The sequence below is a fragment of the Podarcis tiliguerta genome (genome assembly GCF_965153285.1).
Source record: "Podarcis tiliguerta genome assembly, chromosome: 4".
Classification (NCBI taxonomy): Eukaryota; Metazoa; Chordata; class Lepidosauria; order Squamata; family Lacertidae; genus Podarcis; species Podarcis tiliguerta.
The window spans coordinates 37,078,916-37,151,004 of record NC_139537.1 but is presented as its reverse complement, the minus strand read 5'-3'; positions in this window follow the sequence as shown (position 1 = coordinate 37,151,004).

Sequence of the window (72,089 nt, the reverse complement as noted above, 5' to 3'; positions counted from 1 at the left end):
GCAACTGCTATGTGATGTCTTCCCCACAAAATATTTCTATTTAGATTTAATAGAATTTGCATACATACAAATTAGCATATGCAAATGTTATGCAGATCACCTTTGTCCTCTTTTTGGCAATGTGTAAGTGGACGTGCCAACACTTCCGCATCAGGCACTTGATTGCAATTTCCCATCCCTGGGATCACTTGGGAAGGGGAAAAAGAGGCTGAGCACCTCACATGCCTCCAGCTTATTTATTTAAAATATATATGAGATGACTGTTTCAGCTCAATACTGAGTGCAAAGGGTGACACAAAATGAAAGTCTAAAAACATCAAGTTTAATCAATATTTAAAAACCAATCTAAAACAAATTACATTTCTGAAGCAACATAAAAACCCTTAATCAGGCACATTTCAGCAAACTTCGGCAAACACTTTAGAAAGCTGAAATGTTTTCAGCTGGTGGCAAGAACTATATAGCAAGCCTTTGGGATGGATAGAGTGTTTTTTATCAATGTTGGCAGAGACAAAGCTTTGCTTCTTAGGGCTTTGCAGAGAACACATTTCCAGACACATGGAAGCACTCTTGTCTTCCTCTTGTTCCACGTTACACACATTTATCTTCTCCTTCATTGCAGGCAGACTCTTTCAGCGTTCTCATAAAGCCTCAATAGGTACTTCCTAAAATGTGAAAGCTTCTCTCTGCCAGGCAAAAGGTACTATTGTTAGATAGAGGTGCTCATTCTTTTAACCTACTAGCACAGACTCTTATGGGACAGCACCCATGACGTCAATGAGAGTGTGTCACCATTCTCCATCAGCCATTTTTTAAGCATCCCTTGGTAGCTTTGCCAATGATCATGGAATCTATCTGATAAGCAGCATGAAATTAGTGACTATTTTATTTATTTATTTCTAAGAGAGCTGGGTATAGAATAAACGACAGCGCTAGTCGATCAAGAGGAGGGCGAGGAGGCCACAATAGTTGCGGCTGGGAAGCTTGTTGGGAAGAAAGATATCATTAGCGCTGGGGGTGAAAATTCCAAAGTCCTGAGCCATGCTGTCATTTCCTGGCCTGGGAAGGACCTTGAGCCACAGAATCCTCTGTGGAGATTAAATTTATCCCTTCAGTGCAGAGTGCTCCTTAAAACTGCTTGAACAATTACACTGTCGAAATATTTCTTATATAGTGTTACCACCACAGTGTGAATTTTGTTTTTCCTCTCTTCGCAGCCACGTTGGGAGACCTCCGCAGTATCTGCTGCCAGCTGTGTAACAGATCCAGGGGTAACGCTTGCCATTTCACACATCCTCTTTCGGACAAGCTCCCCCAGTGGCCCTGTGATTCCTGCACGACACATTCATTTTCCGTACTTTAACATATCTGTATTCCCCCCCCCCAACATAAACAGGATTAGCTCAGTTGAAAAGCGATGCTGTCATTCATCTCCCTTTGATAGGACTCTTATTCCTCCGGAAATATTTACATGAAGAATACAGTGCTTCCAGGGTAAGTGGGGGGGGGAGTTGGATGATTCCCAAGATCCAGTTTGGACCGAGAAAAAAGTGGATGCCTAACATTCTCTTTCGCAGTGCTGTGGGCTTCTGAAAGAATGCTTTAAAAATAAAATAAAATAATACTGGCTTCCCACTAGACTGCTCTCCAAAAGGAAAAACAGATAAAAGAGATCGACCAAACCAGCCACATTCTAAACAATCTTTGAACATTGCAGTAGACAGAGCTTGTGTTTTTAGGGTTTTGCTGAACTCCTCCCAAACATTGTATGCCTCTTCATATTTTCCAGAGTTTGACCTTTGTCCACTTTGAAATGTTTGGTGTCCGTTTGCAGCTCACAGACGATTTTTTTTTAATTATTTTTTGGTGGGGTGGGGAGGAATAAGATATCTTAGTCAATGGAATGGGGGAGAGGAGGGAATCCAGAAAGGATACAGTCAAAGTGCAAATACAAGACAGTGTCATTTTTGGAGCAAAGTAATTTCTGCCTTTGGTATGCTGACTGTGTTCAACCTTAAGTCAAGAGCTGCACAGCTGCTGATAATATTATTGGATTATTAAATTGCAGCAGGTCCAGTATATCTGAAGGAGCGTCTCCACCCCCATCGTTCTGCACGGACACTGAGGTCCAGCTCCGAGGGCCTTCTGGTGGTTCCCTCACTGCGAGAGGCCAAGTTACAGGGAACCAGGCAGAGGGCCTTCTCAGTAGTGGCGCCCGTCCTGTAGAACGCCCTCCCATCAGATGTCAAAGCGATAAACAACTACCTGACATTTAGAAGACATCTGAAGGCAGCCCTGTTCAGGGACGTTTTTAATATGTGACATTTTAGTGTATTTTTCATCTTTGTTGGAAGCCACCCAGAGTGGCTGGGGAAACCCAGCCAGATGGGCGGGGTACAAATAAATTATTATTATTATTATTATTATTATTATTATTATTATTATTTATTCCTCATTTAAGAGAAGAAAACTGGGCATGGGTGGAGTGCTGGACTGTTCTTCTTGTTGTTGTTTAGTCATTTAGTCGTGTCCGACTCTTCGTGACCCCATGGACCAGAGCACGCCAGGCACTCCTGTCTTCCACTGCCTCCCACAGTTTGGCCAAACTCATGTTGATAGCTTCAGGAACGCTGTCCAACCATCTCGTCCTCTGTCATCCCCTTCTCCTTGTGCCCTCCATCTTTCCCAACATCAGGGTCTTTTCCAGGGAGTCTTCTCTTCTCATGAGGTGGCCAAAGTATTGGAACCTCAGCTTCAGGATCTGGCCTTCCAGTGAGCACTCAGGGCTGATTTCCTTCAGAATGGATAGGTTTGATCTTCTTGCAGTCCATGGGACTCTCAAGAGTCTCCTCCAGCACCATAATTCAAAAGCATCAATTCTTTGGTGATCAGCCTTCTTTATGGTCCAGCTCTCACTTCCATACATCACTACTGGGAAAACCACAGCTTTAACTATAGGGACCTTTGTCTGCAAGGTGATGTCTCACATTTATTTCCCTAAGACTGATCCAACACAATCAACCTAGTACATAGGCCAAGGTCTGCAAATATGGCACCTGTAGGGACAAGCATGTCCAACGTGACTTCCTATGGTGCCTACTAAAGGTCTCAGTAAATATCCCCTCAAAAATCCACAATAGGTGAGAGACTGTTCAAATGGCTTGTGCTGCTTCAGCTTCCCCTAGATTGAATATACATCCTTAATCTTGCCCACATTTCATTAGATACAAGGATTGTATACCGTCTTCCCAATTTGAAAAGTGGAGAGGTGCAAATAACATTTTTCTGCAAGTGAGTTTGGTGGCTGAGGCAAGTGCTTTTTCCCAATAGTATGGGCAGATGAGTGGGTTGAGGATGTCCACACCATTTTGAAGTCGCGTATCTTTTTCTGTTATTTTATATGTGGAAGCCATTTTGATGTAGGCTATACTCCCATGGAAATCATTTTGTGACTGATTCTCTTTTTCAAAATTCCAAATGGGTCCATTGGCCTAATAAGTTTAGCCACCCATGAGAATGGCTTTTTAACAGTTTGCATGACCCAAAATAGTCAAACAGTACACAGAACCAGAGGGCTTGGTATCAGTGTGATGGGAGCAAAGTGTGGCATAAAGTAGGCTCCCTACTCCTACCCATTTTAAACCAATCCTGGATGAAAAGGAATGATGGATCTCTTCATAAGCATCTGGCCCTCTCATATGGCTGTGTGTGTTTATTAGAATTGAGAGGTACACAAACGCTGGTTTGGATAATGGCAGATGCAATAGGCTCAACCCCTGTTGAAAACTGTTGTGCTTTGCTCTCTTTAGCAAGGGCCATTTCCGATATTCTAATTTCAGACATGCAAGGCCGCACTCAAGTGTGAACATAAATGCATTTTGTGATGTGAAAATGCCTCTGCCAAAGTCTTTACCAGTGACATTCAGGGATGAGGAATGTGTGACCTTCAGATGCTGTTGGATTATAACTCCCATCATCCCTGCCCATTGGGCCATGTTGGCTGGGGCTGATGGGAGCTGGAGTCCAACAGCATCCAGATAACTACAAGTTCCTCACCTCAGCTTTAATCCTTGTCTCAGTTTCCAGAGAGAAAACTCTAGGCAAAATAATAATAATAAAGGATGCACTCTCACATTATAAACCCACCACCAACTCATATGTGAACATACATGGGGAACATCATTTATAATGTGCATTGGCCTGAGAAACAACGCTTTCAAAGGCTATCACGAATGTGAGCAACCTCATTTGACTCAGAATTTTGGCAAATGCTAACTATGCCTACACTTTAATCCCGCATGAAATAACTGTGGTATTTACTGCAGACTTTAAGTCTACCAGAGGAATCAGAAGAAGGTTTCCTTCTCACTCAACTATTACAAGTAAGAATGCATCAGAGGCAGTGAAATCTTTTGTGTCAGCCACCTCCAGGATCTTTGTAATTGAAATGTTTTCCTACCACAATTGCCAGCTAAACTTTTTCTCATGCTATCAGAGAGACTGAAAACATAACGGCAAACTTTTCTCACAGCATCCAACTCTGCTCTAACCTAGCCAGGGGTTTGTGGCTGACCATGACCTCTGTCACAATCATAATATATTGGGCTATATCTTCAGCTACCACAACACTGTACCAAGGTCAGGCACAAATGTCTGTTTATGTGCAATAGGAGGAAACCAACACTATCATCCTCAAAAGACCCCAAAGGGTAAATCGTGCTACAATAAATCTGCCAAGGTGTATTGCCTAGAAATTATGTCCCTAATCCTAGGAGGTTTTGCACTAGTAAATAAATATTTGGGATGACAAGCAAAGTTGCAATTTATGGCTGGTGACTTCAGCAGTGTCAAGGCAAAATCATGTGCTGATTTTCCTGTGCCATAATGGGCATAGCCTCCATGAATCTGTCTAATCCTCTTTTAAAGCCATCCAAGTTGGTGGCCGTCACTGGCTCCTGCAGGAAGGAGCTCCATAGTTTAATTATGTGCTGCATGAAGAAGTATTTTCATTTTTCTATCTGAAATCTTCCAATTTGGCTTCAGTGGATGGCCCCAAGTTCTAGTATAATGAGCAAATGAGAGAAAGAAAAAACTTGCCACCGTACCCACTTGTCACCATAGGTAAAGGTAAAGGGACCCCTGACCATTAGGTCCAGTCGTGACCGACTCTGGGGTTGTGGCGCTCATTTCGCTTTACTGGCTGAGAGAGCCGGCATACAGCTTCCGGTTCATGTGGCCAGCATGACTAAGCCGCTTCTGGCGAACCAGAGCACTGCACGGAAATGCCGTTTACCTTCCCGCCGGAGTGGTACCTATTTATCTACTTGCATTTGGTGTGCTTTCAAACTGGTAGGTTGGCAGGAGCAGGGACCGAGCAACAGGAGCTCACCCCGCCACGGGGATTCAAACCACCAACCTTCTGATCGGCAAGTCCTAGGCTCTGTGGTTTAATCCATAGTGCCACCCATGTCCCACTTTTCACAATATTGTACATTTCGGTCACAGTCCCCCTCACTTAACTTTTTAAAAAACTAAAAAGCCTGAAATGTAATAACCATTCCTCATAGGGGAGTTGCTCGAGCCCCTTTGTCATTTTGGGTACCTTTTTATGAACCTTTCCCAGTTCTACAATATCGTTTTTGAGGTGTAGCAATCAGACCTTCACACAGAATTCCAAATTCAGTTCCACCACAGATTGTATAACCATGTTATGATATTGGCACTTTGTTATTGGCCTTTATTGGCATAAGTTTAAACAATAAATTTGTAAGTCATCCAAATACATTGATAATCCAAACACATATGGTATATAAAAGGCTAGATAGCCACCATTGAATAAATTGGGCAACTTCAGCTTTAGTTTTAAAGATCTTGGCTAAACACCCTGAAACAATCTTGATAGTTTCAGGAGTACCATCCCTCAACAAAGATTGGATTACAAACTCTTTGTAAATCAATAGTTTAAGCTGTAAGGGAGTCACTAGGAGATCTCTGCGAAGGGCGTCAAGAAGAGGGCAATCCAAAATTATGTGATGTATTGTATCTAGTGTTTTCTTATTACAGGAACAGAATCTGTTCTGGAAGGGATTTTTTGAAACCTTCCGAACAAAACAGATAAGGAGAATGCATTTAGATGAGCTAGCATAAAAGCTCTGTGATGGAGTATCTAAATTATAAAAAATGATTAGGCATTACTCCATGGTGCGGCTGCAATCCTAAGTAAGCAGAAGATTTCTGTTTTGTAAATATATTGGCACTTTATTTTAAATACCTTTCCCAATAATCCTTAACATGACATCCACTTTCTTCATTGATGCCGAAGACAGGGTTGATACTCTCATTGAGCCCAGGGCCCAGTGTCTTATTCCTGTTCAGTTCAAACCATGGTATTATGTGAAATTAGGGGGGTGGAAATTGCCCCACTATGCATCCAATACAGTGGTACCTCGGGTTAAGAACTTAATTCATTCTGGAGGTTCGTTCTTAACCTGAAACTGTTCTTAACCTGAGGTACCACTTTAGCTAATGGGGCCTCCTGCTGCTGCTGTGCGATTTCTGTTCTCATCCTGAAGCAAAGTTCTTAACGCGAGGTACTATTTCTGGGTTAGCGGAGTCTGTAACCTGAAGCATCTGTAACTGAGGTACCACTATATAAGCAAGTGTATAGTGATGGATACTGGAATAAAAAAAAATCCTAATGCCACATGTATGCTAATTGTTAAACTCACCCACCCCCAGCATCAGCGGAGGGAAATGAAGCCTGGACCATCTACCCAGGTAGAGAAAGAGTGGGGCACTTAAATATCTGTTACCTGCTGTCTCTACCTGTGGTACTCCTTCCTGGGCAGGGAAAGCTTAGCCATTCATGTGCATATGATTCACACATTGGTAACTTCACAATTGGACTACTGTAATGTGCTCTATGTGGAACTGGTCCAGAAACTGCAGCTGATGGAGAAAGCTGCAACCAGGTTCTTGGGTGGAGCACCTATTACACCAGTACTGAGGGAACTAAACTGGCTGCCAATTGGCTACCAGCCTATATTCAAGGTCTTCTTGTTAATATACAAAGACCTAAACAACTCTGGATGAGGTTACTTGAAAGGCCACCTGTCCCTGGATAGAGGTGTAAGATCACATAGATCATCAGGGGGAAATTCTACTCATGGCACCACAGCCTGCAGAATATCACAGGGAGGTGAGCTGGAAATTGACATTTTCTGCTGCTGTCCCTGTTAGTTGGAATGCTCTTCCCTCTGCCACATTTGAAGCAGAAACCTCAGTTGCTTCAAGTGTCTTGTAAAGGCTTATTTATCCCTTTGCCCAGGCCTTTTCTAACCCAAAAGATCTGATCCTGATTTATGTATACATATGGTGCCCCTGAATCTGTGTTATTGCTTTTATATGCTTTATTGATTATAGGCTGCATTTTTCTTTGATGAGTTTATAATGTATACTGCTTAGAGATTCTAAAAATATTAAACAGGTTAGAAATGCTGTGAGCAAGCAAGCAAACAAAACAACACAACACAAAACAAACAAACAAACAAACAAATGTTATAGCCTGGCTGAAGGTTGGCCAATATAACCTTTTTACAGAATCCAAACTTAGAACTAAAAAAACCCCCACAACTTTAATGAGGAAAAAGAATATAAGTAAACAAATTACACAATATGACATCTGTATACATTTATTTCTCCCTGTCTTTCTTTTTAAAAGAGATTTATAACATCATGCAAGCAACTTATTTTAATATGAACCCACAGATGTTTACAAATCTGTTAGATTTAATCTGGAACTAAAACCACTAACAAGGCATTAGTCATAACTGCACAGTTCCTGCACAAATCCTTGTTCTCTCCGGAGTTGTTCCTATATATCCTATTGTATATTATGCTTGGTTTTCCCATTTCAGTTTAAAACCAAAATGCTTCACTTAAATTGCTGTCATTTGCCATTTCTCATTTAGTTCCTTATTCCCTTCTCCCTGATAATAAGAAGGTATTTGCATGGGTTAGGACTGGAAAACTGATGTAACTGCAACTGACAGCAGAGTTGGGTGTATATTTATTTTATTTTTCATGCAGCTGTGGCTATTCCAAAGTGGGTTGCAGCATTTCAGAAGCAGCACTGTTATCTCTGAAGAAAAGCAAGATGATGCTAATACAGAAGCTAATCTCTCTCCCCCCCCCCCCCCAGGGCTGCCATGGCACAACCTACAATGGGTGGAAATTTCAGCCACAAATGAGGGGATTTGGCACTCTGATTCTGTCTGCCATGTTCACATAAGATCTGGCAGGTATCTTACATTGATGTGTTTTGTTGCTGCTGCTCTTCTTTTTTGTCAGTGTGTTGGCATACACAAGTATTATGCCCAAAGCCACATCCATTGAACAATATAATCAGGAATGTGTTGTTCATGGTAATTTATAAGATCTGTGGCAAAGGTAGGCAAGCTGGTGCCCTCCAGCAGTAGTGGACTTTGGCATCTCAAATTTCAGCATCACCCTGTGCAACACAAAAACGTGGTGCCCCCTCCTTTTGCCTCCCATTGAACATAATAGTAGTGGCACTTGAAGCGGCACCTCAGAAGCTCTGCGCCCAGTGCAACCGCATCAGTCATGCTCACCTCTGCCTCCAAATGTTGTTGGGCTCCAACTCCTGTCAATCCCAGCTAGCATGGTCAATGGTCAAGGATGATGGGAGCTGTAGTCCAACAACATCTAGAGGGTTTCACACTGGCTATTCTTGAACTACCAAAACCCAAAGTAGATGATCAGGATCATAGGAGATGTGGTTGTGGTTATTCTAATTAGAGTAGTAAGTCTTAACCTCTTTTGTAAGCCAATTAAATAACGAAAGTTAGGGCTAGATGTTAGGCTTGTTTTATTTTTTAGATTGTTATGGTTCTGATGGGTTACTGGAATAAAAAAAGATGGATTTCTTTTCTGACATGGAATTATAGCTTTTGTTTCATAAATAATTCTCTTAGTTTTCATACAATTGCTTAGAAAATGTTTTGGCACTATGCAAAACCAGCTGACTAATCAGTTCAATGGGGGTGGGCAAATAATAATATTTTTGGTACCTCGCCCATCTAACTGAGTTGCCCCAGCCACTCTTGGCAGCTTCCAACAAATATAAAAACAAAATAAAACATTAAACATTAAAAGCTTCTCTATACAGGGCTGCCTTCAGATGTCTTCTAAAAGTTGTATAGTTATTTATTTCCTTGACATCTGATGGGAGGGTGTTCCACAGGGTGGGTGCCACTACTGAGAAGGCCCTCTGCCTGGAAACATGCCTGCAAATTTCATCCAATTCTAGCCAAAAATTAAAAAGTTAAATCCCATACACACACACACACTTTACAGGTTTCCAGCAGAAAATTCCATGGACCTATTTGTCTGTAATTTGGCAGGCTTTATTCATTCTGGAGGGGCTACTATGTTTGCAAATTTCATCCATTTATGTTAAAAGGAGGGAAATTTAGGTATATCATTTATAATAATTATAATTATTATTTATTATTTATCCCCTGCCCATCTGGCTAGGCTTCCCCAGCCATATTGGGTGGCTTCCAACAAAATATTAAAATACAATGTTTTTTTAAAAATTCCCATTAGCGAACAGGGTTGGGGATAAGGAGGCAAACCCAATCCCCAGAGCTGAATCAGGCAACCTCTGAATTATTATTAGCCAAATCAGGCTGTATTGCAAAGGGCTGAATTAAAGTCTGAATCAGGTCTTGTGTTTTTATTCACTTGCACTGACTCCCATAGGCAGTGTGATTCCCTGGGTATTTTTAAAAGTAAGCTGTGTTTTTCATAAATTGTGCTGAACTGATTTCACTACCGCATTGCTTTACTGTTTTATTGCAACCTGCCCTGGGATCATATGATAAAAAGAAGGCTTGAAATTCTCATATTGGAAAGAATATTGATAACCTGCTACGTCAAAAGGCTACATAGATCACTCCATGCTGGATACACAGATGCATACATTATAATATATAAGGTTTTATAGCTTCTTCATACTTTGTACATATTTTCTCCAGCACTGAATTCAAGAAGGGCTGAAATACAGCATGTTTATATATATATAAAAGTGTGTGTGTGTGTGACTGGAGCAGAGTAATATGTTTTTGAAAGCTTTTTGCGGGGTGGAGTATTCAAAGTGTCATGGTATATTGTAAGAACTGCCAATTAATTCAGGGGATTTTGTGCAACTATCACTTGCTTGGACTTCCCCACATGCATTGATCCTGTTAGTCCCTGGTCTGCTATTCAAACTATCAAGGGTCAGCCTGGGGATTGCCACAGATTCCATGTAGCTTGAGGGTGCCAAGTGTGTCAAATCAGTAGAAAAAAACCTCCATCTGGAACAACCTAAGGGAGTGAGTTAAGTAGGTATGAAGCCAAATCATTCCCATATCGATGCTGAAGTTTCTAATTGCCCCATTTCAGACTTCTTCCTGCCACAAGCTGGATACAACACATCACCTGCAAATGTAGCCTGGCTGTTTTGTTCTTTTCTCCAACACTTTTCTCCATAAGAAAAAGAGATTGCCACGAAGCTCGCTTCTTCCCCCCAAATTATTTTTCTCTAATGTGCGCTGTTCAGTCCTTTTGGTGAAAGAAAGTCCCTTCAGGCAGATCCATTACTTTAATAAATCAAAAAATAATCAGCACATATGACTGAAGCAGTTTTGGTGCAGCTCTTCAGAGCCACCCACAAAATATAACTTTTTTATTGCTTTAGTATTTTTTTTTTATTGGTGCCGGTAGACTAAAATATTTTCCCCCAGTTTCTTTTATTACTACCACAGGCAATGTCTAAATCTAGTGTAAGCAAAATTTACTGTAGTTCAAAAGGAGGACATCCATACAGAGGAGCAAAGGCAGGGGAAGCAACTGAATGCCAGAAAGAATTCCCCAAATTGGTCCGTTTCCGTATTCTGGGTTCTTGTTTTCCATTTGATACACACATCGCAGTCTGTGCTGCCTTTGTGCTAAAGCCTGTGCTCCAGTTAGATGCTTGTGCCTGTGTTTTCAGTTTCTCAAGAGTGATGGGGGCCTCCGTGAGCCATGGGAGAGGAAGGGATTGCTTATAAATTATGCAGCGCAGTTTTATGGTGTGCAAAGCCAAAGTAATTACTCACTCCAGACATGCCAAGAATGAAGATGACCATTTTGGATCTTCGCTGTTGGCGTGGCTGCTGTTGCAATACCAATGCTACTGCTCAGTGTTGCAATAAAGGCTGCTTGCCTGGGAGTCAGCTCCATTGAATGCCATAGGACTTACTTATGAGCAAACATGGTTAGGATTGGAGCCTAAGTCTGGATCTAACCCACTGTTTCTATGGCTGCACCAAAGCAACAGATCCTCCAGATTTGTTACACACTCTTCTAAAACAACAACAGCGCACTAACAGCAGTTCTTGCAGATATTAATATTGCACAGTCTGAAGTGATTAGATGCATGAAAACTGACTCTTTTTCGGAAACAGAACATCATCAAGGCCCATAAGTTGAATTAAACTTTACTTGCGGAACATTCTTCAAAACAAAACAAAAACACTAAAGCTACAGTCAAACCTTGGGTGTCGAACATAATCCATTCTGGAAGACCATTTGGCTTTCGAAAATCATTCAAAATCCAGAGCAGTTACTTCTGGGTTTTTGCATTTGGGAGCCGAAATGTTCCAAAATGGAGACGTTTTGGAAACAAGGTTTGACTGTACATTGAAATAGTTCCCTAAGACATATGCCAGTCCAAGGCATAGGCTCAGCATCTTACAAAATATGAAATACTCCAAACAGACCTATAAGCAAACCTTGCTTTCTGGTTTCCCACAAGCAACTAGTTAGAGCAATTCATGTACAGAAAATGGTGCTTCAAAAACAGGGAGAGAACAGCAGGCAGGATGCAGGTTGAAATAGAGTGGAGAGGTTCATTGGAGCCGAAAAGCAGGCAAGCTATAGCTTTTGCTAAAGCAGTGATAATAAATCACCCAATAGTTCTCCCCTTGTTCTCTTGATATGTCTTGAAGGCAGGCAGTATACCAAACTCTTTCTGAGGAAGGTCGCTGAATGCAGTTTACTGCAAAATGTGTGGCATCATTTCCATTCATTTTCATATCCCAAGGTATTGCAATTAACACTCTTTCCCTCTAAAACGCCACTGTTACCTTTCAGGCATCTCTCACATCGAAGTGCAATCTTGGCTGATATTACTCCTGGATAATGTGATTCTGACACAATGTTTTCCTGATTAAATAGATTCTTCAAAACTGCAAAGAATCATGCAGAAAAGCCACTATAATCAATGGCATATAGAACCCCTCCCACTTTTTTAAAGGAAATTTCACCCAAAGTCATTGCCTTAAAACGAGAACCTCCATTGGGCCAGATTTTATAGGTTCTGCAATTATCCTTGAATCTGATAAAAGGCAAGACACTTATCTGGGCCACAAACTTATCTGGGAAGTCAGAAATCTTTGTCAGTACTAGCTTGTAACCAGTAGTTGGTTAGATAGGTAGCTAGAAAGATGCAGTGTTGTTCTGCCAAATGTCTTTACCATTCAAAAAGCTGGATTTACTTCTCCCATTGCATTTGAAAAATTGACCCTATCCCTGCCAATTTAGATACAGTGACTGAACTGGAGGCCCCTCGACTGACTTCGGGTCCAGTGTTGGACCATTTTGATCGGATACTCCCTACTGACGTGGATAGATTCCTCCAAGTTAGTAGGCCCACCACCTGCCTCCTTGATCCGTGCCCGTCTTGGCTGATTAGGGAGTGTCCAGATGTTGTGCGGACCCCCCCTGGCTGAAATTACCAATTTGTCCCTTGAAACGGGGACATTCCCAGGGGAACTGAAGGAAGCAGTGGTGTGTCCACTCTTAAAGAAAACTTCATTAGATCCCTTAGACCTATCCAATTACCGCCCAGTATCAAATCTTCCATACCTGGGTAAGGTAATTGAGAGAGTGGTTGCTGAACAGCTTGGTAGGTTTCTGGAGGAAACATCGGGATTAGATCCATTTCAGTCCGGTTTTCGTCCTGGTTTTGGGACGGAGACGGCTCTGGTTGCCCTAACAGATGATCTCCGTAGACAACTAGATCGAGGCGGGTCAGGACTGCTGATCCTTTTAGATTTGTCAGCAGCCTTTGACATGGTCGATCATGATCTTCTGGACCACCGCCTCGCAGACGTGGGGATACAGGGCATAGCCCGTAACTGGTTGTGCTCTTTTATCTCTGGTCGGGGACAGAGGGTGGCACTAGGGAGGGAAATGTCGTCGCGCCACTCCTTGGTGTGTGGAGTGCCGCAGGGCGCAATTCTCTCCCCGATGCTTTTTAACATCTTTATGCGCCCCCTTGCCCAGATTATCCGGAGCTTTGGGCTGGGCTGTCACCAATATGCTGATGACACTCAGCTCTATCTGTTGATGGATGGCCACACCGACTCGGCCCCGAACACACTGACCAGATGTTTGGAAGCTGTGGCTGGATGGTTTCGTGGGAGCCGATTGAAACTAAATCCTTCGAAGACAGAGGTCCTATGGCTAGGTCGGGATGGCATGGGGATGAGGGACCAACTCCCTTCTCTTGCGGGGGCCCAGTTAGTGCCATTGCCTTCCGTTAAGAGTTTGGGTGTAATCCTTGACGCCTCCCTTTCCATGGAGGCGCAAGTCACAGCAACAGCCAAGGCAACATTTTTCCACCTTCGCCGCATCAAGCAGTTGGTCCCTTACCTTTCCCACCCCGACCTGGCCACAGTGATCCATGCGACGGTCATCTCCAGGCTTGACTACTGTAATTCGCTCTACGCAGGGCTGCCCTTGAAGCTGTCCCAGAAACTCCAGCGGGTACAGAATGCTGCAGCGAGGCTCCTCACGGGGTCTCTGCCATGGGAGCATATTCACCCAGTGCTTTTCAAGCTGCACTGGCTCCCGGTGGAGTACAGGGTCAGATTTAAGGTGCTGCTTTTGACCTTTAAAGCCCTTCACGGCCTAGGACCCTCGTACCTACGGGACCGCCTCTCCTGGTATGCCCCACGGAGAGCCTCAAGGTCCATAAATAACAACACCCTAGTGGTCCCAGGCCCTAAGGAAGTTAGATTGGCTTCAACCAGAGCCAGGGCCTTTTCAGCTCTGGCTCCGGCCTGGTGGAACGCTCTGCCTCATGAGACCAGGGCCCTGCAGGATCTGATTTCTTTCCGCAGGGCCTGTAAGACAGAGTTGTTCCGCCTGGCCTTTGGCTTGGAGCCAATTTGATTCCCTCCCTCCCTCTCTTTCTTTTTTCTTTTCCTTCTCCTCCTGCGATGAGGCTACATTTTAATATTTTAATGTTCCATTATTTTAATGTTGTATTTTACTTTTGTTTTTAAGTTATAATCATTCATCTTGTTTTTATTTTTGCTTGTAAGCCGCTCTGAGCCCGGCCTTGGCTGGGGAGGGCGGGGTATAAATAAAAATTATTATTATTATTATCCCTTAAGACACTACTAGTTGCTTCTTGAAGGTCTTCTACATACAATCATCAAAGTAGTGCAGGGTCTTTCCTCCACATTGCAAACTTTTTATTCAGGGAAATATTTTTATGAAAAATAAAATAAAATGCCAAGGGGTGTGTGTGTGCATGGGTGTGTGTGTGTGTGGAATTTTCATGTGTGAACATTATAGACCTCAAAGAAAAGTGTGTGTGCACACATGCATGTACACATAGTATCTGCAGGAGTGCAAAAATAAATATATACAAAGATGACTGAAAGCAGGTAAAATGGGTGCAGTAGGAACTAAACAGGATTTATTTCTTTACTTCATAAGTTTCATATACCACTTGAGCGTAAAAAACAAACAAACCTCAAAGCAGTTTACAAAAGACCAACAAGTAAAATCAAGAAAAATTCACAACCATACTTTAAAACATACAACAGTTTTAAATTTCCTCAGCAAGTGGACAGGGAGTTCAATCCTGCTTTTTTTGCCAGCTGTTTGTCTACCTGCTCCACATGTCAGGTGACCTCAGGAGTGAGGAATGTGGGTATGGTTTGGGGAAGATGATGTCATGGGCCAAATGAACAGAGCTGGTGGAGAAATTTGCCCATGGGGCATAGGTTCCCCATTCCCGGTCTCTACTGAATAGGATGAGCTCTTCAGGGTTTCAGCTGGAGGTCTTTTCCAACCCTACCTGGAGCTATTGCCCCACTCACAATATTCTGAAAACAATGATATAATCTCTGACTTTTAATAACTATTTATGTTCTTCTTGCATATGATAGTTTAAAGATAATGTTTAAAATTTATCACTTTATTAGTATTGCATTAATATCTAGTGGAAATGAGTTCCAAAGTTTATTCACCAATGATATATATTTGCAAGGAGCACATGAAATAGATGACCTTGCCCCCCAGAATTGATAAGGGTGCTGTTCCTAAGCAAATGAATCTTCTCTATTAGCATGTAGGCTGAGGCATTCATTTGCCAGGCTGTGTTGGAGTTACAAAACTGAGCACAATCTGTTGCCAAGGGTGTGAGCCGAAAAATGGGCTCCCACCCTTCGTTTGCAAACAGCCTGCCGCAGACTAACAAAGAATTATTTGTGCTGCACCGAAATGCAATTATGACAAGTCAGAGTGCTTCAGAAACAATGCCTTAATAATGAGTTTTGAACTCAAGTGCCTCTGGATTTATTTTAAAATCCATAACTTCCCCCATGCTGTGCAACATTTTCTCTATCAAACTGAATGAATTTTGGAGACTAATAGGATGCTCAGCTAATGGTAGTTTAATAACTGATTGAATTAAGGGGACAAAAGCATGCAAGGGCTAAAACAGTATGAATGAATTGAGATCCGTTGCAGAGGTCCGCTTAAGTGCTAAAGCTGTGCAAAATGAGCCTGTAATGGTACTTGAGGATAATTGAGTGCTCTTTTAAATACTGCACATCCACATTAAGTGCATATATTGCACAAACATTGATAGAGTTGCTTGGCACCATCCCAAGTTATTTTAATTGAAATTTACAGTAGAGCTATTGATTCCACCTGCTTTGTACTTATAAAAGATGCCATAATGAAAGTAGTAGCAAATGGGGGGGGGGGATGTCCCATAGTCAGAACAGAAAAATTTCCACAAAACAAAGTAACTGGTTCAACACAAATATCATTGATTACAGAGTGTGCACATTTAAGATGGAACCCAGATTTTTAAACAATCTAACATAAGGAGGCTTGATTTTAACATAACATGATGCCTGTCATTCTTTTTGCAAAGTCCGAATGAATTATTCATGACTGGTTTTACATAGGTGAAGCTGCCTTATCTTAGACCATTGGCCCATCTAACCTAGTATGGTCTTACATGATTGGCAGAAGTTCTCTAAAGTCTCAAAGAAAAGTCTTTCTCAACCCAGTGTCTTGACCTTGGGGTCAGACTTACCATTGTCACAGTATAAGGATCTGGAGTAGAAGGGGGAATTATCCAGCCTCAGATGTGCATACTCCACCAGAAGCATTTGTGCAAGAGGGGCCCAGTGTGTCAGCACCTCTCTGACTTCATGAGGTTGCAATGCTCTCCTCTGACTATTCCTTCTCAGAAGTCCAAGTGGAATCTTGGGCTTCGCCGTTCTGTCAGATTCACCAGCTCTGCCTTTGAATCAAAGGCAGGGTAACTACTGAGATAGAGCTTCAGCTCCTGTTTGAGGATCAATCTTAGGAGGACCACTGCTGAAACAACATCTCTGCTCTGCTCTTTTGGAATCTTCAGCTTAAGCCCTGCATGGAGCTGTCCAGGGTGCCACCGAAGCCTCAGTTTGTCTTGCCTTGCTTGATGGTATCAGCACTACACAACAGGTCTTTTTACCTGAGATCCTTTAACTGTAACCAACTGAACCATTCTCAATTGGCCACAATGTGTGATTGGACTGGGTCCACCCATTTCTAATATCAGAGCATAGATAAGACAAGAACAGCATGGCAAATGATAGTTGAGATCCTATGATACTATTACCACATCAGTTTAGGGATTAAGTGTCAGGGATCCTCTCAAAGAATCTCAGAATGGTACTGTAGTTTGGTGAAGATGCTAAGAATTTCCTTTCCTTTCTTTCTGCCTAGAGATCCCAACTACATCCCACTTTCGCAGAGCTACAATTCCCAAAGTTGTTGTTGCTGCTGCTGTTGCTGTTGTTTTATTAATTTATGCATCACCTGTCACATAAAGTGTCCAGATAATTTGTAATCAAGCAATAAAAACAACTAAAATAGGTTTTAAACAAAAAGGAACACCCAAGACAGTCTCTGTGTGTGTGTGTGTGTGTGTGTGTGTGTTCCAGCTGGAAAAGCTTGTTGAAACAAAAATGTATTTACATGTTTTGGGATAAAACAAATACAGATATGGTAATTTGTCATATCTCAACAGGGAGTGTTTCCCATAAAATGGGCAGAACCACACTGGAAGCTTCGAGTTGCTGTGCTATGGGCTCCTGATATTTTAGGGACTTCACAAAGAGACTATTCTACAAAACAAAATGACCTTCTGAGTATTTAAGGGGTGTATAAAGAGCAAGGTGGACTCCTAAGTATCATAATCCTGAGCTGTATAGGGCCCTTCTGAAGCAGAAAGTCAATTTTATCTGCTCAACTCTTTAGGGTCAAGTGGTTAACTATAATTTAAACACGCAGAACTGAGCTAAAGATATTTTTCAGCAGTGCCTCAGCAGTCAACAAAAACAGAAGATGTTTAAACATTAAGGAATGAAACTCCCTACAGTGAAAGTAGCAAACTTGTGGCTCTCCACAAGTTGATGAACTACCATTCCCATCAACCCTGATCATTGGCCATACTGGCTGAAGCTGTTGGTAGGTGATGTCTAACAACATCTGGAGGGTCACAGGTTCCTCATTCCTACTCTACACTGAGCATCAGACTAGGGCAAATGTCTAGGGGTTTACTTGGAAATACTCATGACTGGGTCAGGATATCATTGATGTTTTCCCTGAAGAGAAATAAATGAAGTGGACTGCATTTCAAAGCACAGATATATTTAAAATCTGGCAGACCTCCGAAAACATATCCTAGGAAGCATAAGGCTGGAGCGTGGGAGAGGTTGCTATAGCAATGGAAAAGATGTACCTTACCAGTTTCTCTGAAGATAATTCGCTTGCCCCAGAGACCTAACATTCTTGGGCATACACCACACAGGAACTTTTTGCACAGCCTGGATCTTTTCAGAGTTTAATCTGCATTAATACATGGGTCAAACGTGCAATCAAGCATAAAGTGTGAAAAATTCCACGCTGCTTGTAGCACTCAACAATCTTTCAAGAGAAATAAGCACAACAATGTGGCGAAATGGGATACTTTGCGAGCCATCTGGCAGCTGTACAAACAAAAAGAAGAGGATCCGTAATACACGCTTGGGAACCTGTTGATTGCAGCGCACACCCAAGGTTTCGTTAACTAGATCATGGATAATTTAATAAGTTAGAGATGGTCTGCCCCGCTCAGTTATTTGGCCTTTTCATTTGGCAGCACATCCTTTTGAAAACACTTCCTTATGTCCATGGCAAACAGGTGCCACATGCATTCCAGACACAGGAAACATGAAGTCAATGCATTACATTTGTATAATACCAGGAATGTCTGATAGCAGGCCATAGTGCAAAGATGCGTCCCACCTTCTCATAAGTTAAGAAGTTTGGATTTCATTGCAGCTGACAAAACCTTCCCTTTATCCAAGAAAGGTTGTTATTCTTTTAAGAATGAGGGGTTTTTGTGGGAGGCCACATTATATAAGGGAGAAAAAATAGGATCATGTGAACTGTGATGAGGTGGAAACTCTTTAAACATATTCAGGATTTTGGTGGTGCATGAGATAGCATCCTCCACCCGCCCCCCAAAATGGTATTTTAAACAGATTACAAAAGGAATTACAAAATCATGGGCATAATTTGTGTAGATGTTCAGCACTCTGTTTTTCCTCGCTGATCTGCTTCTTTTCTTCCAGTGCAACACATATATTCTCCCGTTCATGTAATCCATGCACCCATTTTTAGATGAAGTTGTGATGAAGCTTTCAAGCACATTGCACCTCTTAAACTCTGGTCCGAAAGAGGAATCCAAAAGTGGGATTGAGGAGGCAGGACAGAAGGTGAGTGAATTACCTTTTCCTATGCCCTGTTCTGCTTTTCCCTTGTGTATGTGTGTGCTTGTTCCACAGTTTCCTTCCCATTGATTTCAATGGGAAGAAAATCATCTTTACTAGTTCCAGGACATGCATAAGATGTCCTCTGTTCCTGGTTGTATTGGTGGAGCATGTTCAGATCCTGTGGATGCACAGCATGGCCAGCACGCCCCCAACTTGACTAGGGGTGCCTCCTTTTTGTCCTCTCTGATATCAGAGTTCCACTGCTGGAGGGACAGCAGCTGTCAACATTTCTGCAGCCCCATAGAAAAGGCACATGAGATCATGGGGGAGCCTCTCTCTCTGGGGGTGGAGAGGGTGATCCAAAGAATCCTGTGGGGTCCTGGGACACCCTTCTGGGAATCACAGGATTGCAGCTTTCCTTTTGGTTTGTTTATTTCTTCCCAACGCCAGTCCAAAAGTCTCCTAGAGCAAAACCAAGGAAGTCTTTCTTTGCAGGTATACAATTTAAAAGGTACAACACAAAAGGAAAGGAGAAAGGAGATGAAAACAAATCCAGGCACCAATTCTTAATGATTGAAATTTCTAAAAAAATAAAGAATTCTGTATTTTAAAAGAAAGAAAGCATTTAGATTAAGAATGAATGGCTGCTCTTCTTGGGGTGATCTTTGTGGCACTTGTTAAAATATTTTACACTCCAAAACAGGGGCTGCTGCTACTTGGAAATTAAATCATTTATTTTAATTATGAAGCGTGTTTTTTTCCAATCATGAAACTACATGTGCAGAACTATCAGAAATACCTTTTGTTAGCCACACTATGTCCCTATGTAACTGCTCATTATTTAGCAACTGAATATGTGGATTTATCAAGAAATGGGGAATCTGCTTGAATTTCTGGATAAAAGGAAATGAGACTGAAAAATTTAAAGAACAAACAATAAATTATATTGTCATAGTGAATCCAATACATGTATTTTCATTTCAGTCCTGACATCTTTTATTAGTAGTTTTCTGTATAGTTATAAATTTTCACTATTGTAGGGAAAGAATGAGTCTGATTATAGTTTAGTATAATTAGCAGAACTAAAATGTTCTCTTTTCTTTCTTTCTTTTTAAAAAAAGTTTTGTTTTTTTGTTTTATTTTATCTTCAAGGGCACTGGTGCTCTGTTTAATCCAACAGCCAGCCTGTCAGATCGATACACTTCACCCCTCAATAGAATCCATGATGCCTTGCTGAAGCAGAATGGATGGATTTACATCCATGTAAGCTTTTGTGAAATCTCCCTATTATCTCCTTCGTGTGGTTTCTAACCTCTGGACTTTAAAATCTTTTAAAGCAGTCTGGACTTCCAGTCTCATGTGAACCCATATTGAAACGCTGAATCACCGATTAACCTCTATTGAAGGCATTTTTGTTCTACAAATTATACAAGTTCCCATGCATCTCAACTGGAACAACAAGAACAACCCGTCTTTATCTCCTATTTATGAACTAAAAGAAAAAGAAAAAGAAAATGCCATTGCAGTTGAGCATGTCAATAAAGCCAGTTTGTTGATCAAGTCTTATTGCTAATGCTTTTCAGATGGAAAGCTGGTTGGCAAAAACACAACATGACGTAACTTGACAACTGAGAACAGAGATGAAGAGGATGACTCTGTGATGCTCTCCTCTCTCTCTACCACTTCAACCCTGGGAAGGAAAATTCTAGCTCCCACTTACAACTTGGGAGTGGCTACATGGATACATTAATGTCACCAACATCTTAGCTATATTAATGTGGACCTGTGACTGGGGGAAAGTCCCATGTCTAGTCTTGTAACGCAAAAAGCAAAGATAGCCATATAGGTACACAAGAAAACAATCCACAGGTGGGCAAAACCTTTATTAGGACCAGCCATGTTGTCACAAAATACCTGGCAAACCTTTGAGTTGCTTAGAACACTTATTCAGGCAAGATGTTAACACAAAAGTAGAGGGCATGGGGTGAGGAAATATATATATTAAAAACTAGCTCTAAGATTAGCTGGTAGATGTAGGCCACATCCGCACTGTACATTTAAAACATCATTATACCAGTTTAATAGCCATGGCTTTCCCCAGAGAATCAAGGAAGCTGTAGTTTGTTAAGAGTGCTGAGAGTTGTAAGGAGAGCTACAACTCCTAGAGTGCTTTAATAATCAATCCTTTTTCCTATGAAACTCTTGAGCGAAATGTGCTTTGATTCTTCATACAAGTATTCTGTTGTGCGAGAAAGGGGAGGGAATATGGAGAAGTCTGAAATCTAATGGAGTGGCTCCTGAGATAAGTTAACTTAAGGAAGTTCACAGAAAGTTCCTCATCTCTCACCTCCCGCCCCGCACTTTCTGTGTCTCCCAAATATCCTCTGTAGAGGAAGGAGGCAGACCCTTGAACAATGTGGGATGGGACAACGGCAGCTACTGAACTCATAAGTGAACTTAAGAAAGTTCACAAAAGGAGGTTCCCATTTCCCCTTTACAAAGGACAATTCTCTGTTTTGAAGAGCAGTTAGATGACGTCCTTCCATTTGAAGGTGTCTTCTGTTAGAGGGCTGTCCATTACAGGTCTGGTTAAAGATGTAAGTAACAATAAAAAGGGATATCAGGAGTTGCCCAACAACTGTGAGGTTTGCAGCGTGAGGAGGTACAGTTGATGTCTTCCTCACTGTGGTGAGACATACTGTATTTCTATTTCTATGTTATAGCAATTGCTTCTAAATTAGCATCAGTACACAAACATTGTCCTCTTTCTTGATGATGTGACTACTCTAACATGGCAATACATAACTGGCTTCAGAAGAGAGGGACAAGGCCCCTTCCCCAGTTTCTTGTCTGTGGTGATAGAGCCCCCCACTATAGAGAGATGCATTGTATTTCTATTTAAATTACTGTGATTTAAAGAGGAGAGGTGGTTACTTTCCCCTTTGTTAACTTATTTTAGGAGCTAAGAGTGCAATCCTACCACCACTTACCTGGGAGTAAGCCCCATTGGATTCAGTAGGGCCTACTTCTGAGTAGGCATGGTTAGGGTTGCTCTGTAAAACTGCAAATCCTGTACCCACCTATGAAGTTTTAAACCAGTAGTTCTGTTATTTCAGTGACATAGTATTCTCAAGTTATGGCCAAATTTTGAATCTTATCCCAATGAAAGTTAATAATATTTTTCTCTTCAAACAAACAAACAACCTAAAGAAGTAAACAGTAGTGTGTGTGCTGCATTATTTTCTCTGTCTAAAATAAATACAGATGTTTTTTCCTTATTTAAACTATTAAAAATGATGGTGTGGATATTTGGGAGGAGTGTGATCAACTATATAGTGTAACCACACAGGCAATATCAGAGAGACAAATGCAAGACCAGGATCCAGAGGGCAAGATGCCTAGCAGAGCCTCATTTATCCAGTTCTCCACAGGATAAATAGGGCTTGCTGGAACTGACACCGCACTGACATTCCGACACTCACATTTTGTGTAATCAAGGAAAAGGCAATCATCATTAACCCTGACATTATGGAGTATAACAACAAGATTAATTCAAGTAATCTCTCTGTTGTGCTTTTATACCATCTGCGCTACATGTTTATAATTCTTTATGCCTGCCTGTGACTGAACTGAGGGTGCTCTTCCCTGGAAATAAGGAAATAACTCAACAAGCCAAGTATTTTGTCTCAAACTGGGTTCCAGGTGCACAGCTATTTCTGCAATGCGATGTATGTGGGGGGATGCCTTTCAAGACTGCCCGAAATCTGCAGTTACTTCAAAACGTATGCTGCTAACCAGGCTCGAGCATTGGGAAAGCATGCACCCACCAGTGCTTAACAAGCTCCCCTGGCTTCCTGTCCATTGCCAGCCATGATTCAAAATGCTGGAGATTACCTTTGGGGCAGCAATGGGGAATGACGGCTCCAGGAGCCAAATGTAGCCCTCCATACCTCCTTCTCTGGCCCATGCCCAGATCATACTCTGCTCTATGGTCTTCTCTAGTGCTTTTGCTCAGCTGGGGAAAGTAAGCAAAGGGAAAGAATGTGATGTTAAATCTTCAAAGTAATGAATGGTGTCGTGAGGATGCATATACCGTATTTTTCACTCTGTAAGACGCACCAGACCATAAGACGCACCTAGTTTTTGGAGGAGGAAAACAAGAAAAAAAATATTCTGAATCTCAGAAGCCAGAACAATGAGTGCGAAAGCAGTGATCCCTCTTCCTGTTCTGACTTCTGGGATACCTGCACAGCCTGCATTCGCTCCATAAGACGCACACACATTTCTCCTTACTTTTTAGGAGGGAAAAAGTGAGTCTTATAGAGCAAAAAATACGGTAGTTCAGGAAGTCAGGTTAAACATGGTAGAACCTCATGGACTTAATGAGGAAATGGAATCTATTATGTAAGGAGCTGAAGATCCAACTGCAAGTTATGGAAAAGGTGACAGCCAGTTGTTATCACCATGCCCACTTTGTTTTGTTTTTGTTTTTATATATTTTTGTGTTGTTGTTTTTTTCATTTAATATTATACATTCACAACATCATTATCTACTTTACCACCCTGGCTCTTTAGAGCCTATCAACTTCCTTCCCTCCTGCCTCATGGCTTTCAAAATTAACATTTATGTCATTGCAGTTTGTACATTTTCCGATTCTAATTACACTCATTACATAATGGTTCAAAATTTAAATAAATGTAGAAAGGAAGAAAGTTTCTCATTACAAGTCTTCAGACAACCCTGCTAGTGATGCTAATTGTTTACAATAATCTTTCAGATATTGTATAAATTTACTCCAGTCCTTTTGGAATACTTGATCTTGTTGGTTTCGGATTTTTCCTGTCAGCTTCGCCAATTCTGCAAAGTCCATCATCTTCATCTGCCACTCTTCTTTCATTGGTATTTCTTCTTGTTTCCATTTTTGGGCTAAGAGAATTCTTGACGCAGTTGTTGCATAAGTAAACAGTTTTTTATCTTCCCTTGGTATCTCTTCACCTACTATACCCAGTAAAAAGGCTTCTGGTTTTTTAACAAAAGTATTTTTAAACATTTTCTTTAACTCATATACCATTTCCCAGAAAACCTTTACCTCTTTACAAGTCCACCACATGTGGGAGAAGATACCTTCCCTTTCTTTACATTTTCAACACTCATAGTTCAAGACTGAATAGTTATCAAAATGTCTTTCCCCACATGAATCTGTTCATGCCCTTCAATCTTCCTCAGAAGCTTTCCCCTAAGTGCTCCTGGCATGCACTCATTTATTCATTTGCTTACTTTGTATACTACTTTATACTTCAATAACTCCCTAAGGGGATTACATAACAAAAATCAAGGTATAATATGTAAATATAAACCATTGCACGTGTTTTACTTTGTTGCCCATTTTACAAAAACATCCTTTTGTAATCCACTGTATGCCAATAAAGGAGATTGATTGATTGATAAAAAATATACACGTTCCACATTCAGCACAACCGCTAATCATCATTCAGCAATCTCTTTAAACAATGTATGTAAGTAAAATAAATAAAAAATCAAAGGAGAAGCATGTACAAAAATGCATAAAGACACAGTATCAAAGTACCACAACATCTCATAAATGTTTTACACACACACACACACACACACACCACCTTCTGTACATGTAATAATACAAATCACGAATTCAGGAGCCATGCTGAATCCTTCAACAATCACACTTTCCATGCACTCAACCGCATCTTCCATCCACTCAATACTCACTTCAAAAAATGGCTCAGACTTTCAATAACCAATACCCATGCATAAATCCAATCACAGGTTAGAAGGCAAAAGACCATTATTATTATTGGTCTCTTACTATTTTATTATTATTTTCATGCCGCCCATCTGATTGGTTTACCACAGCCACAATATTTGTGAACTGAGGCATGTGAGTCCTGAGTGGGAGAGAACCTTTTCGGCTGTGCCACCTCGCTTGCAGAATTCTCTCCCTAGAAAGGCTCAACCAGCACCCACACAAATGATTTTAGATGCCAAGTAATGTTCTTTCTATTTTCTTAGGTTTTTGACCTGTGCTGTTCCTCCCCCCCTCCCCCATGTTGACTTCTTTTAGCCCTGTTTTTTATTACCATACTTTTATTTGTTCTTATAAGTTGACCTGGACATTTTGAATGTGAGCACAGTGTAGAAATGTTTCAGATAAACATGTACATTTCATCCTCAAATTATTATACTACCACAAAAATGTATCAGAACTAAAGTAATGTCAAAGGTAATATATTTTTTTAAAACATATTCAAGACTTTTATTGAATCAGCCAATTTAGCTAGGGATTCCCTGTGTTGTATGGGTTTTGTGTGGGGTTTTTTTGTTGGAATAGCTATTTATTTCATGATGACTTTCATTGAGGATAATTTGTGAAGGGTATTTGCTCATTATTTCTGGACAATCAGGTTTATGATTGAATTTGTGTCACAAGTATGGGATCGAATTCCACAGAGGGAGGTGGCCTAATTAACCTCTTCTGCAAATCATTTCCAACAAAGAAACCTGGTGTGATATAAGTCCCTAGAACTCATATTTTTCCCCTCCCTGAACTAAAGTACACACATCTAGTAATTACTATTAACATCTAGTACAACTGTTGTTACTTAAAATGGGATTAAAGGCTTAACATCTGAAGAGAAAAAGAAGTTTGCGCAGCCTTTTTAAAATGGGTAAGTTCTCTTGAAAAAGAAAAAGAAAAAAAATGCAAGTATTCTGATTAAGAATTTCAAAGAAGGCATAAAGCAAATCAGGACATGCAATAGAATTTAACTCTACTTACAAATAATTAAGCTGCCTTTGTAAGAAAAATCACTTTTTCTCTGGCATTACACAAATCAGTTTGATCACCCCACTGCACTTTCCACTAATCTTTAGAAATTAGCATTGTCGTGATTAAGTACTGTAATATGTTGCAAAGTTTCATGAGTTAATTACACGGCAATGTGAATGCTGGTTAGCAGGTAGCGATTTTGTAGACAACAAAAACAGCTAATCTAGAATCAAAAGTTCATTTTCAGTCATATGAACAATGGCAGGCCGGCATGTCTCCTGGTTCTAAAAGACGGTGCTTGACTTCCCAATTTTAAACACATCTGAATGTAAATAGGCATTGCACCAAAGTGACGTGTTCAACTGAGCTTTAATTTTGAATTCTGAATTCTGTTTCATACGATCTCAAAAGCTTTTGTTCTGACCTTTGTTCTTTCCCAAGTCTGGTAAACTTTCCTCTGTAGCTCACAGTTTTCAAGGGAGAGGGGCTGATTAAAAGGAAGAATGGCTTCCCAGCTATTCCTTTGCAGCCTTAAATGCCTTCTGAGTAGTATTGCATGATTCCGGCAATGTGGGCTAACAGCCTCTCCTTGCGTGATCAGAACAAAAAGAAAAAGCACGACAGATAATCCCTGACTACCCAGGCTTTAAATATGCAGAAGCCTCACACACGCAGAAGCGAGTTAAGTAATGGCATATATTATCTAAAATTGAAGGTGCTACAGTGTCAGCCAAGAGTTTCTACACCCCACCCAATAGTAGAAATATGTGAATGCTTAGCAAACCATCTACAAATAATGCCTGGCTTCTCTAATCTAAAAATTGCCATGTTTCTCTTCACTGATCTACCCTAACACAAGAAACCAGTGCTTTGGTTAGGAATGGACACAGATGTCAAGAATTGCTGGAGATTATATTTAAAATACAGGCAATCTGTTGTTGTGTTTCTTCCCAACCTTCCTAGGAATATCTTGAAACCTGCATAGGACCTAGGAGAGCCGACTTTATTATGTCTGCTACCTCTTCCTACATTCAATCTTAAGACTGAGAGACCAATACAGACTTAATGGTTTTAATTGTATGGCTGTTCTTTCCATTACTAACAGCAACAACTGTTGGCTTTTTTGCTATTTTGGGAAATTTTGGCTGGACTGCTAAATGGTATTGCCCTACTCAGAATTTTGTGGGGTCAATTTTTTATGCTCAAAATGCAGCTCTAGAATTGCCACATTCTTTGCTACTTCAGGCCCCACCCTACATAACTCCATTTGTTGCATACCCTCCAGCATTTTCTGATGAAAAAAGGGACATCCTATTCAACAGCAGCAGCAGCATCAACAACAATTTTATTAAAATAGAGGTGTCCTAAGGAAAAGCAGGACATTTTGGGATCAAATCAGAAACTGGGGCAGCTTCTGTAAATTTGGGACTTCCCCTGGAAAATAGGAGCACTTGGAGGGTTTGTTGTTGCTTTCATTTTGCTACCTGAATTGCCACAATTTTGAATTTTGATCAAATGCAGCTGCCGTAGAGAAATGCATTAGAGAGAGAAACTAAATGGCAGGGCACACAGGTCAGTGGGTGGTGTCAGCAACAATGGCACAGTTAGTAGTAGGTATTTAATTATCTAAATTATCCCCCTCCTCTCTCTCTGATATGCTTGAGTATACTTACAAATCAATAAAACACAATGACAATACAATCCCAATTAAAAAGAAAACTACAATTCATCACTCTAAAACCACTGTAATAAACTCAAATCCAGTTACGATAGAACCACAGTCAAAAAAGAAAATCTACATCCAGTCTGCCCAAGCTGCCAAATGTATTTCAATAGTTTTGGAAATATTTTTTTAAAAATACATTTCTTCATATTTAAATCTCTCCTCCCCTTGCTATTGCTAGTTATTGTTAATTAAAATTAAAATTGGCATTGCTCTTGGTGGAAGTTCTATGCGTCCAACAACTTTCTACAGAATGGTCTGTGCATAGGATAGTGCTGCACTGCGCTCCAAATTCTTGAAAGTTTTCTTCACCTGTGAAAGAGGTTTCTGTTTTCTTGCCTGGTTCATGGAGCTTTCTAGGATTTTAATTTGCCATATAAGCCTTCTTTGCACATAACACTGTGCCATCACTCAGTTTGATTGTCTGACTCTGCCCCAGAGGCTCAAACACAGTTTGCTAACCATGGTCAAATATACTTCTTAGCCATGGTTTGCTGTCGGTTTATAAAATTTGGTTACATCAACTATGGCTTAGTTTTACATACAAACCTGGCAGTAGAGTGACAATGAAGGCATGGTGCTATGTATTTGTGTGTCGTGATAATGTGTCATGAAGGACAGAAACACCATACGGTGTGTTGTTGTTGTTGTTGTTGTTGTTGTTAAGGCAGAATTCTTCAGGAGAATTAATGAAGACCACTAATATAAAAATCAATGGGGTGAAATGACCTATAATTTCAGTTGCTGGTGTTATGTCTTTCACTGACATAACCTTAATGTTACTTATTTAGATTGGTCTCAGAAGCAAAGATATTGAGTGCATAGCCTTCGGTCAAGCCTCCTGAACCTGAACAATGCAATTGGGGAAAGTCAGGAACCATAAGTTCTGCAGGTACATTGCCTGCAGAAAAGAATGGGATCAAACTTGAAGGGCTCAGATGGTTCAACATGAATTATGTGATTAGTTAAAGAGGTGGATTTAATGCACATATCAGTCCTATTCACTCGTTCTGTCTCCTTCTCTCTTTCTCTCTCACACACATAACAGTAATCATAGTACAGGGACAACAGGGATAAGACTTCACATCTCCTCACCATTTCTGCAGTCCCTTCCCCATGTGTCTGGGGCTGAATGTCTAGAGCTGGAAACCTGATCTTGAGTAGGCTGCAAGGCCCAAGTTGCCCCTGGGAAAGCACTGGCTGTCTTGCTCTTCTTTCATTCTTGGGCTGAAATTTGCAGATATGTGGACCAGGAATATAGGAGAAACAATGTAATACCACAAGGGACAAACAAGAAAGCAACCTAAGCATCTGTTACTGGATCTACACTGACCATTTTAACATTCTTAGAATGCTATTAGATATATCATTCTAAAACGTCACAGGGCATACTGGTAAATTAAAAAAAACGTTTCTTATCTTTTTTTGCTTTGTTTTCCCTCTTGCCGGTTCCTGGTTGCTCTGCAGCGCCCTCTGGTGTTACATTTTAATAACACATTGTTAATGTTACAAGCAAAACGTAATGTGTCCATCTATGTTATGAAAATCATTCCTTAACCCTTCCTTAACGTTATAAACCATGAGTGTAGATCCACCTTTGGTGGATGTATTTCAGCCCAACTCCAATTGTTAACAGGCCGAGTGTTATCCACTTGTTGCTTATTACAAACCTTTGCTAAAGTATTGCCTTGGAGTCTTCTTTCTCATTTGAAACTACAATTCACACCTTAAGGTCAAATCAGTGGTGTTCTTACATTGCAGAGTAGCTAGCAGTGCAGGTTTTACTTCAAAAGGAAAAGCAAATGTTAACTGTGTTCTAGTTTCTTGTAATAAACAATACCTGTAAAGCTTTTTGTACTTTTATTTCTTTATATGTGCTTTTCTATGTGTTGGAAGCCTCTCAGAGTGGCTGGGGCAACCCATTCAGATGGGTGGGGTATAAATAATAAAATTGTTGTTGTTAGACAAGAGTACCCAACTCAGGGAAACAGTGAGAGAGAGAAGGAGGGAAAGGGAGGGAGAGAGAGAGAGAGAGAGACCAACCGTGTTATGTTTTGGCATGAGTATAGGCTTGGCTGCATTTAACAGATAATTAAACACAGAAACAATGACTCCCTAATATAACTAGCCATTACAATAAATCTACTGTTCATTTTGGCATTAGACAAAAGCTGTAAGGACTATAAAAGTCTTTACCGCCACAGTACCTTTTTATAGTAACTGCTACTTTATGGAAGCATGTACCATGAGCTTTACAGAAAGAACATGCTGTGTCCAAAACGAAGTTCAGTCAAGTGTTCACCAAACATAAATTTTGACTCTAGGACAGTATTGATAGGCATATTACTCCAGGGGCACAAACCTTCACAGTAGAGCGGTGGCTCTTAGCAAAATCGATATGGTAGAAGAGCACTCAGCACCGTGCAGAATTATCAGTGTCCTTAGATTACAGGTATTGAATAACAACTCCATGTCTGTATAAAGTAAGCTAGATTGAATTTTTTTCCACAGCTAATATTCCCCATCAATTAGCGCTAGGAATGGAATGTCCTGGATCTTTAAAACAACACGTTCAGGTGATTTGGCAATATATTTCAACGTGAACGTGCTTATTATGTGTTGTGAAAATGACACAGATCACTGGGAACACGTGAAAAGTGGAATCTCTGTAGATTCTGCTGGTTACTATTGATGACCCCCTTATGTCACTGTCAACATGGGGGTGGGGGGGGAATCAAGGAATGAGTCTGGAAGCCTGCCAAAAGTTAACTGCAAGTTAGTCCCACAAAAGTTAATGCCTGTAAACTGAATTCAAACTATAACAGCCTAATCCCTACAAATCCTTACCTGGGTGTAAATCTCATTGAATTTAGCAGGACTTACTTCTTAGCAGAAGTGCATAGGCTTGTGTAAATCTAATTAAGTATGTAGGCAAACCCTGACAGAGCCATTTCTGGAAGGTCAGATGATGTCCATCATAATGCAGTAAGCAGATCTACACACTGCTTTGCATAATCTCCATGCGGAAATGAATGAGGCAGCATGAAATTAATCAGAGAGGTTTGGGCTACAGAAAGCTGAAGAACCTGTCCTGGTCTATTAGGTAAACAACCCCAAATCCATTGACAAGGCATACTCTAATTAGGATCACACGAAATCCTGTAAAACAGGAAGCATTCCTTTGAGTTCATTTATTTATTTAAATCATTTATAAACTGCTTAACACCGTGGTTTCTAAGGGCATGAAACAGAGATGCAAGAGGGAAACAGGATACATTAAAAAATTAACCACAATATTATGGGGGGGGGGGACTCACTTAAGGTGCCTGGTGAAGAGTTCTCCAGAGTTGGATTTTAAGAAACACTGGAATGGGGAGGGGGTAGAGAAAAAGTAGCTGGAGTCATATTTGGATAACTGCTGGATTTCATATTTCTAAAAATTGGGAACCAGCCATTATTAGCTTCTTTCTCCTGGGCGCAACCTGAAATCTTCATGGCTCTTAAGAGTGTCTAACCTATTAGCCTTCATACTTCTTCCTGCACTCCACCTGAAAGATTCATCCCAAGAAAGCCTTTAGGACCAGTTTTCCCACCCTCTGCTTTGCTTAATTTTCAGCCCCATGAAACACTCTGGAGAACTCCAGAGTCTGGTAAGTATTTAGTCGCATGTTTGTTGATCGTAAGAAAGGCCTGAACAGAGGTGCCAACTACTAAATAAGGTTGTGGGGGCCTGATGTGACGTCCTGGTGTCCTGGTCGCAAGGAGCCAGGGGAAAGAACCGAAGGTGGTGGCAGCATGGTCCCAATAGCCGGTGGCCCCCATCCTCTCCCTCCCCCTGCTGTGCAAGAGAAATACGGGAGAAGCTGCTCCAGCTAGAGACAGGAGCAGGAAGAGGAAGAGCCATGAACTACAGAAGCTGTGCCACACCCAGCTTCATGTTCGCCCTCCTCCACCCTCTGAACATTGGGCATTGGGGTGGGGAGCAAAGTACCTCAGCCCCTAGGAGTTGGCACCAAGGGGCCTGAATTTGATCAGCTGTTAGGTGGCTTGCTAGGTGAAACTACAGACCACCACCTGGTAGGGAAGGACCATCCTGCCCATAGCTGTCAACTTTCCCCTTTTCTTGCGAAGAATCCTATTCGGAATAAGGGAATTTCCCTTTAAAAAAGGAAAAAGTTGACAGCCATGATCCTGCTATTCTTTCTACAGGTAATGTAGAGTGTGGAGGTGAGCATGCTGAAGCCTGCATCATCCAAGCACACATGACAGAAGATCCAGCTTTCTTTAAGGAATTACATCCTTGCTGACAGCCTCCTGTCTTCCCCAAAGAAAAGAAATGAAGTGTGCAGTAATAATAATAATAATAAGAAGAAGAAGAAGAAGAAGAAGAAGAAGAAGAAGAAGAAGAAGAAGTTCTATCCAATACTCATCCAAAAAGCAGGAAGCATCCAGCAGTCTTCTGCTGGGATTCAGCTTGGTTGCAAACAGACCCCTGCCCCCAATTCCTCCTGTCTGATTGGATGTTGAGCTACCCCAATATCGCTTCCTCCCTCTGCAAGAATTCGTCTTTAAAAAGCATTTGTTTTCTGTCTCTGTCTCCATTTGTCTTTTATTGAAGGTTATCTGAATCAGGTCCTGAGATCATTCCTCATTGACGTAGGCTGTAAATTTATTGATCTAACTTTGTAATAGTATTAGTTTTACTTAGGAAAACCACGAGTTTTGTTTCTGTCCCCTCCTTTTTCCCGTTTCTTTTTCTTTTTCTGCTGCCTCTCTCCTTGCTTCCTTTGGGATCTTTGAACTAAGAGATACGTACTTTACTTAAATCAGAATTCTGCACACTAAGAATTTGTCCCACACTTGAGCCTTCTTTGGGTGTTCTGTTTGCATGTAAAGACAAAGGGAGAGCAAAGATGAGTGTGCTAAGCTCCACCCCCTGTTGACTTTCATATAAGGATGCCGATGGAATTTGGTTCATAATTAAAGGCGTATCTACCTAATTTGTACTTAATGAAACAATATGCAAACCAAAACAAAGCCCACATCTCCAAATCCCTACATCTCCAAATGCAGCTTTCTGGCAAAGTTGTTTACAAAAATGTATACACTGTGGTGAATTAAAATGCATGTATTCTGAGAAAATAGTACTCACAACTGTACTATTTTAAGGGATTTTTTTTTTAAGCCCATTGATGTAACAGTGTGGAAAACTGAACTTAAGACTGGAAAAATGAGAAAAATGAGAAGCTGGGAGGAATCAAAACTGAGAGAATCGCCCATACTTCCACATCACCCTCCATGAATTGGAGGACAAACTTCCAAAGCAAGCTGCCTCCTGTACTGTGGAAGATATAGAACTATGGATTGCTTACTGAACATCTATGACTACGGGAGGCTCCCTGCTTCAGAAGTGCCTCCTCCAACTCACGGAGACTGACAAGGGTGGTGAAGCTTTAGCACACTGATCTCTGCTCTACCACTGAAGATGGCTTTTTTAAACAAAATAATCTGATGTGAGTTGAGGTTGCTGCATGTTAGGTTCTAACACAACCTTCCCCAACTTGCTGCCCTTCAGAAGTTTTGCACTGCAGCCACATCCATTTCTGGAGGCCACCAGATTGGGAAAAGCTGCTCCTGTACCAGCACCTGAGCTCAGGAGTTCGAGAATACAAAGACCAGGTGCGAGCAGGGCCACCGACATACCCAACCTCATCCTGAAGGAGGATAGGAACTCCATGTATGTATTGAATGTTCCACTACTTTGACTGAAAGATACAGGCTGCAACCTAAAGGCTCTTTACCTGGGAATATGATCCATTGAACGTAATGGGACTAACATCCAAGTTGATGTATATGGGATTGCCCTGCTCATTTTTCTTTAGGTCCAGTTCACCTGAAGTGTTTCAGGCTGCTGCACAGCTGGAAGTAAGCTTCACTGAATTCAGTGAGACTTACTGAGAATTGTATTATTTGAGATCTTTCTTGGTTTTGCTAAGCACATTCTGTGCCCATCCTCCAATGTTAATGAGATAAGATGCTTAGCCAATCTAAAACATTTGCAGTTTTGTTGATCCAAATGACTCTCCAAATGCATTTAAGAAAATAGGCTTATTGTACCAGTTTAGTCCTGTTTAATTTCATACTCTCTTATCCTAAATAAGACTGGACCAGAATAAGTCTAAATCATCTAAAATGGGTTGAGCATTGGGCAATAATGAATGAATGTGCTCTGTTTGAAAGTATAGGCAAAATACAGGATAGCGGACAACAAAAATCCCTGTTTAATTCTATTCCATTTATTCTGTTCAGCAGCCTGGAATCTCTTTCACAATGGAACTAAATTGAAGCTGTCACTAGTCACTATTAATTGTGGAGACCCATGCTAGCATTCATTTTCACCTCAGAAATAACACTGTCTTTTTTTTAATTCTCCTGTCTATGCAGAAATACTTACAAGAAACAAAAAGTAGGAAATATAAGATGCAGCAAATCAAATATTTGCTATTGCCCCCAGTAGGTCTCTGGACTGTGTTAAACATGCTAAAATCCAATGTTCATCATAAGCATAAGTAAGCCATAAGGAACGGTTCATGCGCAAGCATTATTGCAAAGGACATGTTCCCAGAGATGCATCTTATGCATTTAAATTCTGAGTGGTACTTTGGCATTCCTAACCTTCATATTTGTTGATTTCACTAATGAACCAAAACAGAATCAGCCTAATAATGTGACGTATAAGATAACAATCTTAGGAACAGCGTGGTCATAATGTGAGTCGATCTCTCTGGGTATGTTTCACAGTATTTTCAGAGTGATCCCTTCCCCCAATATGTTGCCGTATTTTTACCTATTCCTCAAAAGCTGAGGCTCTGGTACAACCTTCCCCAACATGCTTCCCTTAAGATGTTTTGAACTAAAACTCCCACCAGCCCCATTCAGAATTGTCAATACTCAAAGATTATGGGAACTGTAGTCCAAAGTACAAGGAGGGTACCAGGGTGGGGAAGGCTGCTCTACTACCAGCAAGTGGCATCAGGTGTTGTGCCCATGGACTTATTTTATCCTCAATGTAGGTTTACCCAAGGTAGGTTAGGCTGAGATTTGGGTCTCCCAAACTGACACAACATCTATTAAATCAACTAAATCCATGAATTAATAAATATAACTTAAATGGAAATTATTTAATAGTAATGTAGTTACCAAGTAGGGATGCAATCTAACTTACGTAAGTAATTCTTATTTAATGTTCAGAGTAAGAAAAACTAGAGTTAAGGTAAGAAGTAAGGTAGCATTTGTTACATACCTACATTTGAAATTTAAGTAAAGGCTTGCTCATATGTTACACTGAACACAGGTAACTCATATGTTAGCCTGTGCCTGTGTTCAGTGCACATTTGCAGAGATACACTGAACACAGGTATAGGATAACATATGAGTTACCTGTGTTCAGTGTGTCTCTGCATACGTGCATGTTTTTGTGTGAAAAGGTGTTCACTTGATTTCTACAGCTCAACTATGAGCTGTGAGCAGGAATGAGCGTCCAGAAGCCAGGGGTCTGAGGTTCAGGAAGCAGGGGGTCACAAAGTCAAGGGTCCGAGGGTTGAGAAGCAAGGAGTCATGAAGTCGAGGTCAGAGGATCAGGAAGCAAGAAGCCAAATGCAGCAAGGCAGGAAATGTGTCGCTGTGGTAAAAAGCTGAAGGGAAATGCTGACCTTATATCCCTTCCCGGCTCTTGCCACCAGGTGCTGTGAGTTACCAAGCGGCCTCACCTGTGCGGCTGCGCCTTGCCTCTCCAGAACAAACTTAGGAAGGCCCCAGTCCTGTGATTCCCTATTGGTCACAGGGCCTGGCTCCTGCATGCACTCCTAACACTTTTATATCTATGTCCCATGGATTCCAATGGGTGCTATGAGCACCTAAATGCATATGTGATTGCACCTGACACTCTGACCCAAAGCCCAGTGTCAACAGTCACATTACTTTCAGTAAGATGATCTTCCCAAGCACAACAGCTCTACATTCACCTCCAGAGTACAACAAATTCTTAGTGCATGCTTAAAGTAATACCAATCAGCAAGCACATAGACAAGGTGGGAAGTTCCATAGAACTCTGGATCATAGTGAAATTCCCATAGACTGAAATAGACTGAACAGAACTAAAATGAACATTATTGCAGAATGTACACTTGGGAAGACCGGCGCACCTATGAGGCAGGGTGAAGCTGCCATCTTGGGCAGCAGAATCCTCTGAGTCAGTGACCCTGTGAGTGCCACCCCTCCAAAAAAATTGCCTCTGCCACGGACAGAGAAGCAGCTCGGACATTGGCACCAATTTCTGATAAGATGTCACAGGTTCTCACTGAAATCTCGCATGCCCTTGCCAGTTGTGAGAGGAGAAATGGACAGACCTGAGATAGCCATGTACCCTAAAGCTAATTAATAATCCAAGCCATTACTGAAGCCACTCATTATTCAACAAAACTTCAATTAGATATACAAACTTGAGAGATGGGGGGAAGCATGTTTGTCTTGTAGTACAACTCATAACAAATATGAACAAATAAAAGATTTCCTGTATTTAATCTATGTCGTTCCTCCAGGCTTGCAAATAATAAATGAAGGATCAGTTCTGTTATTTGGAAATGATTTCCTCCCCCAGTTTAGTTTCATTATGAAAGCCTATTTTTATTTTTAGAAAGTCATTCTAAACAGTAAATGTCATTGGGGGGAGGGAGATTTCACTGTGAAAACTTGGGAACAAAACTACCTAGTAATATGTAGTTACAGCAATGTTTTGCAGATGCATAAGCCATTAGGATCCCACTAGAATTCCCAGTTGCTAAACTTGGCAGAAACAGTCTATGTTTTTTTAGAAAACAATACCGCAAGCAAGTGAGAGACGTTTTTCTATTGAATAAGAGCCTGATATTTCCAGATGCCAGATATTGAAGTTTCGTGGCAGCCTTGCCATCTTTGTTAAAATCAATGCTTCCATTTCGTGAGCTGGTAAGATGGAGGAACTCAAGTGTTTTCTTTCCTTAATGAACCTTTCCCTTTGACAAAAGAATATTGACTGAGGCGCCTGAATATTATTGACAAAGCCTTATTTGTTTTCTGAACTCACCAGTTTAAACAACAAAAGTAATTACACAGAATGGCTAAATCCCCTGACAACAACTTGGGAAGGTTGGAGATCAACCCCCTGTAATTTAACTCTGAGTGAAGGGGAACTGATTTGCATAATATGAAAATGATAGTGCCTAGGTTTTGGAGTCCAGACTGTGGTACCACTAGTATTTACACTTCATTTCCACATTACGAATAGAGATTCTGTGTCTTCCCACAATGAAACATTGTCCCTCAAACCCACAATGCGAGAGAGGAATGAACCAGAATACGAAATAATCCCTTGCAAATGTGTTGCAGGAAGAGGAAGGCCAATTCGCACATGATGCAGGCAGGGCAAAGCTAGATTCACAACTGGCCGGGGTGGAGAGCAAAGCATGTATTACACTGCAGCTGCATGTAACAGTAGACCAGCACAGGGCTGATCTAAGAAATGTTGCCACCTGAGGCAAAATACAAGATAGCATTGCCCCCACCACTCCATTTCACATATAGAACTCAACTAGATTGACAGCTGAATCAGACTTCGGCTCTGGTCCTCCATGGCACCAGAGGGCAGCAGATTAACTTATATGGTGCAGCAGAGCTGAATGGCTGCATGGGTTGCCACCACTATCTCACACATGCATAGTATCTGCTGCATGAGGCAGTTCCCTCACTTTGCCTAATGGTAGGAAGAAGGTTACACAGGGTTTCAGCTGGCCAAACAAGCACTTCCTGGAAAGCAAGGAGAGCTTGATCAGCACAAGTCCCCATTCCCTCATGGACAACATTATAATGCATACCAGTGGCGTGTGAGGCAATAGGTTGTGTGGCCACTGCCCAGACACACATGCGATACTCCAACCAGACAAGAGGTATCATCTCAGTTCTGAAACCTGGTGTTCCAGCCAGGTACAATCTCCAGATGAGGATGCCAAATAGGACCAGTGGTGATGTGAGTTTGGCTTCTGCTAATGGCGGGTCTCTTTGGTAGTGGCACAAAAATTATGGCATGCTCTCCCCCAGGCGACTTGCCTGACTTCATCCCTGTGAACCTTTTGGAAGTTGGCCAAGCCTTTTCCATCTTCTTGAGCCTTTAGAGTAACTTCTTCTCGTTTGCACTTCTGCTTTCTTTGGGGGAATTGTCTGATACTGAGACTTTAGAGAATTGAGGCTTTGCCAGTTTTATTATGTTATTTTTGTGTGTGAGAGTTTTAAGTGTAAACTCTCTTATGCACCTTGTGAAAAATTATTTATTACATTAAGAAAAACAAGCTGGGCTTTGCTTTTTTGTTTGTGTGGAAACATGCAAGATCAACCATAAGCCAATCCTCTTTTTTTGCCTGTGCTTTTAATTGTTTATGCTGAGTTTTAATTTTCTTGTTTGTTTCCACAGCTCAAGAGCTTATACTGTAAAACACAAAGCTCATAATTCTACACTATAGACACAATGTGATCCTTTATACTCACAAGGATTTAGGTGTATGTTCACATGGAATATATATATATATATATTCAACCTTAGCCCTCCCCAAACATCAATCCACTAGAACACCCCTTTTCATTTAAGGGCCCATTATTCATCTCTGTTTCCTTATACCTCTGCTTGCTATTGAGTTCGTCTCCTCGCTGTTGCTATGGGGCAGGGAAGGGGGAGCCTCAACCGAATGGAATTCATGGTATAGATTGAGAAATTCTCAGGCCTCCTTAAACTGCTCAGAGCGGCGTGTCTAATCTAGCCACACAGTATTCAGAACATGTGTGAGGCTCAAGAAGGAGAAGGGAGGAAAGCACCGAGAACATATAAATATACGCAATACGAGCATGTCAATTCCGTAAAGTGCTTTTTAAATACCCTTCTTCCGTTCCCCGGCATAGTTAACATTTGTGTTTTGTAGATTGTCCCAGCAGTTATACACAAGCATTGGGAACTATTATCAGGGCAGAGGGGGATTCATAGGTCTGCTTGTGTGCGAAAAGCTGGTCAGACAACCCAACATCTGCAGGGCCAGAATCTTAAGGGGAAAGACATAATATGTGGATTAATGAAACATCCACCAAGAGAGCTTGCATATTATGTGGCATCAACATTCCCTTTGTTTTCCTCTCAGCAGAGGCTCAGGTTGCCATCTGAGCTGCTTAGGAATGATGCTTACGGATTCACAACCCTCGCCAGAGCCATCTTCGACAGGTCCACCAAGAAGAGCTCGCTTGGGATCCTAGCATCTGGATCACACGCCGGGAGTGTGTATTGTTTTGCAGTTCGTATTGTGTATGCATTTAGCCACATACATTAGCCAAGTCCCCACCCATCCCAACAGAAAGGAGAGGGGGGAGCAAAAGGCAGCCAGCTGTTTCTGTGATGTCGGGGAAAAGGGAGGGAGTCTTGGGCTTAATACCCATTTGTTGAGATGGTGCTGTTTGCAAAGGAAAGAAATTGTTTGATATAAAGGACTTTGAATAATTTATGCAATATTTAATAATGCAGTAAACCAGGGAGAGTTCAGCAAGACAGGCATGGCACTCTGAATTATTTGCCTGCCTTGCTTCTCCAAATAAAAACCCCTCACATAAATGCTATTAGAACACACAATAAACCCAGCGAGGAATGCCGTCTAATTTGAAAATGAAACTAAACTACAGCAGGTAAATCAAGGTTGTGGGGTGGAAACAACATCGTTTGCGGCTATATATATTTTAACAAGAAGAAAACGAACGTCAGGGTGAGAGTGTGTGTTAATCTGCACTGGTGGGAAAAAGTATTTCTTGATCCCAGATCTACAGCTTTCCGTATGATCCTTGAAACCATTCCAACTCCACAGTAGCAAAAAAATATTTTTTTAAAAAATTGCTGTGATAAATGGCTAGAAATGTAGTCCACAGTGTGTCTCGGGAGCAATTGCATTGTAGAACAATAAGTTCTAAATACATAAGATCTTTTCCCAATATACTACCTTATGACTTTTCATTTTTCAGTGTCCTTAATATGCACGTTGAAAATGCTGTTTAGCAGTTTTAGTAATACACAAAAGTACAATGTGCCTGCATTTTCCCTGTGTCCCCCCCCCCTTCCTCTTTGTTTTAAACCCCTTATTCTGCTCTAAACCACAATGGAACAGACATCTAGCTTTTCCATTGTCCTTTTTAAATGGGGGGGGGATGACTTTGCTTTCTATATATTTAAATCACTACAACCTAGCGTGTGGGTAGGATTTTGATCGGTACATGCAAGATTATTCCAACAAGGCAATCACGTGCCCCCAAAACAGGTGGATGAAGCTACTACCAGCAATATCCCAGCCACCAGCAGCCAGCAGAAACCCCCAAAATGGCATGAAGACAATGGGTCTGATCCTCCTCCATCTTTTGCCCTAAATGGTACAAGCATCAGGGCTGCGGATGTGATGCTCGCTGCACCATTCCATCAAGCTATCCCACCCAGTCAAGGGTTAGGATTGGTTTTTTAGTCATGTCCATTCATTTCTAGGGGCTGTTTAATGTTGGATGCAATCCAATGGGTTGTAGTCAATTAACTGATACTCAGAGTAGTACTACTGAAATTGATGAGCATTATTAACTTGGGTCCATTATTTTCAATGTGTTTACTCTGGTTAAAAGTTGGATGAATACAACACAATGGGCAGGATTCATCTAATTAGTCCTATCAGCAGAAGCCCTAAGCATGTGGTTCCACTTATGCAATAGATATGTCCCCCATCTCTCCTCTCCCTGTGCATCCCTCAAAATTGGCTCTGGATAAGTTAGGACAGTTCCCAGAACAGTGTGCAGCAGGAAAAGATGGGTGTTGGTTCTTTCTGGCAAGCTGCAGTACTTGCACAGACTTTGTTCATCATAGTGTGATGCTAAATTCCATCCAATGTTTTCATTCTCAGTTTCCTTAGACTTCATAAAACCTCATTTTATGGCCTTTCCCATTGAAGAGTTGTCTGTAATCCAAGCCCACATATAAAGCCCTTATATAATTTATCTTCAGTGCACATTCAAGCAACCTGGACATTTTATTGATGCTAAATCTGGACCTTGCTGATCCAAACATGTTTCATATTTTAAAACTTCCAGGCTAATGATTTTATTGCTACAACATTAGACCTAGACAATGCATCCATTTATCCAAATATTTAAGTTGATATCAAAGATGAGATTGTCGCTTGAAGAATAGAAATGGATTGGACCCTTAACTTCCTGCCTAAGGATAAGACTACTCAGCCACACATTTTAAAAATATTTTAATACTGTTTTATGATCTGCATTATGCTTTATATTCTCTTTATGCATGTCGCTTGGGTATTCTCTGGATGTAGAATAGCTAAAATAAATGCATAAATAAATACAATATCAATCTAGTCTATCAGAAGTAAAGTATGCATGTAACAGAAAATACAGTGGTACTTCAGGTTAAGTACTTAATTCGTTCCAGAGGTCCGTACTTAACCTGAAACTGTTCTTAACCTGAAGCACCACTTTAGCTAATGGGGCCTCCTGCTGCTGCTGCGCCGCTGGAGCACGATTTCTGTTCTCATCCTGAAGCAAAGTTCTTAACCTGAAGCACTATTTCTGGGTTAGTGGAGTATGTAACCTGAAGCATACGTAACCTGGGGTACCACTGTAGCCCTATTTAAGGCTATTTAAGTCACGACAGTAAGACAGGCCACATTCAGAACATTGCAGCCCCAATGGAAATAGAGAATATTGTATATTGAGGAAATTCCATGGAATTCCATTACAGAACGGGAATGGCCATAACTATGTGGTAGAGCAGCAGTTTTGCATGCAGAAGATTCCAGGTCTAATCCATTGGCATCTCCAGGCAGGTCTGAAAGAGACTTTCATGCAAACACCACCTTAATCTTCCATTTAAAAAGAATTGTGTGTCACCACCCTAAATCAGCTCTGTATCAGACTTTCCCAAATCCTCATCACAATAGAGTATGTTTCATTCCATTACGGTGCCAAAATAACTGAGGTGCATGACTACCCTATTTTTTTCTATGGAACAGTGTTTTAAAAAATCCCCTTGCTATTTAATCTTGAACTTTTGTGAAGATGCAAATTCGGTTTGGTCTGAAACTAGGCACCATTTAAAAATCCAGTCATTTGTCACATAGCTAATTAATGTGCTGAAAAACATTTTTCCCCCATGATGGATTTATTGATCTAATTAATTTAGGTTTTCATTGCCTCAGCAGGAAGAAGCTCCTCCTTAGTTTGATGACACATGATCCTGACACAGATATTGGCCATATGAGATATATTGTTGATGTTTGCAGTTGTTACAGAAGCCAGCTACTGCTTTTGTTTCTACGCCTTCCCATTATAGTAATGAGGTATTTTAATATTTAGTGGAACATTTATGAGAAATTTTAATAATACAGATAATAACAGATCGTTATTAATAAGCCTTGGATTTTACCTGCAGGCTCCTTTAATGTTAAGCGTGAGTGCAATTAATGGACCAACTCATATAAATATGTCAATAAACATGCAAGCGTTATTTTGACTATTAAGGGCAAATGTTGTTTAGAATTTCACATATTTTCTACATCCCAGACAAATAATACTTAACCTGTCAAGCATTTGCTCATTTGCACTTATTTCTTTTAAACAAAATTGTAGCAGCCTTCCTGAGCAATCCACATGCAGTTCAGAGTGTGCGGGTTCATCTGTGAAGCTTACTGGGTGATCTTGGGCCAATCACTTTATCATAGCCTAACCTTGCACTATGTCGTTATGAGGATTGAAATACAAAAGGGTGAGAGAATCTACTCTCAACCTCTTGCTGTCACCAGCACACCACTGAAACTGCCCCTGCAAAAACCACAGATTCCTGCAGCAAAATCTAAATATATCTGCTTTGTAAATGACCTCACATTCCTCCTCTACCATCCTTGTCTATCCTTTCCCATCATCTGGTGTCTTCCCAGTTGTCTTTTTTTAAAAAAAAAAATACAGTAATATTCTAGAGAACAGAGACCTGTCTGTTTCTTATTTTACCCTGCAAAGAATTATTTATACCCAACGTATTTCCAGGTAAAAGGTAAAGGTAAAGGACCCCTGGCAGTTAAGTCCAGTCGCAAATGACTCTGGGGTTGCGGTGCTCATCTCACTTTACTGGCTGAGGGAGCCGGTGTTTGTCCGCAGACATTTTTTCCGGGTCATGTGGCCAGTATGACTAAGTCGCTTCAGTGCACGGAAATGCTGTTTACCTTCCCGCCAGAGTGGTATCTATTTATCTACTTGCACTGGCGTGCTTCAAAATTCCTGCTGTTCTTCCCTTAAAATAACACCATTATTTAAGGTTTCACAGAAAGAATAGATTTTGGAACAAAACCAGTGCTTTTTTGGGGGGGTGCAGTGGTAATCATACCCCTAAACACTTTGTGAATCTAAGTTTGGCCTCATTGAGGGGTAGGATTTCAATATGAGTAGGAAAATGAGAGTACCCCTAAACCTTTTTTTTAAAGAAAAAAAGCGCTGGACAAAACAATCCAGTTTTCCCACTGATAATTCAAATCTATGAGTTTAAAAGTAGGGGTAAGCAGGGAGAGTTTCTCATTCTACCATTTCACTTCTTTTTGGTTTGCCATCACATGTAAAAATAATGTCCAGGCCTTAAGAAAACACTGGCCACGTGAGCAGCCTTCAATGCAGCCAGCTTCAAGAGCAAGTCGGAGCCTGCAGACGGCCTCTTCCATTTTCAGTCACTGCAGGGGGAAATGGAATAAGTGGAGCAGATGCCTAGTGAGGCATAGCTAATCCAAGAGGACAGTTCAGACTTGTTATAGACCCATTGCTGATAATAAAATCTGAATCTAACCGCCGACTGAAATCCACTGGAGACTCCCGACTTCTTTAATATTTAAAGTTATGGAAGCACTTGACACGGAGGTGGATCAAATATCACTGGTTTGCGTGCAAATACTTACTTAGGCAACCCGCCGCAGCCCAATCTGTGCGGAGCGATTTGGGTGGACACCCATGTAAAGGCACCTAATTACAATGTTCCATTACTCTGGCCTCACTGTCACAATTGGCCCTGAGTGGTCATGGCTGGTTTATTTCAATTAAGTCTTCGTGGGCTCAAAGTTATGACAAATTTATGTTTTGACTGCAAGAAAGCGGTAGCAATCACGACACCACCAAAACATCAAAACAGAAGGGAGCGTTGCCTGTTAACACGAAGGCTGCTCAATTCCCAGGGCTGAAGCATCCAGCTTAGTTCAGCTCAGTGACTGCATGGAGACTCCTGTGATGCTCACATAGGCTGCGGAAAGCTCTTCCGCCAGCACTGCAAGTGAATGAAGGAGAGAGAGAAATGCAGGCCTCTGTTTGTCTTAGTTGTGCCTCTTGCTTTTGAACACTCTCTGTCTCTCTGAGTGGCAGGAGGAGGAAAGTGTTCACTTTAATGAAAGAATTTGATGCAAGGAAAGCCTGTAAGGAATTGATGGAGACACACATAAATCATCCTTTTATTATCTCTATCACTGCACACACCAGGGATAGGAATATGTAGTCAGTTGTTCAGGTTCCATGTCAAGTAAAAATTCAGGCTGCATAAACACTGAACACTTGAAGCACATTGGGTTCTATTCAACATAGTGCTAAGGCGAACATTAAAGTGGAACAGACTTTTCATTGCGCGACAGAATATTCTCCTTCTCCTCTGCATACTTCTCAACCATCCTTATCTGAGCGGGACATCTTAGAATTACAGAAGCTATTCTAGCTTTTGATTGGATCCTGGAATGTCTCTTTTAGCAGGACACTCTGGTGTGAGTTAGCTAACTTGCGCAGAGTGCCAGACCACCAAACACCTATTTTTGGGTCTCGCACTATTGTGCGAATCAGCTGGCTCCCACAAGAGCTCAGGACACAAAATTGAGCATCCCAATTTTGATCAGCAGGATGTTGGAGGGTAGGACTCTGTGGAGCTCCTAAATCTGATCTGGGTTTCCTCCCCAGCCCTCTGAAGCAAATTTGGGGGTAGCCTGAGGTGAGCACTGCTGGGGGGGGGGGAGAGAAGAATCCCCTTGTGCTAGTGTTAATCTTTGCAATATCACAAAAATGTCTATTGAATGCCACCCACTGAAATCACTGGGTTCTTCCAAAGAATTCAGGGAACTGGAGCTTGTTAAGCATGCTGAGAACTGTAGCTATGTGTGGGGTAACCACAGTTCTCTTTAAAAAAAATATATTAATTTTTCTTTTCTCTCATTGCAAATATACTTATAACATACAGATTACATAAGCATCTCTCCCTCCCCCCTTTTCCCTTGGCTTCCATTTCTGATTTATTTACCTCCTTATATATTCTGCTATCTTCTACAAATATCATACTTTTTCCTTTTATTACATTCCCTATTCCCTATCCATAAAACTGTAAATGTTTATTTAAATCATCTCATCAGATCAATATTCTTCCTTTGTTTCTGCAAATATAATATAAAAGGTCCCCACTCTTTTTCAAAATCCCTATTGTCCTTTTCCCGAAGTCTGTGTGTCAGCTTCACCATCTCCGCATAACTCATCAGTTTTTCTTGCCATTGTTCCTTTGTTGGAATTTATCCAGTCTTCCAATTCTGTGCTAGCAGTATTCTTGACGTTGCATACATAAATAGTGTCCTTCTCTCTTTTGGCAGGTCTTGCCCTAAAATGCCCAACAGGAAGGCTTCTTGTTGTTTAACAAATGTTATTTTAAACATTTTTTTTTAATTCATTGTAAATCATTTCCCAATATACCTTAACCTTTTTACAATCCCACCACATATGATAAAAAGTCCCTTCAACCTATTTACATCTCCAACATTCCCTCTGTTCATTTTTATATATTTTGGCCAGTTTCACTGGTGAGATATACCATCTATACATCATCTTCATATGATTTTCCTTTAACAATATACAGTCTGTGAATTTCAAATTTACTTTCCAGAGTTTTGTCCAATCTTCAAATTGTATGTTGTGGCCTATGTCTTGTGCCCACTTAATCATTACTGATTTCACTTCCTCATCTTTCGTTTCCCATTCCAAAAGGAGGGGTAACCACAGTTCTCAATATTCTTTGTGGGGAGGTCATGTGCATTAAATATGCTTTGTATTGCTAGAATTTTGTGTCGTCATTCCGCATGATGAAATTTGGGGTGGCATTCCAGCCCAACATACAGTTCCTTCCTGACATTTAAATTTTAGTACAGCATGGAGGTGTATCAATACAAAACAAAAAAACCCACAGTTCTATAATGCAGCAGGTAACTCAGTGTAAAGGGAATGTTGCAATCCAGGATGGAAGCACTAACTAACATAATGATCTCCACCTCTATATCCAGCTTCATAATTCCAGATGTGTCTCACGAACATCAACATTGGCATCACTGACCCACCATGCTGCATTTGAAACACAATATACAAAACAGACAGGATGTATCCATGCCTAACTTCTGCAAATCTGCAGCAAAATAATAATAATAAATGTATAGAAAATTACTGCAGTTGGCAAGTACAATACTGTACCACCTCACTACTCTGTGAATGTTGCATATATACACAGTTGGGAAATCTTAAAAAAAAAACACCTATCTGATCTAAGCTCATATGATGTTATGCTACATTTCCTTTCTTCACTTCACATACTTCCTACATTGTTCATCACTTCCCTATTCACTTTGCACCATAACTAAATAAATACATCTAAAATACAAACTACTCTGGGGCTTTCAGACACCTTGTGAAGTCAGCTGCCCTGTTCAGGGTAATATGCACATTCCTAATTAACTAAAAGCATTAGTCTGCTTCCTGTAGATCAGGAACTGTGTGCATAGGCTATTTCTTGCCCATTGGAAGCCATTAACATTCTGTTATTCATCTAGCAGAAGAAACTGGCATTGTACGACCACCTTTCCTCCTAAGCAACACCTGCCACTCTCATAATTTACCTGAGTTGCATCATCTGTTCACCCGAATATCATCTTACACTTCTATATCTTCTTTTAGAAAAAAAATCCACTGCTGAAAAGGTGAAAGTGATCACCTTTGTCAGAGGCAATATATGCTAAGAATTACAAAGATGCAGATGGAGATGCAAAATTTTCAGATATAGTATTTAAAATTTTTAACCATTTGGAAAGATTTTATATCTACTGCTTTGAAATTTTAACTGTTAGATTTTTTTATGCTAGTTGATTTGTGGTGTTATTGCTTGTTTTTCATTCTGTGCTCTTTATAAATTATTTTTTTAAAAAAGTGGTAGGATAAATGATGATAATGATAATGATGCCAAATATTCACAACACATATATAGCTTCTAAGAGCCTTTCTGGATTTTCAAGGAACATGTAGAGAGCTGTTCAGCTTTCGAGTGCAATCAAGATGATTTTCTTCCAGCTAACACATCCAATTACATTTTCCCAGCAATACAATATTGCAGAATGAGTACTGGGAAAATGGGTGTCCCCCCCTCTTTAAATACTATACACCTTAAGGCATATATAGCACATATATATTACAATACACATTTTGTAGAACAAAATCTCCTTTTTATACCTATTCATGGCTGACTGTCATTTTGTGAACTGCTGAACAGATGGAATGAGATCCTATTAAAGCCTAGAAAGGATTTTACCATGGACTTTAATGGAAGTTTGATTATAGCTTTAAATATTTAAAACTTCTAATTGATATAACACAGTTTTACGATTTTGCTAAGAGCTGTATTCATTCAAGAACAGGCCTCAAGGTATGTATTGTTCTAGCTGGACAGAGCATCAGGGAGAGGTGCTTTACAGACTATAATCTAACAGCTAGCAAAACAAAGAAGAATTCTCGGCAATCAGGTGTTTAAGATAAGGATCAGGGGGTCTGTGCTCCATCCCCCTTTGCCACCAGAAAGCTGGGACTTTTTTGATGGCCACATTTCTACTATTGACACCTAACCTTCCTCATGGAAGTTCCATAAAATGTCTTCCATTGGCTAAATCAGGAATGGAGAACTGATACCCTTCCAGATGTATATGGTTTCCACCACCCCTAACCATTAGCTATACTGAGAAGAGCAGGAGTCCAACCCCATCTGGAGGACCACAGGTGCCCATTCCCTCTGCTAAACGAAAAGGCAAGAAATGGGTGAGAACATTTTGCTTGGCCCCAATCTTTCAACTTCCGCTTCCTGAATTTTGAAAGCCACTGTGGTATAGCAGGTAAAATATTGAATTGGACTTGGGTCCCTCTTAGACCTGAAATTCACTTGGTGGGTGGCCATGAGGAGCAAATAATATTGTCTTACCCTAACTTACCTCACAAGGTTTTTTGTGAGGATAAAATGGGAATATCAATGTATGCCACCCAGAGTTCCTGGGATAAAAATAAGAGGATAGTATTTATCCTAATAAAAGACAAAGCTCTGGCTTTATTGACAAATTACAAATGAAAAAAATCACTGGGGCCAGATGGCACCCACCCAAGAGTTCTTAAAGAAATCAAAAGTGAAATTGCTGATCTCATAACAAAAATCTGTATCTTGCCCCTAAGATCACTCTCCATATCTGAAGACTGGAAAGTGGCCAATGTAACACCATTTTTTTTTAAGAACAGGGATCCGAGAAATTGCAGGCTTTTCAGCTTAATGGCTGTTCCAGGAAAACTGGTGGAAAGCATTATCAGAGACGGGATTACCAAGCATATAGAAGATTCAATTGATTTGGGAAAACAAAACCCTTTCAATTTAACATGTGTAAACTGTTAAACTGAAACCTACTGTGTTAAGGGCTTTCACTCAAACTCAAAATTGTTAGGCCCTTAACAAACACATTATTTAGGCAATGTTATATGGCATGTTATCTTAGTGGTCATCAACTGGTGGGTCAGGAACTAATACTGGATCATGGCTTAATCTAAGTTAGGTCATAGCACCAGCATTACCACCATACAAACAGATGGTGAAAAAATAAGAAATGGGCCCCCATTTACATGTTCAGGTTAAAAGTGGCCACCTGTGGTTAGTTCCAGCTTCACCACTATCTAAAAGCTGTATGGCTGTTCATGGAGCCATGGTGGATAACTGGGTGCAAATGTCAATACAGTGTATAACATCTATGAAAAGGAAATGGATTCATTTATACAGAATGGATTTTATTCTTCTATAAGACAGGGCTAAGGTGATAAGTTAGGCTGATATGTTGGATCATCTTAATAGATGGTCCTGGTTGTGGGCAGGCCCTCAACGCAGTAGTTCCCTCCCCCCTGGCGTGGGTGAAGCCAGGGTGGCACAACGATTACCCACGGCTATTGCCCAATCAATTTGAATGGGTGATCATGGGGGAACGCATAAAAGCGGCAGCACAACATGTGCCAAGCACCTGCTTCACACTGCTTCACACTCGCCCACCCTTGCTTTAAGTGTCTTCTGGCCTTGCTTTGGACTTCGGTTGGTTGCCCGTCTTGGGTTGGGGAGCAGGTAGGAATTTTAATATTTGGCGAATTGGCATGCGCCACTTGGTTTTCACCTACCTCTTAGCAATCGTCACAACTTTGTAAGGTTTGGAAGTTAGGCATTGGCTTATTGTTGAGTGGGGGAAGGGAGGTCAGCCATCGCCTGCCCCTCCATTGTTCAAGGGTATTCCGTTAAAGGGATCCGGGGCCTGGATCTTGTCTGAAGTCTGCCCGAAGGGCTAGGGCCATGCCAGGCCTCTGGGAACACCGGGGGGTGCAGGCGGGTTCCCCCAAAGCAGTTTCCTTTTGGGTGGTTTACCCTTACAGACTTCCTGCAAAGGGGCAGGAGTCAGATATAGTCTTTTGCCAATGCCTAAGCCAATACTGCTCACATTTCCTGTAATCAATAAAGTTGTGGCCAAAAAATTTGCCCAATAACCTGAAACAAAAATGCTGTGTCTATGTGAATTTCTTTATGCTAATGGGGGGATGGTTTGAGGGTCTTGCCATGCAGCTATGTAAGAAGAACAGATTTTGGCTTCCAATGACACCCAAAATAGAACCTGTTTCTTCACTGCAAAGAACCTAAAAGCAGCCCAGTCAGGTTCAAACTGATATGTAGACAATTTGGAACATTAGCTATTGTTTTCTCACTCAAACCTTTTGCTATAAGTCTCAAGTGGTCATTTGATTTCTTTGGAGCCACTTCACTTTAGATGTACACTTAAGATGTTTTCTACTAAGCACCTAAAAATGTAAAAATTGAACACCAACAAACAGATTCTACACTCAAACATATTGTTGCACGCCACCCCAATCTTCAAGTGGTACAGGATTCCAGGGGTTCCAGGCATACTTACTCAGGATCCGTGTTTCCATTTGGGAATGTGGCACAGTGGAGACTGTGGTGTCTTTATTCTGTATAGTTTATTTACACATATATATACCCTGATCCTACAATGGAGGGGCTCTCAGCATTAACACTCCAAGAGAGTCTTGCTTCTTCCACAGGCACAGCCTTGGATTCAAACAGATATCAACCATTGTGCTGTGATCCTCTCTCCAGCTTGCTGCTTTTTCCACCTGCACCCTTTTCTTTCTCCAGCTCACAGCAAACTCTAAAACTCTGCTTCAACATCTGTCCTTGTCTTATAACAGTTGAAGGAGGGGCTCTATCCATTTGCCATCTGGCACAGAGCCTCATCTCCTTAGTTTTCTTAATGGGTCATCATTAAGAATTTCCTTAATGGCCCTCATCCAGGCAATTGTCTCATGAGGAAGCTGGCCTGGCTGATATTTTAAACATTGCTGGATCCAGATGTTCAGGAGTCTCAATTAAATTCTAACACTTAATTGAATCCAGGAATTTGGGGGAGTCTGGCACCCACAAACTCATAACAATATAGATAGTCTATTTACCAAGGAGCCATAATTAGCTACAGCTCTGTAGCAAGAAGCCACTAGCTCGCAAACCTGAGTTTTACACTGTATTGTCCATGAACATTTCATCAACTGAAATGCTGATGGGGACAATTCTACTCATTTCATATTAATATTGGCAAATAACAACATCTGCAACATGGAGGAAAGGAATGCTTTTAAGCAACCTATTAATAGACATCTTTCTCATTTTCCACATCACCAATATAGTTGTATGATCTTTCAAAGTCCTAACATGAAGGTGCATTTCTTGCAACTGATAATGCCCTGGAGTTAGAATTTAATGATCTCATGCTTAATTTGTGGACAGAAGCAATCAATTGCATGGATTGGCCCAGCTCATCATTAACTGGCTATAATGACATAATTAGATGTCCATTACATTTTTAAAACTGCCAGTGACAAACTCAAAAGATTACTGAAGATCTTTGGTTTTTCCAGATATCCTGTTTTCTCAGTGTGGGAAGGCTGGGACCTGTAACAAACAAGCATTGGATCAATGAAACATAACAGTCCATCCAAAAGTTATGGAACAGAAATGAGGCCAGGAACATAACTGTTGCTAAGGATACTAGATCAAAACTTTTTAAATATAAATAAAAGCAATACCTAGCATGTAATTTGTAAAGGACTTCAGAGTGTATGAAATTCCTCACATCCATTTTCTTGTTGCAAATACAACAACCTTGTTAGGTAAGTGAATATTATTACTTCATTGGTTTCACAGCATTTTTATTCCGTGTTTCTATACCAAAGCATATTCCAAGTAGTGTATAATAGGAATATTGATACACCTATTAAAACAGTGGTATACTTGCTTAGGACATGCATTAGCAAACTATTCTCTGTGTTCAGAGACTAAATTCTTCCAAAACATGAATAACTAGGGGAAATTTAGCTCAGATGGGCAATGAGCACCATTTCCCAATGTGAAGCAAAGCTTTATTCTGCCAAAGGACAAGCTATTTTCTGTCTGGTAGAGCTGGCTCAGAAACCAGAATATTTTCAAAACACAAAGGAGCACACTGTGAGTGACTTTGGATGGTTTAGTCTAGGTAACAGAGCTCACTCATAAGGTACTCAGGGAGCAATAGAGATGAGATCAGAGCTTTCCCAGAAATTGTGTTTTACTGAGAAGGTAAATAAAATAGTGATTTAATGGGTGACTTACACATTGCAGAAGAAGTGATTCCCAGAAGTGTGGTCCAGAGAGCAAGAGTCAACTTTTAGCACGTGAAGAGTGTATGAAATACATGCTGTGAACTGCCCTGAGATCTTCAAATGAATGGAGGTATACTATTATTATTATTATTATTATTATTATTATTATTATTATACATGAGAACTGAGGTGACAGGTTCCTCACCACTGGATGAATAACTTCAAACTGAAGACAAAATTGAGTAGATAAACAAAGAGCTTGACAAAAAATACAGCTTCACTGTAGTTAAAGGCTGCCCCTCAAAGAAAGCACTGCAGTAGTCTAGGATAGATGTGACCAGGGCATGAATAACTGAAGCCATTTCTTCTAGCTAAGCCACAGTTGATGCACTTGATGTATCCTGGCCTGGTAATTATGGTGTGTTTCTCCTTTTGATTGCATTCATTTCAAGGGCCACATTCACACAATACATTTAAAGCATCATGTTACAACTTTAAATAGTCATGTCTTCCCCCAAAGAGTTACAAGGGCTGTAGTTTGTAAAGGGTGCTGAGAGTTATTAGGAGACCCCTGTTCCCCTCCCAGAGCTACAATTCCCAGTCTTCCCCATTAATTGGAAAGCTTAGTCTCTTAATTAATTGGAAAGCTTAGGACTCTTAATCTCAGGGTTGTGGGTTTGAGCCCCACATTGGGTGAGATTCCTACATTGCAGAGGGTTGGACTAGATGAGTTTCATGGTCCCTTCAAACTCTATGATTCTAAGAAGGATTGATTGTTAAAGCACTCTGGGAATTAAAGTGAAATCATAGTACGTATGGTGTGAATGTGGTCATGGTCATGTAATCCCCCAAAAGCCTTTCGCACATCACATACGCACATCTTTGAGCACTTGATACCAGATAGTTATGTCAAGATAGAAAGTGAAAGAGAGGAATTTTTAAATTAAATGTACATTCTGGACAACGTGGGTTTTACATTCATAATATAGACCAATTTGAGCAAAGAAAAAAAATTTAAGCCACATGTGTACAAGAAAAACCTTCTCAGAGCCTTTTATCTCTTTGAAAAAATGAACACAGTCCAGAAGAAGATGAAATATATATTCACTGATAACTTGGAATCCAACTATGTTCTTGGCTCACAGTGCAAATTTGAATATTGGGAGGAAATGAATGTTCCAGCTTGAAAAGCGCTGCTTAATAAATAGCAGCTATGGAAGGAGATCATTGATACAGTAGTGAACCCTGTGAGATTCAATGTAAGAGAATGGGAGTCCATGACAGAAAAGGAGCACCTCCTTGTGAACATAACAAGACTATCCCTTCCAGATGTTATGCATAGGATGTGTTTGATCTTGCTGGAATTACTAGGAAGGACACATAATGTTTTCCAGGGCCTCCAATGAAAGAAAGACAAGACAAAGATGCCCTGAAAAATAAACACAAATAATAGAAAGCAGGTAAGGAAATATTGCCAGCAACTGCTGGTCAACACAGTGATCTCTGCTATGATCAGTAAACAGCATTCTGACATGTGGCCATCTTCTTATTACTAATAAGAAGCACACAATCATGTATTTTGGGAACATCACAGAGCAGTTTACAAACAATAGTTTTGGGAATTGACGTTTTTGAAAAATGGTGTCAATGAGCTAGAAAACGGGGAGAAGAGCTACAAAGATAACAAATTTTTGTGGTATGTGACATGGAGCCATTCTTCAAAAGTAGACTTCATAACTTCTGAATATTGCTGATTGTTACTTCCTTACTGTACGGACTAGTAACTCGTTAATGTACACATTCTAGTAAGATCTTTCTTACTATATGGAAGAAGATGAAAGAAGGAATTAGATAATATTTAATTACTAAAGATGCATATGGTGGGTGTATTAATTTGTATAAGAGGTATGGTCAATATGTGCACATTTTGCAATTTCTATCTTGTCTCCTTGAATGACCATCCCTACTGATTATGAAAAGAACTCTGTGATTTTTTTAAAAAGTGCAGGAATTCGTCTTTTTCCTCTTTTCTCCTAATGTTGTCACCTTTTGTGCCATGTCTTTTAGAGTGCAAGCCTGAAGGCAGGAACTGACATTACTGAAATTCCTAAGCTTTCGCCTCTTCCACCTCCTTCTAGATGAAGAGTAGAATAAAAACCCTTATAAATAAATGAATAATAAAAAAGAAAGCTGCCTTAGGAGAAAAGACAACAGGATCCAGACTTAGTCATGCTTAGAGTAGATCCATTGAAATCAGTGGGACTGAATTTCGTATTCTGTGTATTATGACCAAATAGCAAAGTTCTGTACTACTTTTGCTATAATGATCAATAGTTAATTCTAAAAAGCATTTTTATATTTCAGAAAAGAGATGTCATCAGTCAGAGGCAGATATTAACATTTAATAATTAACCATTGATATGCAGCAGCAGATGGATTACTCTAATGACTTACTCTGGCTGAGCACATTATAGCACCATTTTGTGTTCAGTGCCCAACTTTTTGTAGCATAGCTGCCCATCAGGGAGTTGTTCAGGCACTGTTTTCTCATCTTATTAACCAAGGGATTCAAAGCCATTCTTCTGTTTGTGATCAAATTATCGAGCTTTTCAATAATGATTTTGCACTGTTCATTACTTTAGCTGCCACCCTGACATAATAAATAAGAATGATGGTGCTGCATTGAAAATTCAGAGAGTATTTAACAAATATGTGGGAAATTTTCTTCCAAAAGTAAGTACAGTAGTCAACTTCGGCAACCAAGCTAAGGAAGTAAAAAGACCCGCCCTGCATCTAACCAAAGGTTCTCCTGCTCCAATGTCCAGCTTCTTACAGTGTCCAACCACATGCTTCTAGAATCCCTGAATCAGAACTTGAACAATAACACCATAATGGCCAATAGCTATAGGTCCATCTGAAGATGGGGGTGAGTAATCCGTTACCAAACACAGGTCCAGGTGAGAAACAGTATCCCCATCCCCTACAGATTTTTAATGCGTTTAAATGCAAAGGATACTGAGACTAGGCTAAAATGCTGAGGTTTACATTAGGGATGGGAGTCTGCCCACCTTTCCTTGTGGGAAACCTTTTGGGGGCCATATCCCACTGGTGTGGGGGGCCAGAGGCAAAAATGGATATGTGCCAGGATGTGTCCTAGGAAGAGTTTGGAGGACCATACTGAGACCCCTGGAGGGTTGCTTTTTGGTCCCATGGGCTGCAGTCCCCCATCACACACACATTTCCTTTCAAAGTAACCTCTCCAAGTGGCACCACCTATAAGTTTCTCGTTTTCCTGGAAAGGCCATTATTCCATGCCATGCCTTTAAAAGGCTTTGGAATTAATTCAATATGCCAGAGCTAACTTATTCTTAAGAACATTAAAAGATTCTGTGGTGTCAGAGCAAAGATCCACCAGATCCAAACTTCTGGTGACATCTCATGGTCAGCTCTACCTAGGAGTTCTTCTACCCAGGAAATTTGTGGATTGCATAGCCACAAAACGACATGAAAGCAAATTAAGGTTAGTTCTATCAAAGGCTATTCATCATAGCAGATCGGAATGGTGCCTCCGTACAACAAAAACATGCAACAAAAATGTTTTTTTTTGGGGGGGGGAGACTGGATTACGGTTGTGATCCAACATCTGGCAGGCACCATGTTGACTACCACTAGACTACATGGACCTTTGGTCCAATCTGATACTGCAAAACTATTAATCTGTTCTTCTTTTGTAAGAATACATGTGTAAATTGTTAGGTGAAATCTCAGCATCTATGTAGATTTTCCAAAAGCTATCTCGGAATGAGATGCTACACTCCTGACAGCACTTGTGCAGGGATATTTCCCATAAAAAAACACATAGGACTTCCATCCACACCTTGCACGTAACATGTACTCTACTGAAAGTGATCATTTGGAGAATACTACCTCAAGGGAAAACGTTACGTCAGAATTGGCCCTAAATTAAAGATTCTGTTTATGGCCTGTGATATGGTTTGGGGGAAATATTAAGGAAAACATTTAACACATGTTAGGCTTTAATGTCAAAGTTCAGCTCCTTGGAATATAATAGAGGCATATTCAAATGGTTCCCATAACAGGGATGCCTTTAAGCACCCGGCTGTGTTATTTCACAGCCAGGGGTTTCCTCAGTAATGATGTGACAATACACAAAGGGAAATCCCTCAAACTAAATAAGCAACCCTATTGAGAAACATATACGTGTCTACACATTGCTACACTTCCCAGAATTCACTGAATGCTGTTTGTATTAGTTATTTGTAAAAATAATGAAAACTCTTTAATAAGCAACTGAAGGGAGAGGGGGCAGGAAGATCTTAGTGGGTTTAAGTATATTTCCCACTCATCACATGCTGTAAAGCAACCCAGGTCCACGATGGAGTATTCAAGCAATGATTTCACCTCACAGCTTGCTGTATGTTTTCCTTATACACTTTGTTACATCACAGATCAAAAGCAGCATGAAAACGCTAACAGTTGCAATATGTATGAAGACATTACATCATTTTGGAAGAGGGTTCATCAGATCTATGGGTTGTGCACAGGGCAGCCAAACCCATGATGCAGATAAAATTGAGATTCATCAAATTTCAACCCAAATACTTCAGTTCAACTGAGCTGTGGATTGAATGGAAAGACTCGTTCATTCAACTGAGCTGTGGATTGAATGGGAAGACTCACTTCTCTTCGCAGTCTGCAGAAACAGGTAGCATTGGCAGTGTTACATTCTCAGTTATTTGCTTACTCCTGCCAAGCAATAATGTTTGGAAACAATATAAAGCATTCTAATGTTCAGCCTACATATGACAATGAATAAAATCTCTCTCTCTCTCTCTCTCTCTCTCACACACACACACACATACATACATATACATATATACATACATACACACACACACACACTATATATATATATATATATATATATATATATATATATATATATTGGTATGCATATTATAATAAAAATGTGGGAAAGCTCCATGCAACCAACAAAATAAGAGCCAGACAACATGAGGGGACATTTCACACAGGCCATGGAATAAACTACTGAGGGGAAAGCCCTCATAAATGTGGTGGAAATAATTAAAGAAGTCTAAAATGTGAATTCCTAACCATTTCTTTTCAGCTGAGTGAGCTAGCAGCATACAGGCCTTTGTATATTTCAGTGAGTATTAATTTTCAGGACTGTGAGAAGAAGGAGGCCTTGAGGGCAAACTTGAAAAAGATTAGTCTAATTCAAGCCCCATATACAGAAAAGATAGTTTTATCTGCCGGCTTGAAAGAGAACTTTAAAGACGCTGTGATACGAAGCGGAATTATCACCGCTATTAATTGCACAGACATATTAAAGAGACCCTGGAAAGTGACCTCCTCTAATATGGAGAATGCATGTAGAAAAATATGTCTTAATCTTCTTTTCTGCGTTTAGATAAATGTCAAGTGTATCTATCACCTCAATTAACCATAGGGGAAAAAAGCTGTCAAAATCTAATTCTTTTTTTGACAAGGCGTTTATTCTGAAACCAGCAGAGGGAGAAACAGGCAGTTGCATTAGAAAGAGATGAGTGGCAAAGGTTTCGGAGACACATGGTGAGTTTTCCATGTGCAAAATGCTGATTAGAACCATAGTAAATTGGTGCTGGTGTGTTTGGGGTATGTTGCCTAAGCTACAGCAAGACGAGGGGAGGGGTGCTTTGTGGTATGGTTTACTTTAGTGTCGAGGTTAAGCAAAGGAAGGAATGTTTTCAACTACAGTACCGTGGAAATGTGAAAGAGCCGAGGAAATGAAAGAACTTTCAACTGAAGACATTAAAGGCTATTTTAGAGAGTATTGTAGAACATCTTTATATTGTAGATACTGCTTTGTTTATACTTTGATTTTTTGGTAAATAGAAGCAAATCTCTTTTCCCCCCTCAGTAGTCCATCAACTTGGAACTAACAAGCACTTAGGAGTAAATTCCTCTTTCAGTGTCTAATTCACACACAAAAAAAGTTTGCTTGGATTTGCCTTTACTGCTCAGCAAAAGCTGCGCAGGTGTTAGAGTACCATCTACAGTCTGTTTAGACACTAATGACATTACTATTACTATTATTACCACTTGCCCTTCACTAACAGGTCCCATAGTGAGTTACAAAAACCTATAATTCAACAATAAAAAGAGTTAAAACAAATCAGTTGCTGGAACAGGTGGGTCCTAAAAACACATATCTTAGGTATTATGATGGCTATTGTAATACTTTGCAATACCAGCTGCTTGAAACCACAGGAGGGGGAGTGTTCTTGTTCTCAGGTCCCCAGAGGCCACTGTGAAAACAGAATGCTGAACTGGATGGGACATTCGCCTGATACTTCCAGCCCGCCCGCCGGAAATGACACATGGTCAATCCAGGCAGGGGTTCCTAAGACTTACATCCAATAGGGTGACCCCCGCAGGGACCGCTGTCTGGGGGAGTGCCTTCGGCCCTGGCCCCCGCCTGGGCATGCAGACATGGCCACTCCCCCCAGATCCCTTTAACGGGTTACCCCAGCATACCCCATACTACACCCTCCCCTCCATCCAAAACAAAGGATTGACCCAATGACCAACCAGTTGTGACAATTGCTGTGAGGTAGGCAAAACCACTGGGTCAGTGTCAGTTAGCCCGGTGGGCAAATTCCTACCCTTGAAGGACGGTGACCACCGTAGCCACAGCAAAGTCATTGACTAGCAGCGTAAACCATGGGTGGGGAAACCTGGCTCAGGAACAAACAGGCTGTGTCCCAGGTGCTGGCTGCTTAAATGGGCAAGGGGTAGATCCAAAGGAAGCCCACCATCGGCTCCATCGGCACTGCCCCCAGCACAGCCCAAGTCCCAGCCTCCAGCCCCATTTGCCAAAGCAGGCTGCAGGCTAGGATTCGGTTCCTGGTAGGCCGAGGGGGTTCATGCCCCCTCAGCCTATCAGGAAGGGCACAGCAGTTTGAATTCCCATGTTGGGGCCCCAGTGAAGTCTCCCCCCGTCCTGCAATGCCACCACACACAAAGGGGTGAGCGGGCTTGTAGAAAAAAATAAAAAGCACAAAATTTGAAACTTCTAAACTTATTTTGAATTGCAAGAATAAGTAATACATCAATCGCTGTTTATCTTTCTTACATACAAAAGGAAATGTTTTAGCACCCAAATCATTTGGAATAATCTGCATAAAGCTGTACAAAATGGCATCCCTCAAAGGTGCTGAACCCCTCTGAAGTCTGCACCCTAGTGATAGGCTTAGTGATAGCCCCACTCCTGACTGGATGTACTTCTTTGAGGAGAGAGTTCCACGGTCTGGGAGTTGCCAGTGAGAATGCCCACTCTCAGGCTACCCATCCCTCTGGAACATCTGAGGGTCGTGGTAATTGTAATACCAGAGATGGTTTGAATTGTGAGGAGACATTCTTGGGGGCTGCTCCTCAGTTGTGCAATCTTCACACCTAGAGACTTGCTAGAGCCTTTTCATGTTTCGTGGGATTTATTTTATTAGACTAAAACAAGAGAAACAAAGGGAGAAAATGTGGCTTCCCAGAAGGATCTGTAAATCCAAAGTATAAAATTATTAAATAAAAAGTCCCCTCTTCCCTCTCTCTCTTTACACACACACACACACACACACAAACTGTATTGTGGTATTAATCCAGCATTGATTATTTAATATCAAGTGGAGATCAAAATATCTTCCTAGTTTCAACATGCTGGAATAATATCTGGCACCCTATTGCTTGAGTCTATATCTCAAAATATCAACTGTTTCTGTTCTTCAATCAAAAACATCACACACCAGCAATGAAAAACAAGGCTATTATATATAGCTATACGTGCTTCTGCATACAAACGCCTTCCTCAATAATTTTGCAGTCTCTGACTTTCACCAGTCTGTTACTTTTTAAAAAGCTATTCCTTTTTTTTTATCCTCTTCCCATTAGGAACATCTGTATTTCTTCATCACCTCCATAGTCTTCCTTTTTAAAACTGATACAGTGAAATTCCTCATAAACTTGACACCTCTTCACTTCCAAACAGACCATTCATAAGGGCTTGCAGCCCCTAATGCCTGGGACCGCATGGGCTCAGTTACCACAGAGCTATAACCCTTCCCCAACATATGTAGCAATGCACAGACAAAGGCATGTTACTGAGTATATTTACAAACCACTGTGGAATCACAAGGGACAGAAAACCTTTTTTTTTTAAAAAATGAAAGCTGAGATTCTCTGGAGTTAAAATAATATATCCATTGATCAGTAAGTTTGTCACAATATTTGCTCCATGTGTGGGGAATAACAGGAGGATGAGAAGGTCATCTGTGGCTGATGTGTCTAATGCAAACAAGCCAGGCTGTGTGGAGCTAATGGAAGATGGTCTGCTTCACCAGCCAATCTAACCAGGAGCAGCACCATCTAAGGAGGGCAGGAAAGGGCAGCCACCACTCCCTTGTCTCTGTGTTTCACACCATGTGTAACTACACAGGACTGGAGGCTCTTTTCTCCCCATAATGATACTGCATTATAACATGGTGCCATTGATACGGAGGCACTGTGAAGGAATATGTTTATTATTGATCTATTTATTGTTCACCCTTTACCCTAAGGTACCAGGACAGGTTACAACATTGAAACACAATATTAGAAACACTTTATAACAAGTTACACTTTTGTCAACAGAGCAATTGAAAAGCGAATGGGAAGGGGGAGGCAACTGCTGCTGGTCTTCCAGGAAACCTCCACAAAGAAACTTAAATTTTAAGAATTTCTTTGCACCTCCCTCTAAAAGCAGCTTCCCCACCCCGCCCCCAGCTTTCCTTTCTCAAAAGATAAACTTCCCCATTGCCCTGTCCAAACCTTGCTCTTCCATGATGGAGCTCAACAATAATGACTGAAAATGGCTGCCTCTTGCCTTTGCCCAGCCCATTCTGGGCAACTATGGGGGGGGGGTGCTTTTCCATCCAGTTGGATGATTCCCTCTGACACAATCTTCTGAGAGCCATGTGTCAGTGGTGGGTGTAAACATGTCAAGTTTACCTTTGTAGGGTAGGCTAGTTTCTGCACACACTCACACAATCCTCTCTATATTCCATCCAATCAACAGACAGCCAGAGTTTGAGGACAGTCTATCGAGGCAAAAGCATTAAAGGAGAATGTGAAGTAGGAGCAATAAGGGGTGTGGCCTGCAGAGAGGGGAAGACTTTGAGGGAGAGATAGAGAAGCCTGGAGGGCTGTGATCCCCACACCTGAAGTGTCTCTCACCTCCCCGCCTCCCCGCCACATCCCGAGCTATCTATTGCAATGTGAACAACTTGGGACTTACCTCAGAGAGCACTGCTGGTAAGCCCCTGAAGAAGTCACTGTCAATGTGGAAGTCTTTCTGGAAACCAGGTCCTCATGGTCTTTGAGCAGCCCACCACAGAACAAAAGTGCCTCTGCTATGTCCAGAGAATGCAAAGCCCAACCATACTACTTAATTCTCACCACTAGGCTCTGCTCTGACCTTCTTTCCCTCCCTCCTTGCTTCCTCATTTCTGGATCCATCAGAGCAATGACCCTGAGCAAAGGTTTTCAGTGCTCCACAGAAGTGTACTTATGGCCAGGTTCTGGTCAGCAGAGAAGAGCTGGAGTTGGGTAGAGTTGTTGGTGCTTGGTGGTCATGGAGTCAGGAATAAGAAGAAGAAGAGGCAGAAGACATCAGAGGGAGAGGGTCAGGGAGGAAGAAGGGAGACCTGAAAGGCAGGTGGAGTGGCTTGGTGGTCAAAGACTTGCTGACAATAGCTAAATGACTTGGCTAAGGCTGAAGAAAAAAGAAAGAAGAGAGAGAGAGAGAGAGAACATGTCTGCAGTGCTAAGGGAGCAAGTGAGAAGCAGCTTAGAATGGTAGACTCTGGTTTCTGATAGGAATACCAAAGAGATGTCCAGGGCAGGACCATACAACAAACCTGCACTTCAATAGGTCAGTAAAGGAGTGGGGGGAAAGGATTTCCAGTAGAGTCCCCAGTTATAGTGTTGGTGAGGCTTAACTACAGTGAAGAGCATAAAAGGGCAATTTGGCTAAAGGATTTTAATAGGGAAATTAACTGTCTTAGTTTAACATTAATAGCTGATATTTAAAGTGACTGTAACATGCGAACAAAGAACTCTAGATACTCATTTAGAGATACTGTACTATTTTACTATTTTCAAGTAACCAGATAAGCTTATGCACTTAATAATATTGTAATAAATGAACGTAGATACATTTGTTATATATCATATGTGTATTTAACTGGCTTTGTACCATGCCTATAATTCACATTTACCAGGTTGCTGGTTAAGGATGAAGAGGAAATAAGTGAGCCCAAATGATGCTGAGGTTTAGGAGGACTGCTGGACTGGGAGCTGAGTTTTATTATAATAAAGTAGGCAGGGAACTAACTAACCCCTTCCCTCCACAACCCCCTTTTGATTTAGTTTTTGCACTTGGATTCAGTGTTTTTAATTTTATGCTGTGTGGGTTGTTGTTTTTTGGTGGTGTGTGTGTTTGTGTGTTTCTATAAATTGGTGCTTTCATACTTTATTACTTTTTTGAAGCTGTCCTGAGCAGTGGAAAATGGAAGGATGGAATATAAATGTACAGAAAGCCAACAAACATTTTTTTAAAAATTAATGAACAATTATATGCACCACCTCTGCTTTAAAAAGTTGCAGGCAAGGGAGGAAATAGAATAACTGGTTTGTATTGATAACTTTGCAGTATATACACACAAGTACACCTTACCACAACATGTGTTTCTGAAATACACTGCCTGTTTTCAATTTAATCTGGAATACATATAAGAACAGATCTTTGTATCGTTTTCTGCCTGCCCGGCCATCCTCTTGTGAGAAGGCTTCCAAATGGTAATGATCATGAATACCGATTCCATAAAAGTACAGCCTAGCAGATAGCACCTAACAAATGTTCACTCTTAGCTCTGAATCTAATATATCTAACTCTGGGCCCTGGCCACTGTTACTTGCATTTCTCTCTTCTTAACCAGAGCGTAATTCCATCTTAGATGTATATATCTCTATATAATATTTCAGTTTAGTCTCCTTGTTCAACATAAACCAAAACAAAATAATCTACCCAAAACATGCTGTTTGTCTCTCTGTTTACACAATTGGATCTTAGAATGGAAAATGTTAGAGAGCGAGAAAGATGCTATCAGGATTAGCAAAGCAGTAAAACCTTACAGTGGACAGGGAATCATTAAAATGTGTATAAATATTTGCAGGCACTGAAGAGAGCAGATGTGCAGTCAAGTAATCCAGGCATTGTGTGCTGGCTTTTAGAAGAAACCAGCACTGTCCAAAAGCCAAAGAACAATTAATCAAGGGGAATGCTTTAATCAGGATACAGCTACCAAATTGAACTGCATTCTGGAATTGTTACAGAAATATGATCAAGGGAAGGATGCTTCTTTCACAGCATGAACTCCTGCCTCTAAATGGAAGATAAAGGCGCATGCTTTCCACCAAAAATCCCTATTTAAGAGGGATACAAGACACTTCCCACAGCAAAGACAAAACCAGAAGCAGGAGAATCCAGCTGGCTTGGTGCTGTGATACACATTTAAGATTCAGATCAGCCTCATTACATGTCTGGACTGAGTTTCAAGGAAATATCCTCCATTCTTGTCTTTCTTCATAAATATTCAAAACATGACACTCTCCCACAGTTGTGTAACTTTCCAGTAAGTTCCCCCATAGTTTCCAGGAAGTTACATACTAGTCTGTGGGTTTGGGAAAGTGGGGAGAATGCAAATCAAATAGATGGTGTGAATAGTTGCTTTAATTTTTATAAACAACTTGGGAGGAATCCAAATGCTCCATTCTGCAAATGGAAGAGCTTTGGAGTCAGGACCAAGCAAGGATGATGCAAAGATTAAAAGGGCTATGATGGTCTTGGTGTCTGAGAGATGATGACCAAGGCCCCATAACCGGTCTTCTTTGCGGCAGTATGGGGAATTGGTTGCCTGATTTCCTCCACCCCACAGCCCATTCCAGGCCCATTTAAAGTTTCTGTTGCTGTCACAGCACCACTTTCCACAAGTTTCTTCTGCCTTTTGCAGGTCCTGACATCAACACCAACAGCAAAATGGAAAAGGAGTTGCAGGAAGAACAAAACAAAGTTTTCCGAAAGCACAGAATAGCAGCCTGTCCGACTCAAATCCAATGGTTTCACTGCTTTGCCATTTGCTAGTAGGCTTCTGGGCAGTTCATTGTTCCACTCTGTGTAGCTTCCATTGCCTCTTATCCACCCTACAAAAAAGAAAACAAAATGTTCTCCTTACCCCTCTGTCAATATAATGCCATTCACAGTTCTGTTAAAATTATATGCATGGGGGTATTTTTGCTCCTGAGAGGCTTCTGGGTTCTGCATAAAGACCTCCTGTCTATAACATCATCATAGTTTGTTGAGAGAGAAGTATCATAGTCCCTTTCAAGCTGACTATCTGCGCATATTGTGCAGAAGGGTGAGTATGTACGATGGTGACATCAAAGTGTCATTCTGCTCATTCCTTCATTGATCAATGCCTTCTGCACATGATCAGTTTAGAGGCAACATCAGCAAATGATGTTGCAACGTCAGGTTCCAAGAACACTGTAGGAATGTGTGTAGCATTACTACAGTACATTAGCCTTTGTCTCTACGGCTCTTGACTCAGTGGTTGTTGACTCTGCTGCTATGATTGCATAGGATCGTAACTCCATTGTGCCACTTCAAGTTCTGTCATTTGACTGGATGGACTGCTTTCCTTCCCAAAACAGGACTACAGATAAGGGCGGAACTTTGTTGAAGAAGAATACAGTGGTACCTCGGGTTACAGACGCTTCAGGTTACAGTCACTTAAGCTTACAGACTCTGCTAACCCAGAAATAGTAACTTTGCTTCAGGATGAGAACAGAAATCGCACGGCGGCAGCAGGAGGCCCCATTAGCTAAAGTGGTACCTCAGGTTAAGAACACTTTCAGGTTAAGAAGAGACCTCCAGAATGAATTAAGTTCTTAACCCGAGGTGGAAACAGGAGGAACTACCGACTCTTGAAGAATGGAGGACGAAACTCATAGACTATGCAGAACTGGATAAACTAACTGGGAAGATAAGATATCAACGGGACCACAAGTTCATCAAGGACTGGGGAAAATTTGCAGAATATCTGAAAAGTATATGTGATGAACAAATAACGCTAGTGGGATTTAAAGAGGCTTTGTGAAGGTGAGAGGAGTATTGTTAAACAGAAACAGGACAGTAAGGGTAATCTAAAAATGCAATATTAAATTTAGAAAATGTGTAAAAATGGGAAAATATGGATGACTGGCAGTGAAGCTGAGGGAAGTCCAAAAAGTTGAAATTTGTGAAAATTGTTTGATATGGCAAATTTGTATAATAGAAAATTTAATAAAAATTAATTTTTTTAAAAAAAAGTTCTTAACCCGAGGTACCACTGTACAGGAAATGAGCTGTTCCAGTCCTTGCACACAAGATGATGGGCTGGCTGGGATGGTCCAGGTCTAGGAACAGTGGCCAAGGTGATGAGTTCATGGACAGTAACAAGAAGTTCAAGACTTCACCAGAGCTGAGAAGTTTCTCACACCCACCCACCCAGCTTTAGAACCAAGGTGGTGCAGTCCTTACTTGTGAGAGCATCTGCTCCTGCATGAGCAGCTGAACAGCAAGTGGGCACTGTGTGTAGGTGGGCCTTTCTCATACCTTGCCTTGAGGTGATGTGTGGCCCTGGGAGAGAGCACTGGACCTGCCTCCCCACCTCTACAAATCCTGCCCAGCCACCTCAGGACGTGGCTCCGAGCCTTCCCAAGATTCCAACAATGCTCTATCTCTGTCAGGAGAGAAGGGAGCTAGAAGTCCTCTCTCTACACTAGAGCCAAACAGGATCGAGAGGAGGGAAGAACTTCCACCTGTCCCAGTCTCTTCCTCACATTCTTCCACATCTTCCTCTGTAATTCATACCATTGAAACTCATTTTATTCGTGACCAGCGACTAGCCACACAGTGAACCACAGCTTTCTGGAGTCATGGATGAGCACATAAGACACTGGTTTATCAGCATTTGCAGCCCCCTGGACCACAAATAGTGATGAACGGTATTCACATTCTCAGAGAGAAGAACTACTTAAGTGCTTTATGTAGCTCCTGGCTCCTAGATTCAGTTAGAGGTTGCTCGACAAACTGGACACATAATAATTTACCTCCTGCTCCTACGCTAGCTATCTGCCTGGAGATATAAAATAGATTAAGCAGGGAGGGAAATGTTAAGAATTTTTGGTCACTCGGAGGTAGGAGGGATGTTCTTCCAGCAACAGCTCCTTTCCATATTTAATTATGTATGTGCTGTGATATATCACGGGACCGTGACAGCACAGAGACACAGATTAATGACTGCCGAGGAGCCCTTGTGTATTATATAGTGAAGCTTGCATGCACACAGAGAAGGAGATCTGCCTTCTTCCACAACAGCTCTAAGGCATGTTCAATTAGCTTTTGTCTGCCAATACAAAGCAAGTATGATGTATGGAGAAGGGTGGGGTTCTCTGATGATATCAATGTCCTCAAGGAAATGAACATGAGCTAATCCACTCTTTCGAGATCAATGCCAGCGCTCCAGATCGTGCTGACCTTTCATTCCACCTTTCACTTCTACATCGGGACCTGGGACATAGGACTTCTGATGAGATGTTGAAAGCGATGAGCGTAGTCAGTCTTGTCTCTGCAAAGTGATGTATTTATTAAGAATATCCCACCTTTCTTCCATAGGAATGTAGGAAAAGCACTGCTGGGACACAATTGTTGGCAGGTCCCTTGCAGAGCTACAGATCCCAACACCCAGCTATGGTTCCCAGGATTCTTTGGGAGGAAGCCATGGTTGTTAAAGTTGCATGCATATTCTGAATGTGTGGCATGGACATGACCTGTATCTGGGGTGGGGGATGCTGCAGGACTCCAGCTCCCATCAACCCCAGCCAATGTGGCCAATGGTAAGAGATGATGGAAGTTGTAATTCAACAACACCTGGAAGGCCAAAGCTTCTTCATCCGTGTTCTGTATGAGGGTACTGATTCTGGCTTTGAAGCAAACTGTGATCCTAATGATCCACATGGTTGCCATACAGACCAAGGCTCAGATTCCAGCATTTCTTCATCATCTTCTTCTTCTGCTTCTTCTTTCTTCTTCTTCTTTGGCGATCACTCATAGCCAAGTAAGATTGTCTTCCATAAACATGGTTTTAACAATGAGTCCGTAAGTGACTGTGGAGGCCAAGTCTATATTCTCTAGCCCAATCTCATGCAGACCTTGGCTGTGAGTGGCAGTGGAAGTAAAATTCCAGGGAAAGTGGGCAAGAGAGAGAGAGAGAGAGAGAGAGAGAGAGAGAGAAGAGGGTGGTGACTTTAGGGGCTGCAATCTGTCACAGCACCCCATACTCACTTTGGGGGGCACTGTGCCTGAAAAGGTGCTTTTTTCAGGGCATGGCACAGTCTCACACAGGTCACGTGACTTGCACGGGAATGCAGCTCCAGAGGATGGTGTCCTGGTCTCCCCCCACATCACACTGGAGGGCATGCAACATGCAGCTGGTATGTGGCCTTGACAGAGTACCCCTAAATGTGACCTCAATAGAAAAGGTTGCCTGACCAGATTCTAGCCCCCAAAGATAACAAAGACAAAGGACAAGTGCAATGCAAAGAAAATCCACAGAAGGATGCTGATTTGTTCTTATATAAACAGCACCTAATACGTTTCAAGGCACAAGCATATTTTATCAGGTGAATCTATACTAAACAGATAAACTATCACAGCAAACCAAATAGAGGGCGAGGCAAAGTGACTGTATCGTCATTTGCAGTTTGTTCACCGAGTTACAAATCCAGTGGCATCAATAAGGTTGAAAGGCCTCCATTATTATGAGAAATTGAGTATCGTCAAATTTAAAGTTGCAGTAATGCAAAGTTGCCCGTGGGATTGTTAACTATTATTTTCCTTATTTTCTTATATTCATCTAAAGGTAGAGGTCTCTTGAATAGGCCAGGAACATAGCCCTTACACGCGCTTCCAAAATGGGGCCAAAAATGCCTCTGCAAATGGCACTATGTGGTCATGTAACATCGTTTCCAGGGGGACTGCCCTCACATCGCCACATGCCACAGGGGGTTTTTTTATGGTGGAACTGTTTTGAAAATGATTTAGTATTACTAGATTTATTGGCTTCTAAACTGTTGTTTTGTCCATTTGTTCTTAATCAGCTGGTTTATATGTTTTGAAAAATTTCGTTCTTTCATTTTGTTGCCTTTTATTGTTTGTATATGCAATTTATGGTTATGTAAGCTAACTCATGAGTGTTATGCCCTAAAAAGGATGCCTATAAATAAAGATGTTATAATAATAATGAATAATAACTATAATGCCCTCAGACCATCTGGCTATACTGTAAGTTTTCTGATACTTCCCCTCTCCTAGATGCAGATTGTGCCTGCACTGAAAATACAAATTAACTTGCAATCAGTCTTAGTTTGAAATACAAAAATATTAAAGCTCAGTGAAGTCAGAGCTCGAGATATATTTGAGAATTATGGCCGTTCTTGATTCAGTTTACAGAGGGGCAAATTCTGAGAAACAGCAGCATCACAAAATATAATGTCATCTAAAATTAAATTAACGATGTATTTATCTGTCAAATGTGCAATATGTAGAGTCTGATGGCTCTTAATGCATTTTACTGTTTGTTTGTTTGTTTGTTTGTATGAATAAGTAAGTCACTGTGGACTCTCTTTGTACTCTACCTATTTGGGGATCTTACTTCTCGCTGGATAACTTGGATGAAAGAAACAGAAATACAGGCCCACACTATACATCTAAAGCATAGTCAATGCACATTTAAAGCACACGACTTCTCCCAGATAATTATGGGAACTATAGTTTGTATAGTGGAGGAAATGGTCGTTGGATCTGGTAGCACTGTGCTGAGAAAATTACAGGTCCCAGCATTCTTTGGAGGGTGTTGTGTCCTTTAAATGTGCATTGAATATACTTTTAATATATAGTGCGGATCTGCTTTTGATCTCATAGAGTGCATTAGAATCTTAAATTTATCCATAAAAGCAGGCTCGCTCCTTTTAAAGAGGCTGCTCTTATAGAAGGTCCATCTCCTCTGAACTGGAGGGCTGCAGCTCAGTGGCAGAGAATCTGCTGTGTATGCAGAAGAAGTCAGGTTCAATCACCTGTACAGGTATGACTGAACCAGTGGTCTGATTCCATATGGGACAGCTTCCTGTTTTCCTATTGAGAATATGGCCTTAAAAGCACGATGACACCAGCTGGCTGCATATCAAGCTGTATTGTCTTTGTATGCCTTTTCTTTTCAAAAATGGAATTCAATTTTATATTGAAACCAGCTATATTTCATCACATAAACTTCAGTTGCATTTAAGAAACCAATGTTCCATGCTCGGTATTCCAGTGCATGATGGAAACTTTACATGGATCAATGAAGGGTTATTTTATTAGCATGTACTTTAAAGAGCAATGGCCTAGAGAGATGTCTGTCTCAGCATCTGAGTGAGCTGCTGATATCGTATATCACTGAATAACATCATGATAAGTGTATTAACTTAAAATAGCAGAGCTGTTGGGTGGCAGTCCAAGGCAAACTGGAATTATTACAGACAGTTTGTACCAATTAGAAAAGTTCAAGCAGTTACCTAAATACCTGAGGCTGTTTTCTTGCCTTCAAAGCTGGAGGAAAGGTCTACTTCATCTCTGAAGAGTAATTGCCTTCAGTTTGGTGACTGGCAGTTAAGTTGACAAAAAGGTTATAAAAGCCCTATGGGTCAGCCTAGCCAAATATTGAGGTTACAGCGCTGAGATTCCTTAACAATAAAACAGCACATGAGAAAGAAAATGCCAGCCAGTAAACATTCTTCTCAGTGCTTCCAAATAGGAAAGGAGAACATTTGAAGCTGGTTGACCAACAGCAATGGCCAATTCCTATTACAAATGAGACAGAGATTAGATATAGATTATCTCTCATTTCTTGACAAAATAAAGTTTAGATTACACTTCAGTCTATGACAGGACGCATCACTCGGACTCCATTCAACTTTATTTGAGATATTTAGCTAACACTGTGGTGCCTTCTGCAGCATTTCAGCATTTAAATTCTCAATAAGCATCTTTTCCTTGGGTTCAAGAAAACGTTTTCTTTGTTGAGTCTTTTTACCATATTAAACCTAGATTACTGGAAAGTCAGAGGAGACAGTGAATACCCTAGCTGCATTTTAAGATGGCAATGTGTATCCAGAGAGTGTATTCAGACGGAGGATTTGGGTGATGCCTTCCTAGAGTAGATTACCAAAGATTCAACAAGGAGAGATATAGTACTTGTAAAATGTTTCAATATTTTAATGTTGTATTTTAATTTTGTTTTTAAGTTGTAATCATTCAACTTGTTTTTATTATTGCTTGTAAGCCACTCTGAGCCTGGCCTTGGCTGGGGAGGGCAGGGTATACATAATTTATTATTATTATTATTATTATTATTATTATTATTATTATTATTATTACTTATGGGAGACATTAACTACCCTGATATCTTTAGGAACTCAAACTCTGCCAAGAAAGTAAGGTCCAAGAAATTCCTATTCAGTCTGGAACTTCTGGCCCACAAGCCTAATTCTAGGCTCCTGCATTTTCACAAACACTGCCCATGTGTCAATCAGAGGAGATCGTTTTGCGTAATCTGTCAATCTTATACACTTACCAAATGGAATCCCCCAAGGACCGGTACTGACACCTGTGCTGTTTAACTTCATCATAAACCCTTTACAGTTAGGGGTGAGCAGTGATGTGGCCAAGTTTACTAACGACACCAAATTAATTGTTCAGGGTTATTAAAACAAAAAGAGATGGTGAAAATTTCCAAAGGGAGAGCTCCATTTCCCCCTCTTTAAATCTCTGAAACTGTGCACCCAGCCACCTACAGCCTGAGCAACGAGTATATACATACATTGAATTAGCAAAAGGTCCACTTGCAGGTGAAGGAGCTTGATGACATTCCATTGTTCCCAATGGGAATTGTACAGAAGAGCAGCATGGCTGTGCCCATGAAAGGCATGCCCAGGTTCTACACATTTCTTGCCATGTTTCCTTGGCCAGCAGTGTTACATTTCACTGCTGAGATAGCAGCAAAAATACACCACATCACTAGCGACTGGTGGTGGATCACCATTAATATCTTTCAAGCAATAACTTGGCCTCAAATGTGATTGTCATTGCCAAGAGGATAAAATGTGGATCTTTCCCCCTCTGTCTGGCCACACAAAGAAGAGAAACTATTAAGGTGCATCTCCACTTTGTTGTAGAGACAAGATCACCTCTGACAGGAATGCTGATAATACTTGAAAATACCACATCCCTAAATATTTTGAAATCAGGAGATCACATTTCCTCAGCACTCTCAAGGTGAGGAAGAAATTGTGTTGACTTGCCTGGCAGCATTTACCATCAAAACATGATGCATAGATCAGGATAGGTAAAAGACTAGAATTAATACACTTCTTATGTATGCATAAAGAAGGCTGATCGCCGAAGAATTGATGCTTTTGAATTATGGTGTTGGAGGAGACTCTTGAGAGTCCCATGGACTGCAAGAAGATCAAACCTCTCCATTCTTAAGGAAATCAGCCCTGAGTGTTCACTGGAAGGACAGATCCTGAAGCTGAGGCTCCAATACTTGGGCCACCTCATGAGAAGAGAAGACTCCCTGGAAAAGACCCTGATGTTGGGAAAGATGGAGGGCACAAGGAGAAGGAGACGACAGAGGATGAGATGGTTGGACAGTGTTCTCGAAGCTACCAGCATGAGTCTGACCAAACTGCGGGAGGCAGTGGAAGACAGGAGTGCCTGGCGTGCTCTGGTCCATGGGGTCACAAAGAGTCGGACATTTCAGGATCTGTCCTTCCAGTGAGCACTCAGGGCTGATTTCCTTAAGAATGGATAGGTTTGATCTTCTTGCAGTCCGTGGGACTCTCAAGAGTCTCCTCCAGCACCATAATTCAAAAGCATCAATTCTTCAGTAATCAGCCTTCTTTATGGTCCAGCTCTCACTTCCGTACATCACTACTGGGAAAACCATCGTTTTAACTATACGACCTTTGTTGGCAAGGTGATGTCTCTGCTTTTTAAGATGCTGT